Below are 72089 nucleotides of genomic sequence, written 5' to 3'. Positions count from 1 at the left end.
TCTCTGGATTGTCCTAATGGGAGAGGATCCACTGTGGCTGGGAGCATGGCTTCACTCCATTGCTCCAGGGCTATGGAGCTCATTAGCAGCAACAGTTTTCACAATTTTCCTTTCCACCACAGCATCCTCTTGTATTTCCTCATTAATGTCCGTAAAAGAAAATCTTTAAGATTGCAGGACACCTAGCATGACAACCCTTAGCTTACATTCGTACAGCAAGTTGAAAACACCAAACCCTACACACATTACCTTAGATATGCATATTAACAAAGAAAACACATTCTTTTCACAGCATATTCAAGGGTTGAACATTTTCCATTAAATCATGTTGGTAATTATCTTCTCTGCCACAGAACACCTCTCCTTTGGAAAGTATTGTTAGGCCTGACTGAGATAGGGCCAATTTCCAAGGGACAAGAGGGGCCTTGCTGGGGAGGTCTCTTAGAGGAAACGTTTTTGGGGTTAGGCCAAGGGCTTCTATATGGGTCACGGAAAACTAAATTAGCTTGATTCTTACATTCCTTACACATGCACATGAGATTGCAAAAGCCAAGAAGCAACATCTAGATGTAGATAACAGCAGAATTTGGCCAAAGGAATTTAACCATTTGTGCTTGTAATCATTTTACAGCCTGTAAGAAACATGAATTTGGGAAAAAATGCAGTGCTATGTAAACACACAGACTGCCTATTTTTCTTACTGGCTCAGTCAGGCAGAGTAAATATGTACACCCCTCCATTTCAGCTACTTCAATTTCACGCTATTCAGGAATACTGTAAGAAGTTGTTCTCTCTCTGAAGATTTGTCTTATTTCCTGCACCATCATTATTTGCTATTTAATGTTTGCAACTGTTTTATGCAGGACAGATGCTGTATGTATTAAATATTAGATGTGAGTTGACATGGGCTTGCAGGATTTAGCCTTAGAGACTCAGAGTATACAGGAACTTATGAAGTGCAAAGAAAGAGCCCCAGTGAGTTAGCCACACAGTTCTGGAGTCACTTAGCTCCTCTAAGTATTTTGCTCTCTTCTTCCATGGTTATTTCCATCACTACTTATAGAAACTGCATAATTATATGATCTCACTGCTTTCACATACGTTTTATATATTTATACATGTTACAATCATGAACCATTCTTCCTTTCATTAAAAACAATTATTATGTAGTATATTTATAGCTTTTGCCTCATCAATTTGTAAATGTATAGTCATAAGAACTTCAAATGCTATCTACTACCTTAGTATTTTTATATGGTAAATGACCATATCTAAGAAATATCATTCCTGACCTTCTTAACAATTGATGTCAATCTTCAGATCTCCAGCTGGTTGTTTTCACTGCTGCCCCAGTGACCTGAACATCTGGTTGAAGTTTTTATACATCCACAAAATCATTCTGAGGGACTATTTCCATAAGAAGGCGTTCACCTACTAACGTGTCTCATCTGTCTCAAGCCCATGTGATAGAAATTCAGAAAATCACTGCTGTCCTCAGGTGTCATACATTCCTTAACGTCTTTAGCCAAAGACTAAAAGCAAGTCTCCCTAATGGTGCAGTGTGGAAACTCCACCAGAGAGTCAAAGGGAATGTTCACAATTATAGAATAATAGAATCATATCATAGAATCATAGAATGGATTAGTTTTGATGGGACTTTTTAATATCATCTAGTTCCAACCCCCCACTGTTTTGATTGTTTAAACAGATAAAAGCAGTGGTAAGATAATCATTTTCCATGAGATGCTCCAAATGGATCACAACTTTGAAGGGATGATCTGAAGCAGATTTATATCAAGTGCAAGATTTTCTGCATCAGCTCCTGTTTTTGAAGAGGAGCCCTTCCTAGCATGTGCTCACAGGTGCATCTCAAAAGCAAAACACTGAGAAAACACTCCTTGCGCAAGTTGGTAATCTGACTCAGAAACACAGCTATGGGCTGAGTAGAAAGCCAGCATCATCTTCCAGCTCAAGCACTATTGTCCCCAGCCCCAGCACTTGCTTAACTTCAAAAAGACCTAGCCTGTGCAGATGCGGTGACTAATGAAGGTACTGACAGACCTCCCCTCTTCCTCTCATCTGAGAATGACTAAACTGGGCTACCAGGCTCTGCAGGAAGAAAAAGGAGGAAGGGGACTTCCCGGTGAGAGCACCTCTCACCCCTCTGGTGATGATCCTCAGTCTGCATGAACAAAAGCTGCAGAGGTAACTTCTCCTTCAGCACCAGGATCCCCAAGCAGAATGGCCCAGCATAGCTGAGCCAGTTTTGTCAGAGTCAACTTTCTTAAAATGGTAGCCTCTACTTAACAGGTCAGGTACAACTGAATGATCACCTGGAGTGGTGTCCTATAGGAGTCGCTGCTGGGACTAATACTTACTAACACCTTCATCAATGATACTGACAGTGGAGTCAAGTGCACCCTTAGCGAGTTTGCTAATGACACCAAGCTCTGGGCTGCGGTCAACACACCAGAGGGATGGGATGCCATCCAGAGGGACCTAGATAGATTTGAGCAGTGGACCAAGAGTACATAATGAGGTTCAATAAATTCAAGTGCAAGGTCTTGTGCTTGGGTCAAGGCAATCCTCACTGCCAATACAAGCTGGGGGATGAAAGGACTGAGCGCAGCCCTGCCAGAAAGACCTGGGGGTACTGGTGAATGGGAAGCTGGACATGAGCTAGCAACATGCTCTTGGAGCCCAGAAAGCCAACTATGCCCTGGGCAGCATCCAAAGAAGCATGGCCAACAAGGCAAGGAAGTGATCCTGCCCCTCTACTCAGCACTGATGAGACATCACCTGGAGTACTTTTATAGTGAGGGTGGTGAGGTACTGCAACAGGTTGTCCAGAGATGTGGTGGATGCTCCATCCCTTGACACTTTCAAGGTGAGGTTGGATCAGGCCCTGGGCAACCTGATCAAGCTGTGCATGTCTGTGTTCATTGCGGGGGAGTTGGACTAGATGACATTCAAAGGTCCCTTTAATCGCTAAGGATTCGACGATACTATGATTCTAACTCAAGCTTCATGATCTCCATGAGATCCTACCCAAAGAGGTAAGGAGCATATCTGCCGATACACTGGAGGTCACCACAGAAATCCCATGGAATGTCTTTCATCTCCTATTGCATGTAGGTTTAGGAGATAGGGTGCTGCAATCAGCCAGTGACTGTTAGCATCATTCTGGCTGTTCTGTTGGGATTGTTATAATATTATCTGGGAGTTTTCATACAACCAACACAATTGATTATCGGTGGCTGGTGAATGCCTCTCATCTAATGCCTGCTCAGTGCTTGGCAATAGCCCACCCCACCAAAGCCATGCTGGGCCACAGCTGCTCCTGCTGAACCTTGGCTAACATACAGAATGCTTCCTTACCCCAGTGCCTTCTTGTCACGTCTTCTCTCCAGCACCACCAGCTGAGTGGGCAGATGTTGGGCAACACAGGAGTCACTTAGGACCGTCACACCCTCTGCTTTACCCGGTTTGGTGTGGTGATGTCATTTTCTATAGCAGCAGCAGGAAGGCCTGTGGAACACCCATGGATCCTGAAGGGTGCAATCTCCAATCTTTTCTGCTGCTCTGGCTGCATGTCTGTGTGGTAATCTGTGTGGTAATCTGCAGCAAGGGGATTACAGAGCTGACTCAGGCTGTGGGAAGACTTGTTATCTCCTGGCACTTACAGGTCTGTATGGTGGACACATTCAGGTTACAGGAGAACCTCTCTCCTTGTCATCCAGCAATCTGGTTTGCCCCCAAGGGAGGACGCCCCCCACTGATCCCAGCCAGCTCAGTGATGGGTGGGCTCCTGCACTCTTTGTCCTGCCAGTAATGCCCACAGGACCGCATCCCCTTTGCAGTACGCACTGACTTATCACCTCTGGACTGTCGTGCAGCAGTTGTATGGCAGGCTGGGGTCTTTCTGCCTCACTGCATAGACCAAAGAAGTGAGGGGACCCTTCGCAAACTACTTTCTGCTCTGCTTTTCTCCGTCCCATGCAACAAAATATTTTCTCCCGCCATGTTCAGGATTTCTCATGTATGAGGATGAGGAAAGATTTGTTTCTTATCCATGCTACCAGATTTTCTTCGGTTGTAGATTTTTCTCCACCTAATAAGAACAGAGCCAGTAGCTGACATTTGTTTGGAACTATTGAGTTCAGCTCCACCATGCAAGATTTTCAGTTGCTCATCTCAGCTGGAGCTGGTGAGTTGGGCAAGAGGGAGGACAACTGACTGAATGTGTGTCCCTGACATAAGATATTAAGTGAAATCCATATGAAAGCCAAAGGAAAGGCAGACCCAAAGACATGTTAGGTTATGATCTGGTATGCAGGAGCACAGATTAGAAAAAGGGGAAGGGTGGAATATGAAATGGGATAGGCAACCACCACCAGCTGAACTAAAATGGGCACTTAATAATGTGTGGAAGAGGTGACTCAGATTTTGATGCTGTCTTTTAATTTGGGATCGATGCCTAGTAGATTGCACGGCAGTGGGTAGGAGGAGTGGTGGGAGGACATAGGTGACATTAGAGCAGGATAATTATTTATGTTTGGTGCCAAGCCAAAAGTCACATCGCAGAAAGGTCTTAAATGCAAGTTTAACAGAACAACCCAGATACAGAAAAGAGAATGGAAAGTTGGATCAATGTGCAAAGGGTGACTCACACCTTGCTCGAACTTCTCCATTTTTATGTGTGTTACCTTGAAATTAAGCAAGCAAATCTTGTAGCAGCAGTTGTTTTAACTGGGGCAGGTGGATTCAGCTGTTGAGAAAACAGAGGTCTCCTGCACAGAAGGAAAATGTAAATAATCCCCACAGGGAGTTTCTGCGGGCAGCATCTGGCCACACTCACCCACCTCTGTTCTCATGTTTCCTTGCTCTCCCAGTAAAAGATGGAGCCACAAAAGCAAACCTTTGATGGGTTATTTCCTCTGTGCCACAGGGCTAATGCGTTACCCCAGTGTGCTCAGGATATGAAAGGGAAGCCACAGTGCCCAGGAAGCCTTTTAACTCCTTGCAATTATAAATGTTTCTGTTCAACTTCTAGAATCCCAGTTCCCTCAGGGGAAACTGCTGCTTCTTCTACCACCCAATGTGAGTGCAGACCTGTTATTACTGGCACTCCCTTCCCAAGGATTTTTCTTGGTTCAAGAAACTCTAGTAAGCTCTGAAATTTAAAGGGGAAATCTCAGTCCTGTATTGTATGAGAGCGGATGAATTCTCTATTCTGGTACCTTTTCCATCACCAGAACCCTGAGCATCAGGGATTCCTTCTTTATCTGTTACTTCGTACAGATCTCAGCTTACCATAAAGTAATTGCACCAATGGGAAAATAAAAGTCACTGCCTACCTGTAAAATAAAATTATACAGTAAATCAGTGACAGCAGAGAAAAAGCTAGAGGTAAGTGATCAATCTTCCCCTGCCTTCACAAGCCATAAGTCCCACACATTAAATCCCCTTTTCAAATGCAAGAAGGAAGGAGAGCTGTGAGAATGTCATGGGGTTTCAGTCTGACCAGGTTCTGCTGTGATGCTTCGTGGCATGGCCTACCTCCTAGGACCAGCAAGACCTGGGCTGCTGCACCAGTCAAGATCTCACCCCAGGAGGGACACAGCTTTCTCCTCTTCAGAGGGAAGCAGGGCCATGACTTTCATGGGCGCTTGCTGGATCAGCAGGCGCCTGTGTGCTGTACAGACCATGCCACCAGCTGATCAGGGGTAGATGTTTCCTCATCTTGCGTATTTGCTACCAGGAATCCAGGTACCAAGCAGTGCCCAAGATCTCCCATCTGCTGTATCCAGAGGAACTTACTCTATTTCTCTTCTAATTTTTGTAAATGTTAGCCCTGAAAACTGCCTTTCTGAAGTGGATAAAATTCAGATACAGCCCAAACTCCAAATTACCCTAATTTCCCCATCACTGAAGGCTCTCAGGCCCTTTGTGTCTCCAAGTCAATCTCATCTGCATGGAGTAATGCCTGTGGAAGAGACAGATTTGGACCTTTGCATTTTTCATGCCTCCATAGCTTTGTCATTACACTTATCTTCTCCTCCTCATTGACCCTGTCATGAACATGTGCCAGGTCTTCCAAACCCTCTTGGGAAATCAGACATCCACTTGTCTTCCCCACTCAATTTCCTCACCCAACCCCAGAGAACAAGGCTTTCCCAAGGCTTCTCATCTGAGATCCCCCTGGCATAAGGCTGGTATCTCAAGAAGGAAAACTTGAGCTACTCAAGTCTCACCTTGATTTGACCTCATCCCTCTCTGCAATGCTAGGGAAATTCTTCCAGCTTGGCCTTAGCTAGCTAGGGGCTGCTGGCATAGAGCAACATGTATTTACGTACTTGCAAGCTCCTCCAGAACACTGGCAGTGCTCAGCCACAGCTTGGGTCCTGCAGACTGTGATGTTCCTGGGTAAAAGCTTGTGCAGAGGACCCAGTTCCCTGTGGGCCCAGTAGAAATTGTGCAGGAGTTGAAAGGGTAATAATACACAGCAGAAGTGCACAGGCTGGTTTGAGGAGGTAGTGAAGGGACTTAATGGAAAAAAAACAAATCCTAACAAGCATGGGATACTAATTTTAAGAAGTAATTCACATATTACATATTGCTTAAGGGCAAAATTCATGCTGCCTAACATACTTTCCCAAGTTTGCAATGCGTGCCCTTTGCAATACAATAAATCGGTATGCTTTAACACTTTCTGTGTCTAAGAAACTGTGTAACACATGCCACATCAGACGTTTGCAAGGGAATGACATGTTTTCGGAATGACATTTTAGTATGGTAAAAAAGACCCCTGATGAGACCTCTTTTCGATCTCCCTCCCTGAAGAGTCTGGGCTGCTGTACAACCACCCTGAGCAGAAAGGTGGAGAAGGTGCTCATTAACCCCTTCATTAAGTGCTGAGGTGGCAGTCACAAGGCAGGGTGTGTCCAGAAGTGACAAACAAGAAACTTTTGGAAGAAAAAAAAACACACACAAAAAACCAGACCCTAAATCCCACTTGAATTCCACAGGGCTATGTTCAGTACCAACAGCAGCAACACTGCGCTTTGGTGCAGCTTTCCATTTCTGGAGTTCAGAGAAGCCCATAGTGATTAACCATCCAAATTTATCCTAGGGGAAGTAGAATTTTATGTTTCAGAGCTGAGGAACACTGGAGCAAGGAGAATGTAACCAGAGAATCCTAAGCTCACACAACTGTCAGCACAGGACCAGGTAACACACATGTTCACCAACAGGGATGGCAATGGACAGTGATCTTCTAGGCCATTCTACATATCCTCCTCAAGCTCCCACCAAGACATGGGAGGGCAGTTGATATCAGCTGTCCCCAAAGAGTTTGGTAGAAGGATATCAGCCGCTGAGATGCTCTGTCCAAAATCCTGGCCACAAGAGTAGCATATATCTTGTTTTCTTGTAAAGAGACTAACAGGCCCTGAAGAGGGGTTCTTCAACCTGATGGGTGATGTTTGGGGTTGGGCACCTGCACACAGAGCACCTCAAGTGTGTGGTAACACCTCCTTGCAGTGACCTGTCCCCAGATCTCAGCCATCTGCTGTCGTTCATAGCTGAAGCAAAATTCCGTAAGAGGAAACTCTGAGAAAGAATTAGTGGATGGTTACTGAAAAACAATAAAAACACAGAAACACTGTCCAGACCTGGATTGGCTCTTTGACAGTTTAATTCTCTCGGATTCCACACCAGCAACTTCCTTCAACATAAACAAGAGCTGAATGTTTGGCAGAAGAAAGAAACGAAAACCTTATTGGTCAAATGACCATACAGACAAGAAGGCAAAGAGTACATTGCATGAGATGTCTTCATGTATAGAACTGTCAGTATACAAGAGCAAAACATAGTCATTTTATAACAAACAGTGGTACATACTTCAAAAAGCATTGAGTTTCCACTTTCAGTTCTCTTATCCTTCCTCATTTTTTCCCCCCTAAGTGGCATGTTGGTAAATATTCTCCCTGTTGCTCTGATAACCATATCTGATTACAGAGATTTGTAGCGTAACCGATGATGAAAGATGACCTGAGGGACACTGGAGTGCGTATGCCACAGGGGTGTGGACATAAACCCCTGAACTATGCTGGCTGTGCGACCGGAGCCGTCCTACCTGTAGGTTAGGTAAAGCCAGGAATATGCTCGCTGCTTGCACAGACCAAACTGAAATCTCTTGTAGTGGTTAGAAACCACGAGGACAGATAGCAAGAGATGGGGTTGAACCTGCAGGTGGGGAATGCAGCAAGATGCTGAGCCCACCAGCACCTTCCCCAGCACAAAAGCTGCCGGTCACACTCTATCATGATGGCACGGCCCCAGCTGCAGTAGCACCAGGGTAGCATTGTCACCTGCCGGTGTGCAGTGAGGGGACATCTTGGTGGGGATAAGGAAAGGCAAGAAAAGTATCTGGGAGCCTGTGAATGGAAGTCTTTCCTTCTATTTCACATAATGAGAGGGAAGTTTGCAGAATATTTACAAATTTTGGTGGGTGATGGATTTCCTTTGTGAAAATTCAGAGCTGCTGGTTAGCTGGAGTGAGTGAAGATCTTTGTGAAGAACACAGCCAATGGATGTCAAATCTAAACCAGCTTCCCACAGTCCTGACTTGGCTCTCCACCAGACATAACAATGTCATAAAACTATTGCTGTTCTTCCCCAGATTTCTGGGCCCATTCTTAGGGCCACGACAAATTACTTGAAGTCTCACAGCAGGGCCTTTGCTTAGTGTTTGTGCAATGGTGGATGTGAGCAGGGAAGGAAATGCAAAATGTGTGGCCAAGGAAGACTGGGGAGTGAGGGCGACCAAGAGCCCAGGCCTAGCTTCACTCCATGCTGGCTGCAAGAGCTGGGCACCAGATTTCAGAGAGGAGAAGGAGGCTGGAACCACTCATCATCTACTCCCTGCCCTCCACCCACTCTGCTCATTGGGACAAGGCTGGAAATGGCAGTGTGCAAGAGTGAGGGCAGTAGGTGCAGGCAGCATGCAAGGGTTCTGTTTGGGGACACCCCCATGCCCAGCTTGCATCACTGTGATCACCAAGGATGCCCAGCTGGGAGGGGAGAGGTGTTGTCACAGTTCCTTTAACACAGAAACTGATGTGCTTTAATGGATGCTGAAATCTCTGGATGAGTTAATAGGAGTGTGGGTCCCAGTCTGGATATGGCACTTTGCAGACCTTGAGGAAGTGAGGAGGAGAGCACAGGGGTCATGAGTAATGCAGCCCAAGGGGTGCAAAAGGGAAAACTGGGGAAAGGTAGCTCTTTTAGAAAAGAATGCTGGAAGCAAAGATGGAAACAACCCTCTAAGCATAAAGCCTTCTTAGGGAGGTGATCATTTGATATTAACTGCTGAGACAAAGACATGAAGAAATCAGTTTTCCTTCTGCAACAAAGCGTGTTTTGTCTGGCTGCTGGGGAACATCTCCAAAATTCACAAGGCGTGGAGCGTGGGGAGAGGCTGGAGGCTGCTTTTCCACAGGGTCCCTCCTGAGCACTCACACAACCCTGCTACAATGCCTCCCTCTGGCCACAGGCCACAGCCCTGTGCTGCCCATGGCTGACTGCAGTGGGACATTGTGGCACGAGGCCTGAGGTCAGCAGTGCTCAGGCCCCTGCCTGCTTTGTGTGGCATCACCTATCCACTGCACTAACAGTTGTTGGCAGAAGCTGTGACTTGGCTTGAACAAGTGCTTGATAAGATCCATGAAGCTAAGCGAGGATTACTGCTCTATAAGAAAGTGTTGAGAACTAAGTATGCCTCGCTTTCTGTCATCTAAATCATATCAATTCTCTAAGCATCACTCATAACACATCTGGCGCCAACCATTTCCATCTACTTATAGGCGATGCTAAATGAGACGCTGCTGTAATTTTGCTGAGCCAGACAGAGATAATACCCAAGGAAACAGCTCAGGTTTGTAAAAAAAAAAATCATGGTGCAGGTTGCTAAGTGATAAACATTCACTAAGTCCAACCACTTACAAAAAAGGAAGTGATTAATTCAGGACATTCTTTATATATCACCTCTATAATTTCCACCTGTAGCCCATTATGTACCCTTATCTCACAGCCTGCTCTCTTTATTTGTTTTACCACGAATTTTAATCTGTGGGGTTTTTTCAAGTTCATCCATCCAACACACCCAGCCCTCTGCTTGCTGCAGTTGCCCTCAGTCCAAGGAGGGATGCCCACGGGCCCATTGTGCTTGGTTTGGGGCACGTAGGCACTTTGACAACGTTCTGAGGAACAGTTTCAGCACCAGGTCAATACAGCACCCACAGCTGAGCCATGTCTCTGTTTGCCACCACCCATGCAGGAACTGCTGGTGCCATTTCTAGCTCCTGCTCACAGGGTATTTGCGTGTTTTTTGCAAGCTCCTGCTGCTGCATGACAATAGTTTAGATGAAGTACTTGTGGTACTCTTAGATGAAGTACTTGTGGATGAGACAGCTGTAAATCCCTGACGTTTTCAGGGTAACAGAGTGTTGTCACTAATTCAAATGTGAGTACTATTCATGCAATGCATCTGTCAAGGAATCTTCAGTGGGAATACCTCTCCTAGTCCCCAAATGCTAAATCTTTGCTCAAGAAAATCATGAAAGTGAAGGAGCTCCACATCTCCTTGACTGCCATTAGCACTTGACCTCAATCAGTGGCTCAAGTGGAATTTCCCAATTCCTAGAGAACTGCAGTCATCTCTGTGAATTTTTTTACGACAAGGTTGCCATTGGAGTGTCTGTATGATTTATTGCCTGTCCTGCAAGTGCTTTGTCCTGAAGCAAATGCCTCCAGCAAGGAATGAGCGTGGCCATGGTGTCCTCCAGCTCCCATCTGTTGGCAGTGACAACCTGTCCAAACTCACTGCTGCCTTTGAGCTGATGTAAATCCAGTGACAGCTGCTCTCACCAAAGCATACAATACTGACTCCTGTTTTATCTCTAAAGAAGTCTTGAGATCACCCTCTACAAAGTCAGGAAAAGGCAGTGAAACCTGCTGGTCTATTTCTCTTTGTGCTGTCTGCTTTTGGAGATAATTTCTGATGTTTCAGTAGCCTTCTCCTGCTATTTGTACAGCTGTGGCCTGCTCTATTTTATTCTCCTGTCAATTATGACACTAGAAGTAGCAAACCCCTCAACTTTTCTATTTGTTTCATATATCTTAGAGTTACTGTGCATGTGCTACAGAGCACTAAGAGTCAAGAGTAGGTGGATGCTTATGCCTACTGTTACTGTCCTACATTCTCGTATCTTGACCTATTTCCCATTTCCTTTGTGCCTTCTCCTTTCTAAAAGGTATGAGTATCCACTCTTGGTGATTTCTTTATTACTTTGTGCAATGGCCATGTCTCAGCTTTGGCTTATTCATACTTTTCCTGTAACAATTTTGTTTTACTGCTGTGTAGCTTTACCATATTTGCTTACAGCTTTCTGTGATGTCCGCTCTATCTTGGATCACTTCCTTGAGTACTTGCCCTCTGGTTTACCATGAGCCTTTCTTCTTATAGACACCTGAAATGCTCTCAAATACCTCTTTTGAAACCACCTTCTACAAGCTGATCCCTACTTACTGTGATCAACTGTCACCTCATCTTTTTCTTGGTCTTCCTCTTGGTCTCTTTGTTAGATAAACTAATTGTTAGCTGCATGAACACTGGGTGTATGCTTACATTAAGCATTAGGCAATGCTTTAATTGTTTTTAATTTGCATGTTTATGGTGATGAAGTGTTTCTGATTTGTGCTAACTATGTCTGCATCATCTCTAAGATGCGTATCTAAACCTTCCCTAAAAGACCTCAAAAACTTTTGCAACTGCTCTAAATGGTTTGTTTCGTTGCTTATTTTTCTTCTTCCTAAGCTGTGAATCAAACTCTCTTAATGCTTTTATTTTCACCTAAGATCAACTTTGTACAATCTTGTAAAAGCTTAAAAAACATCTAAATTATTTTATAAGCAGTGAGTCCAAGAGTGTACAAAGAACACTGATGGCCAGTTATAAATTAGAAGGAAATAGATGATCAGTCAAAATGATAGACAGCAGAAGGAGATGTGGAGGCATGAGTAGCAGGTGACAGACCTGTTTGGTTTTTTGCTCAACCAGTCAGGCTTTACCAGCTTCCCATGCTCTGGGTGAGTCTGTGAAACTGTTTCCACAGACAGAGACACCAAACGGGGAGAAATGCAAAGATGCAGCTGAGCAGTGGGTGGGCAGTTGAAAGGAAGGGGAAACTGTAAGGGACTCACATACATGCATGGATCTGGGAGGGAAAAGTGTGAGGATGGTGTGGAAGGGCAGGAACTGTACAAGGCTGCAGATGGAAATGACAAAAACCACCCAAACCAACAAGAGTGGCCCAGGACTGTTGCCCATTCCCGGTCAGAGGGGAAGATGATCTGAGGATCTGAGACCTGAGGATGACTACACGTCATGACATGCCTTCCTCTATCCTGACCATGCTCCAGGCTGTTGTGTTGCATCTTAGCTTATTGCCAAAGGTGAAAACACACTGTCATAAAATTTGCTCTAATATATCTGCCTTAATTAGATCGTCTTGCAGTTTAGTTGTGGAGACGATACTTTCTCCACCCAGCTTCTGTGGTTTTCCCTGGCACGCAAACAGGGGATTTTGACCAGGATTGGAGGACACTGCTATGTTTTGCAGCTGTAACTGGTCCCATGCCCAGACTGGAAATAAAACTCTTTAAAAGGAGAAGTATATATTAGGAGCTACATAATTCTAAACAAAAGTGGAAAAGAAAGGAAAAGAGGAATAGGTGGTGTGGATTTGATAAAAACAGTTTTCTCAGGGGTTGGGGGGATATCACAGAACATACCATAAAAACCATGAGGAAATAATAGATGAAGTAACAAAAGAGGTTAAGATTCCCTAAGGAAGGGTTGTGTTTGGAAGGACTGTGCTGGCTGAATAGGAAATCACAGAATCATTAATGTTGGAAAAGACCTCTCAGATCATCCAGTCCAACCACCAGCATATCCCCATGATGCCCACTAACCATGTTCATCAATACCACATTTCCATGTTCCTTGAACACCTCCAGGGATGTTCTTGGCCCAAATGGGCCAAGACTTCAGCTGGAAGAGGAATAGGCTGGAGAGGGACACCAGCAAGTTCAAAGAAAAAAAGTAAATGCAGAATTGTTCTTTAAATTCTACACTATAAGAACGAAGGAACACTGAGCTCTGTGGCAGAGGGACAGTTCAAAATATCTCACAGAACTCAGTGAAATTCCAGTAGTTCAAAGCCGTGGGAAGCTGATAAGGTGGAGCACTGGTGGATTCAAACAGGGATGAGCAAAACTCTGGGACAAGAGGCACCAGTGCTCTCAGCAGCCACCAAGTCAACAGGTAAGTACTGAGTCAGCCATAAAAAAGGGAGCAGCTTAATCTCAGAACGTATCAGAAGATAAAATCGGAGCAGCCAAACATTACTGTCAACAGAGAGGATTAGGAGAAGACTCTGACTGCTCACCTCCTGTAGTACACTGAGCTCCTGCAGGAGGAACCTGAGTCAGAGAATTGCTACCAATGGGCACCTGAGCTGCTCCTGGGAACTGTAGTGTGCTGCCAGGAAAGATCAAAAAGTTGCCCTGAAGACGTCAGCTGAGATTATGCAGGGCCCATACGGCCAGAGGTCTGCGTTTGGATCCCATGTACTGAGTGAAAAAAAAGAATCAGTAATGACCGCAAACTTGGTTTCCTGCAGAGACACTGGAGTAGGAGACTGGCACAACATCTGGGCACCAGTTAGTTCCTGTGTGTAGTTTTGGAACTAAAGATGATGCTCTAAGAAGCTGAGAAATATAAATAATAAAGAAAAGGGTCATCAGAAGAGAGCGGTGCGAAAACAGGGCTGTATGATAGAGGATGACTGGACAATTGAAGGGAAGGTTTGAAAAAAAAGGAAGAAGATATAAAAAGAAGTGCACTATATAAGTTGTATATACGTGCACTATGTAGGTTCTTTACAGAGAGAGTGGTGAGGTGCTGGAACAGGCTGCCCAAAGAGGTTGTGGATGCCCCGTCCCTGGAGGTGTTCAAGGCCAGATTGGATGGGGCCCTGGGCAGCCTGGTCTAGTATTAAATGGGGAGGTTGGTGGCCCTGCGTGTGGCAGGGGGGTTGGAGCTTCATGATTCTTGAGGTCCTTTCCAGCCCTGGCCATTCTGTGATTGTGTGTGATTCTGTGTTATAAGGGTGAGGGTACATTAACTCAAATATCATGGAAAGGACCGTATATTAAAAAAGGTTTGGAAAACACAAAGTCTTCTTTTGCCCAAATAAACTTTGTGAGAAAATGTACCCAAGAAGGAGGATTCATGAGATGCAACCAGAATAATGCGGATCAAGATCCTACAATTGTGAATGAACTTACTGTGTGTTCCCAAAAGTGAGACAGCAATGGTCTTAATGATAAGCTATCCACGGTACCAATGGCAACTGAGCTTTACACAGTTCTGGTCTTTCTGCTTTCATATTATACTATTAAACCTATTAAACTTGTAAACAAGATGATCATATATTGTACTGGAAATCTCTCAACACTGCCTTAATTAGGCACCTTCCAAATTATCACTGTCTTTTATGCCACATTACCCACAAACCATGATTATGGTTGTATCTGGTCTTTCTTGTAGGCTTTAATTAACAGTGGTGATTGCTTGTGCCTTTTAATTATGACAGCGCAAGTTCTGAGCTTTTGATATGACCACCTGAAGAAGGTCCTACAACTACATGTTTTGCATGTTTTGGCAAACTAGCCAAATGCTCCAGATAAGATGAATATTCATTCTACAGCAAGTTCTTAAACTTTCCTAACAAGGAAATAGTGCCATCATACGGGTGGCAGCTGGGGTAACCTGCGTCAGGGAAAATCAGAAATGCTGCAGCAGGGATCACAGAAGAGAGAACTGGGAAGAGAGCAGTACTAGGACAGATTGACATCACTTGGTTTTGTAGGTAAACTATCTTGGTAGGAAAAAAAGTTAGTCTGGAAGATAGGATGACGTAGACAAACTATTAACATTCATTCTGTGCTATGCAAAAGGCTTCCCAAGAGCTGGTTTGGACAGATTGGGCTGCTTAAACATTGTCAAGCAAAACTGTTACTATAAGAACAGGACAGAAAGTCCAGCAGGACCCATCAGACCTAAGAAACGCAACAAAAATCAAGGACTGTGGACAAGGCCACTCATACTGGCTATCTACTGAACTGCCCTGCACCAGTCCAGCCAGGCACCGGGGGCAAAAGGAAGGTCCTTTTGCTGACTTTCTACAAGCATATCATGGAATCGTAGTATATCCCAAGTTGGAAGGGACCCACGAGGATCATTGAGTCCAACCCCTGGCTCCACACAGGACCACCCAACATTCAAACCCAATGTATGAGAGCACTGTCCAAACTCTCCCTGAGCTCCAGCACTGGGGCCGTGCCCACTGCAGGCTGTTCCATGCCCACCGCCCTCTGGTGCAGACCCTTTCCCTCACCCCCAGCTGCCCTCCCCTGACGCAGCTCCATGCCGTTCCCTCGGGCCCTGTCGCTGTCACACAGAGCAGAGCTCAGCGTTCCCTGTGAAGAGATGTTGGCCACCATTCTTTGTAAAACAGAAAACCAAAAGGCGACGCAGGATGTGCCTCTGGTCTGTAGAAGTGCACAGAGGTACTTCATGCTGCTCCATGAACTCCTGTACAATACAGCTCACACACGGGCACTGCCCTTTCAGTTGCAGTTCTCTATCTCCACTACCCTGTACATTTGAAATGGCACAATTAAATGTTTCCATTTCTCTATGGGTTTGAAATGACACTGCTGAGTGGTATCGGAAAATCTCTCCATGGTCTCCGGGTGCTCTGGGATGCACAAAGCTTGGTGCTTCTTTGTCTGCCTTCTTTGTATGATATCAGGAATTCCAGCAACTTGTCACTGCACATTAACAAACATTTTCTCTATTATTACTAAGAACTCAGCAAGCATATTGCACCACATAAAGTTTTTAGGAGAGCTTTGTAAGAAAATAAAATATTTGCAGTGGCACGGCGGGGAGAGAAACAGCACGGGAACTTTGCTATACCTGAAAATCACCAAGGTTTTTATTGAGGTAACTGCAGCAATGAAGCACAAAGGTAGATCATTCTCACTGCTAGTGCCAGCTTTAATTAATGGATAAACCGTTATTAGGCAAGAAAAAAAAAAAAAAAAAAAAAAAAAACGAACCAGTTTCAACAGAGCTGTTCCCAGCATCTCCTAGCTGAATGACAACGGCGTTTCTTCAGTCATGTCAGATCGCCAGCAAGGATTTTGCAGCCTCCTCACTGTCTTCTTGGACTGCACAAAATGCTCCCATTGTATTACTGAGGTGCATTATCTGTGTAAAGCAGTCTAAAAACAGGCAACTGTGGCTTCATCTGGAAAGTATGTACTGCTGTGCTATTGGAAAAATAAGTGCAAGACCTGATGTTAAAACACCTCAGAAATGCAAAGGAAGGTTTTCACAATGGTTTAAATTACAGAGGTTTCTTAATGTCTTCTTTTGGAAAACATATCCTGTCCTTGTGCCAGCATGGAGTTGCTGGACTCCTATGGAGACTTTGGCCAGTGCACAGTACCCATCACCTAGGTGTAAGCTAAACACAATTGAACGTCCCATCTGGGGCAGATTTATATGTTTATATAGATACATATGTTTATAAAACCTTCAGAAAAAAAACAAAAACAAACAAACAAAAAAAAACGCTGCATGAAGATCTTCTATATCCACATCCAAGTATGGATTCTGGATCTTTCTGTGTTAGACAGCACTTTACTCACAGATAATACTTCAAATGCTGAGGAATGTGCAAACCTGTGGATAATTTCTCTGAATATAATGTAAGGAATAAAGTAATGTGGTTTTCCTGCAAATGGTAAAACCCTAAGTGTTCTGATGTATGGCTAAACAGTCCTCTGAATTTTGTGGAAAAAATGCCCTCATCAAAGCTCTCCTTTAGATTCACCCTGTTCCCATAAGAATGGCAGATGCTGTTCCTCACAGCCCCAGGACATCAAACCAGAGTTTGATGAGCAAAACCTGCTGGTCCCTTACTGGAAGCTCCTCAGAATGACAGAATATCCTAAGCCTTTCTGTTCACTTTGATTTGTAGTAGCCCACACCCATGTGCACATACAAAGCAGAGGACCCTGCTGGCAGCACAACCACATGCAGGATTTATGGAAGGGCAGCAGGTGAGCCCATTACATGAGCAGGCACAGCTACTTACCTTTGGTTAACAAGGACAAATTAACTTGTGAAACTTCTCCTCGGGACTGGTAGGCTATTGAAAACGAAAGACCACTTCATTTTCCCATTTCATTTTTCTACTGTCACTCTACTTTTTGTGTTGAAACCTTCCAGACTCCTGTCCTGTGTGCCTCTGCTCCTGCTAGCTTACCACAGCTGCACATCTCCAAAGACCTTTTTGTAACTTTTTTGACAGTATCGATGGACAAAGGAAGAGCAACCAATGACGTCTTCCTGGACTTGTGCAAGGCTCTGATATGGTCCTGCAGTGTAGCTCTAAATTGGATAGATACAGGTTTGAAGGGTGGACTATTCAGTGGATAAGGAATTGGTTGGGTGGTCACAGACAGAGGGTTGTGGTCTATGTCCAGGTAGAGGCCGGACACAAGTGGTGTCCCCCAGGGATCTGTCTTGGAACCAGCACTCTAACATCTTTACCAATGACATGGATGATGGGATCAAGTGCAAGTTTGCTGATGACACCAAGCTGAGCAGCGTGGTTAACACAATAAAAGGAAGGGATTCCATTCCGTGCAGAGGGATCTGCACGGGCCTGAAAAGTGTGCCCAAGTGAACTAATGAGGTTTAACGGGACCAAGTGCAAAGGGTTGCACTGGAGTGAGGGCAATCTGATATATGTACAGGTTGGGAGAATTCTTCCAACCCAAGCCATTCTACAAGCCTATAGACTCCATGTTGTGGCAATATTACCCTGAGCTGTAACTGTAGAGGCACTTGATGCATATCACGCCTGCCTTTTGAAAACTTACAATCGCATCATTATCTCGCATCATTATCTCAAACCAATTTTTTTGCCTAGTTTTATCCTGCTTTTAGTTCAGCACTATCCTCCTTCCCAATTGAAACATGATTGAATTTTGTCCCAAAGATGTACATTGTGTTATCCTATCTCTTAATACCATCCCAATTTGATAATACAACAGGCACAAAATAGTCTCATGCTAACTTTCAAACTATCATCAGTACTCAAGAGAAGACCAACTACAGTCAGTGCTAGAAATAACTTCATGCTCCCACTTCGCCACATGCAAACCACTTCCACAACATTCAGAAGAGTGGGAGGAGTAGGAAGTGCTGGTTTCCTTCAGTGAACAGGTACAGGTTATCTCCCTGTATTTGCCTTTTCTTCCTCATCTTACACAAAAGCTGCTTTGATTTCCTAACAGTGTTAAATCAAATGCTTTGATATGAGCACATTGTACTGTACTTCCAGAAAGAAGCAGCGAGGTTGTAAAACAACTGAACAAGAAAATGAATAAATAATAAACAAAGAAGAACACAGAGCAACAAAGACACGGTTTAAAAAAAGGACATTATAGGTATAATGATTAAACATAACACAGGGTTTAAAAATAGGTGGTCATGTAAAAAACAAGCCACGTGATGAATTCTTCCAAAATATCCCATGGTTTATCATAGAAGAATTGCTTGAACCTTGCTTCTTCAGCTGATAATCAAACAGAATAAATATATGACAATAGCTGGAGCAGTTCTGCAACTTTCTGGGACTACTGGTGTTAAAAGTTCTCTTAACACACCAGGTGCAATCTATCACAGCAAGTCTATTGCATTTGAGGAAAAAATAATAATGGGATAAAAGGAGTAACATGAATTCGAAAGCAATTAAACCAATTAATTTAACAGAATCAGGATTCATATCTAACAAGCAATTTGCTGACAAGTTGCTCCCCAGAAGGGATTCTTCCGCATCCAATTAGTAGACCAATTGCACAGACCTATTAGCAGTTCCTTGCAAATTATCAGCTAAATACTCTGGGAGTAGTCAGTGATTGTAAGAAACCAAGAGTGAACAGGGAAAAGAGGAGAGAGGATAGAGAGGAGGGAGAAGACAAGAATGAAGAGCTAAAATCAAGGGAGAAGAAAAAGGCTTTTAGCAGGACTAAAAACTGGTGTTCTGCATCCCAAAAAGCCAGTTCAGACCTTGAGAGCAAACCTTGTGAAGAACTCCCACGACATCCTTCTGCCTCTGGAAAGAGATGGAATCTACCCTGGGCAGCCCCAGGGAGGGGGGGTGCTGCCAAACATGAACCCTGCATTTATCCCTCACTGGGAAGGTGACCCTGAGACTGCTGGTGGGTCCAAATATTCTACAAGAAGTTCCTATGAAAAGTTGCACCAATTTAATGACCTCTTGTTTAGCTTGCAAGGAAAATGCATGAAAAAAAAATCCATTCAAATTGTTCTGTCATTTAGAATTTAATTTAAGTTATAAAATCCTCAATATGTGATAATTTGAACTAATCTATATGCACTCTGGAATTCATCTGATTTAAGCCATAGCAACATTTCTGATACAACATAGGCCAAAATCAAAGGAAAGTTGGAATGCGGGATAGCTGAGGCTGGAAGGGAGCTCAGTCTGTCCTCCTACTGACTGCGAGGGATTAATTGTGCATAGGGTACAAACTCTTGGAAGAGGAAAGCTGACTCAACTTCAACTCAAATCAACTCTTCCTTACGTTTTCCAGTTGTTGTTGCATTTATCAACTAATAATTTTGTGTTTCAAATCCCAAGCAAATGTCAGCTAAAACACATTTTTCTCCAAGCCTCTCCCTTGACCTGTAGCTGTGACCCCCCGTGGGAAGCGGTGCTCCAAGGCGAGCTCTGCGTGCACCTGACCCAGCGAGGGGCTGGGACACCACACACCATTGGTCTGGCACATTCCTGTGCCTTTCCAAAGCTTTGTCTCAGACAGAAAACCACTCCCTTGCAACAAGGGAGTCTGCAGCCAGTGGCCATTCACACAAGAACCATAGGAGGGTGCACATTGGTTCTCACCCATTTACTCCCACAACTTATTCTCCCAGGGCACTCACTGGTTTCAGAACATGCAGATTCATTCCACCACTAGAGTATCAGAAAGGATCACAGAATTTAGTACTTTTCTCATTAAAATCTTTTATTCATAAGCAATAATAAAAATGGAAGCAAATCTTTCAATACACAATCGGGTTTAAAATATCTCAGGATCAACACAAGTAATGTGAGCTAATTAATTATGACAATGCCATATGCTCTTAACGAAACAGGTTTGATCTTGAAAGTAATTGGAACCTTCTATAGCCCAAAATACAAAAACACACATAACACGAGGAAATCATTCCCATAATTAATTCACTATTGCTTAATAGGGCACCAAGTGTGGGTGCTGACCTCTCCAACTTCAGATGGTTAATGAGGGTTGTGCCAGTCACTGTGGCAATGAAAAGCAATAGAAGAAACCTGACAATTTTAATTCTATTTTGGGATAAAATTGAGTTCCCAAGTCCTCCTTTCTCTCCACAAATCATGAATTAATGTAGGACAATCTCGACGTCACACCCCCCATCCCATGCTTAACAGACAGATGTGCTCTCAGCCTACCACATGCATCAGGGAACACAACTTATCTCAGGTCTTGTTCGTTGTGATTTACACAGAAGTGGTATTGGTGTGTTCCTGCAGACATTCTTGCTGTTCAGCACCGTAACTAATTGAGTTGCAGTAACATGTTTCTGTGTCTGCACCTTCTGTAAAGAACAAGCCTTGAAATGCCCCTGAGCATTTCACTGAAATGAGTGCTTAACGTTTCAGGATCTGTGCTGCATCAGAAGTTACATGACCTGCTGGCACAAATTCAGAAATGCTAAACTCAAGCAGCGCGGGTGCAATTGTTACAGGATATTCTTATTATCTGCATAACAATAATGCCCCAACGTGGCAACTAAGTTCAAAATCCAGCTATATTACATGGTACGTACATTTGTAAGACAACTTTGTTGTGGACTGAAGCATACCGCTGCAGCTGCTGGAGATACTGCTGCCTTCAGGTATACACTCCATCCTTACACAGCCACTGTGCCTCCTCCTGGAGGGAGGGACAGCAATAAGGCTAAAGTGCTACATCTAAGCCACTGCATCTTTCTCTCTCTGCAGCAGAGAAAAGTATCAGATACCTGGGGTCTACAGAGGAGTCCTAAGTAAACAATCATTGCTTCTGATAATGTACAAGGAACAGAGAGGTGATTTATCTTCCCAAGACAATAAAGAAGGTTGTAGAGTTGCTTGGAAAAGCCTAGACAAATCCTTTATACTCTATAAACTCCCAAAATTTTAATCAAATTACTTTATTTCTCACAGGCAAACCTTAGAATAGAGCACGTCTATGCAGCAATGCCTATGACAGCACCAACCACCTGACTCGAGTAAGGGCAAAGACTCAAAGGGGTATCAAAGTGCGTTGTCTGAAGAACCAAGTAGGTGTCTGGTCAGTCTTACTGAACCAGGGGGAGGGATGAGGACGGATCTATTTACTCACATTCAGGTCATCACACTTGTATAGAAGTGCCAAAGGGGGGAAGAAGGAGTAATCACAGAATCACTGACTTAAGTTGGAAGGGACCTTAAAGATCATCGAGCTCCAATCCCCTGCAATGGGCAGGGCTGCCACCCACCAGATCAGGCTGCCCAGGGCCCCATCCAACCTGGCCTTGAACGCTGCCAGGGATGATAATTCTTTCCCCTGCATTGTGGAATGGTTACAGAGCTAATCTCAAGTGACCCTTAGTGCTGCTGAGGTCTCAGCTCACTGGCCAAAAAAACTGCTCTCTGCTTAGCACAACCTCCTATCTGCAGTCAGTGCTTTACAAATTAACCTCACTGACACTCCGATTGGTAGTGAGGGCTCATTTTCTCCAGTGACAAACAGCTGATGTTTGCCAATTCCAGATCCCTGCATAAGCAAATATTGTTCAAGTGCTGAATTTCAAAGCAAGCTGAAAAATGCGTTATTTAAAATATGATTGTGTTCCAGCATTGCACAGTATTAATATTGCTAAAGCTACCTAATGCTTACACACCCGATGCACATATATATAGTGATCTGATACAGTTTTAACTGAACTTCTAACAACTGTTTCCAGTTATTTGTTAATTATGTCACGACAAATTTGGACCAAATATGTCATTTATCTCTACGTTTCTTTAAGTCATCACTGCTTGCACATTCGGTCTCTTCTGCATGACCAAAAATCTCCACATTTTATGAAGAACCACTCTTTGTTTGGTCTATCGTGTTAGACAAGGTGTCCCTCAGTTAGATTTCATTTGTTTCTTCAGTTTGGCAAGACCAATGAGACAGTCATCTCTCCATTCTCTTCTGGCTCCGAGGTGTTTTGGAACAGCTGGAATTTTTTCAGACATCGCCTGAAATAGAAAATTTAAGAGATAATCAGAACTTACTTTGTGAGTAGTAAGCAGGATTGTTTTCCTGCTCTCGGGAATCATCAGATCCAGTAATCTTCAACCAAGTGCAATTTAATCTACCACAAGCAACTGGCCGCTAATTCTTCATGTCTGACTGGAGATTAGTCAACAGACATGAGAAAAGTGCTCCCGTTGGAGAAGGTTGATCTGAAGGTTGCAGTGAAGGGGCCTACAGAAACACTGGTGCATCAGCTTCTGTTCTCCATTTAGCCCACACAGCCACTCTCTCATCTTTTTGACAATAACCCTTTATTAAGTAGGAAGAAAGCCACCTGGCCTTTTATGTGGCCAAATGCATGTTCTAAGCCAAATTCATGTATGTGTGTTTAAGGCTGTGGCTTCTCTTCTGGCTCCTAATAGATGTAATGAGGAATACCATGTCTGTTGCAAACATTTATTTTAGGAGTGCCTGTTGCAATTTAAATGGCAGGGGAAGAGTTGTAGCAAACCCAGAATTATGATTTTAGTTTTTAATTGGAAAACAAGGGAGAGAAATTAGAGCACTATTTCAGGATCCAAAGATAAAAGCCTGAACAAACCAGTGGGTAACAACATTTGTAACTAAATGGGTAAATAAACAACTCTGTTTCTGAGTGCATAAACAAAGCTGCCCAGATGTACCTGCGATCATTGAAATAAGAACAAAAGGCATTAAATGGAGGCCAGCTACAACATTGGTAACAGATTTTCTTCCCAAGAAAAAAAGCTGTTTCTGAGAACGGAGGTAGAGATCATAAGGTCATCTTGGCCAAAACAGCAATCAAGGTCTCAGGTTTAAAAGGTAAGTGCTGAGAAGCTGAAGAAAATCTGGTGCTGCTCCCAATGCCTGGCAAGCTGCAGTCACTCCAGGAAAAATCAGTGGAAGGGATAAAAGAATAAGGTAAGAGATGCTTTACTCTTACGAGAAGATTCTTGCAAACCCATCTTTGGTGCTGACGACTTTAGATAATAGACGCAGAAACAAGTGCTGATAGACAAAAAGACAGATGCTGAAGTGGAATCTTGTATTCCATAAAGAAACCCAAACTGTTTCATTCTAATCAAAAGATCCTACTCGTGACAACTCTCAGTTGTCTTTGATTGTTGTTATAAGCAGACTATGTTGTTTGAGCACAAAAAACACTCTTCCCCTTTTAACATAACAGATGTTGAAAGTGCATTAACATAAAAAGGCAGAAAAATGCTGAGATCCAGAGTGACTGCATATAGGGAATAATTCTGTGACAGTTAATCAAGATCAATTCATTACATATCCATGTTCTTTAGCAAAGTATTAAAAAAGGCAACTATGAAAACGTAGAATAAGGAAATGGCAATACTTTAGCTACTTTCTATGAATGCACAGAATATTTTACATGGTGAGTATAAACAAATCGTTGGGTTTGAAACTTGAAAGACAAACTGGGTCCCAATACAGCATAGCACTTAAAACACATCTTATCTTTGTGCATATAAGCAATCTTACAGGACTGCTCACCTGCTTAAGGTAAAAATGCCTTTGTATGCTTTACAGACCAGAGATCTAGTTTTTAACTGTACAAAGAGCAACAGAACAGCTGGAGGAAGAAAACTACAGTGTTTATGCAGCAAGATGAGTAGGAGGAAGACAAAGGGAGAAAGGCTATTGTATAAGACGAGAAACTTGGAGTTTTGCACCTAAATGACAAAGGACGTAGCACAGACATGATAAGAAATAGTGTGAGAGATTCAATGTCTGTAACCCACAGTTGTTTAAGCTGACTCCTCTGGCTAGTAATAACGTTACTCACCTGATCGTATTCCTTTGATGTATTTCAAAGTGCTCTGAAAAGGGACTCAGATACATTTTGTACTGATCTTTTCTCTCAAGGTGCGCATTCAAACAAGAAACAGGGTACAGATACCTCTAACAGTAAATTGAAATTATACATATGTATAAGCTAACATTCTTTGCTGTGAATGTCATTGCATTTACTGGCTCTATATTTACCTGACTGATCTTCTGCTCAATTTCACCTGAAAATTCTGGAACTGGTCCAAAGGTGTTTAGAACAAGTTTCATACCTTCACGGTATCTTTCACAATAATTTGAAATACCTAAAATAAGAATGAAATGATTAGAAATTCCTACTTTAAATACAGTAACTCTACTTGTGCTTAAGCTTTGTCTTAACTTAGAATCCAGAAAAGGTGTGCTCTTATGTCTAAGACAGCTCATTACCACTAGGGAAAAATGGGTTCTATCTGCTGCGTTTTCATTAAGGTTCATGGAATAATCACTTAGGACACATCTTCACTACAAAACCAATAAATGTTACATACCAGCAGGCAATGCTGGTGAGGGGTGCAGTACCCAACAGTGGTTATACTTGTGCTTTGTTACCTTAGACCAGAAAGCCTCCCCAACTAGTGCACGCAAGGAGTGCTCTCATCTCTCCTCTTCTCCTGCTTGGTATGCATTGTATCATTTGAAGCATCCCTCTTATGGGTTTTATTTAGTGACCTTGCAGCAAAGCTCGAGGGAAAAGAGTCAAAGGCAAGGAAATCACCATACGGTGGTCTCTAGTGAAGAAACAAAGTTTGAGGAAGAATAGACAGATTTTTGCAGATCAGTACTTTGTTGTGCAACTGCGGATGACCACAGGGATTTGGCTTTTATGATAACAGGACTATCTCTGAAGGTTAGTGAAGGCAGTGCTAGGGGAAATTGTGATCCACCTGACAAAGTGGAGCAAATGCATTTTGCCATAAAGCTGGGTAATTTGACAAGGAAAGCCTTATATCAGAACACCTAACCTACCCACCCTCTCTTTTAGTTTAAATCCATTCCCCCTTGTCCTACCACTACCAGACTGTGTAAAAAGCTGGTCCCCTCGCTGTTCATAAGCTCTCTTCAAGTACTGAAAAGATTCAATGAAGTCTGCCCAGAGCCTTCTCTTCTCCAGGCTGAACAAGCCCTGCTCCCTCAATCTGTTTTCACAGGAAAGGTGCTCCAGCTCTTTGAGCATCTTCAACGCTCTCCTCCGGACCCAATCCAGCTCTGCATTTTTCTCGTATAGGGAACCCCAAGCCTGGATGTGGTACACTTGATGGGGCCTCACAAGGGCAGGGCAAAGGGGGATAATCCCTTCCCTCTCCCTGCTGCCCCCTCTCTTCTCATGTAGCCCAGGATACAGTTGGCCTTCTGGGCTGCAAGCACACTGCTGGCTCATGCCCAGCTTTTCATCCACCAGGACCCCCAAGTCCTTCTCCACAGGGCTGCTTTCAAGGAGTTGTTCCTCCAGCCTGTACACACATCTGGGATTGTCCTGACCAAAGTGCAACACTTTGCACTTGGCCTTGTTGAATTTCATTAGGTTCATGAGAACCAAATTTTCACGCTTTTCCAGGTCCCTCTGGATGGCATCCCTTCTTCTTGCATCCACTGCACCACCCAGCTTAGTGTAGTTAGCAAATCTATTCAGAGGTAAGGATGTGGTGTGGAATCATTATCCCAGTGAATACACTAAACTTGAGAAGGGAAGCTCTGAATATCCTTTAGAACCTTGTGATTATCCCCCTTTTCTGAGAACCTCAGAGACAGAAGAATTTTTACCCTTCTTTCTCATTGTTATCTAATTATCAAAGCAAAGAGAAAGCTATTGAAGACAAAGTAGTGATGGTCACCAACTCTTATACGAGGGCTCAGGAGATTGTATAAGCTGAGAAGCAGAAGCTTGAACTCATCATGGTCTTATCCAACCACAAAACAAAAGAAAGGCTAATAGAGTACCACATGACAGAACGTACCCTAGGCCAAGTCATTAAGTAGTCTCTTTCCCAAACAGCTTGCAGACATTTCCCTGGAATGCAATCATGTGTGATATGAATACCATAAAAGTCACACCTGCCTAACCCTAAATGATTGAGCTTGAAGGTGGATGAAGGAACAGAAACCTCCAACTACTGGTAACCATGAATCATAAAGTATTTAACACTTCTAATGCTCAGCATACCTCATAGCCTGAAAGTGCTGAAGTACACACATTCCAAATGGCTTCTGAGGTCAGTAAGATTATGGAGAACACAGTTGTTTCTGGACCAGTTGGTGGAAGAACTTTCAAAAGATAGACAATTTCATTAGGAAATGGGCACTGACATAATGATGGTCATCATATGCACAGCTGAAAGGACAGGCTGGGAGAACACATCCATTGCCTGAGAGTAACCTGGAAAGATTTGAGAGTACTGAGCCCTCTTAAAAAAAAGGATTAGAAACATTCTCCAGTGTCAGAAGGAAGGAAACTTTGAGAAAAAGAGCAGCCTTCTTAAGTAGCTTGAACTCATGTCTTGTGCCAAGAGCATTCCTGTCAGCATTTTGTCAATCTATTTCCTTGTGTTATCCACCCATGGTGCGCATCTGTTCCTACAACACGCTCTGGCATGTTTTGGCTTTCTCTAGCAGAGAAAAAAAAGGAGGATATCTAGTCATATAGGTGTATCAGTGCACTAGTTACCTGGAAACTTTGTATTTTGTTCAATTATCTTGATTGATACCCAGCCAGAAACATTCAAGTTGTCTAGTGGGCTCCAAAATACCACTGATGGAAGGGTCAGAAGTATTTGGGAAGAGAAGCATTAATTGCAGAACTGCTGTGATCCAATTCTATCTCTTCCATTAAGAGAATAAGCAGAGATCATCCTCCTTCCTAAAAACTCTGCAAAGGACCACTACTTCTTAGAATACTGCCATGTCCTGCCACTAGTGTAAAGGGCTGGTCTGTTACCTCCTAACAGCTGGGTTCACCGACTGGCACCTGCAGCCAATCTGGAGCAACCTACAGGGATATTCTAGATGATACTCATGCACCATCCACAGGATGGTAATATAGATGGTAATATCTACATTCTATCTTGTTCATGTAAGCTTTTTCTTCTAATTTTGAAGAGTTTGAGCAAAACATTTGCCCCATCATGCAACACCATAGAAAGTTCCCAGATAAAGAAGTAGAAATTACTGAGGCTGGAGCACAGAACTATGTGGGCACTTTGCAAACTCATTTGCTAATTACCAGAAAAGCAGAAATGGATTCAGTCAAATACAGCAATTCAAGCAAATCCACACAAGCAATTAGTAATTGAAGGAATGGTAAATTAAGCAGTATCAATTATCAGTTATTCTGGTGCTTAAACAGCTGACACAGGTACATGACCCCTAGACCAGTGCTGAAAAGTTTAGGATCAGTAACTTTTCTCAAGCCAATAGAAACAAACCTCACAATCACTTGGTAAGCCTGGCAATAACACTATAGATCTGAGAAGTTCTGATTCTAGTGTAGTCAGGAGAAGGTAGGTGAGAAGTCTCTGTGCTATGAATGTATTTCAGGAGCCTCAGTTTAAAGAGATAACCTCAGTAGCTTGGGTAGAGGAATCTTTGGACTTGTCTGATTCGTTTACCTGGTGGATGTGAACTCCTGAGCTAGAGATGGCATTCAAAAGTTCACTCAGCCAGCTAGTCTTACAAATCGAGTTCCTGGCAACTCATCTACAGCTTGAATGAATCGCAACAGCTTCTGGGTGGGTGCAGCTCACCAAGGCAACACAGACAAGCCAAATGCAGGTTGGTTAATACAATTCACTCATTGCATGCAATGCATGAATGAAAAGAAGCCTTATGCAAAGCTGTCAAAATAAGAAAAGCTATAAAACCAAAATGTTATGGATGTAGAGAAGAGCAGCAACACTACAGTTCATCTCAACACTGTTGCTACAAGTAAGGCATGTACACTGCATGCCAAGCAGGGGTGAATGCTCTGTGCAAGCACCTTTCAGTCCTAGGTGAAGGAAACATTGAAAGTTAGAATACATTCATGATTTTACTCAGAGGCAAAAACAAACAAATAAATACTTTTGGAAGTAGCTACCTTGCACTCCCAGTGTAAAATCTCAGTGGAGAAATGCAATGTTTGACCTGATGCAAGTAAAGATCAACCCTATGCTACTAGCTTTAAGAAGGCACTTGAACAATGGAAAATACTGCTGGAAAAGTCACTTTGCTTTGCAACTGCAAACTCAAAAAGACAAATATTTGACTCCAGGCCTTCAGACTTAAGAGTTTCTTCATTCAAGGCTATAAACAAAGGTGGATGAGAAAAGCACTTGACTGGAGCATAGGGACAAGAAGACGGAGAACAAGTACTACAGAATCCCTTTAACTTTAATCCTTGTTGATACTCCCCAGGTAGCACCTTAGGCTTGATTAATTAGACTCAATAAACAGTATGAGACAAAAACAGGTGTAACTGGGAGCTGGAAAAACGGGAAGAAGATGGCACATGAGGCCACCTTTCCATGCACCTAGTGCTGTGCCCCACTATCTTCAGCCACGAAAAAAATATCATTTCCAACAAAAAAGGGTAAGCAACTTACAGCACAGGGATAGCAATACTTTCCACTTGCCTACATGGTTTGCCATTCCTCTGTCTAACCCTCTCTCTTTCTTTTACATTCACTTCATCATGTTGGAGAAAAGGGGCTGGGGGAGAAGGCAGATATTTTGCAGTAGACACCTGAGAACCATAAACACAGAACAGAAATACCCCCAGGGAGGACAGGAGTTCCTTGAATATTCATTCCATCACATGTGGGAACTATGTTGAAGAGAGGAAGAAGAGGAATGAATAATAAAGTGTCCTAAAGGAGCAGTAGGTATGGATTACAGAGATGAAAAGGGGTACATCCCTATTCCACTCAACATTTTTTGACTGGTACAGTGTATTTACAAGAACAGGTTATCACAAGCTAGAGGAGGACATTCATTCTCAGTTGCCCATATTTATCTTGCCCAAGAGGAAATGCAAGCCTCTTTTATACCAACTACATAGGAAGAATAAGATACACAGCTGGTTTTCACCTGAAGGACTTCCACTGGCATGGTACAAACGTGGGTATTAGTGAAATGCCTCTAGTTGCATCATCAAGATGAACAGGACACTGCGAAAGGAAAAGGAACTCTTGATAGGCATTTAGTTTAGAAGCGTGCATAAAAATACTTTGCTGCCCTTAGAAGTCCTCTCCAGAGGTGGGGTCCTAAACACCAAGGCAATGGTATTAATAGGAAAAAAGAAGAGTATACCTGACAATATAAAAGGTAGGTTTGTTCAGGCATTGTATGTAAGTATCTTCGAGTAACAGCTTATTGTATGCTAAGTCTTCTTCGTAAGAAAGGCAAAGGGAATGAAGGCTGAAGGATGCGAGCAAATTAACTTGGTAAACCAGTCTGGCAGGGACATTACACATGGGGCAAAATGAGGAAGGCATGAAATATTTGCGAGAGAAAAAAGACAGAAGCATGAACTTGCTACTCTGAACCTGAACAACATACTCAGAAGATACATAGTGACTCAAAAAGAGAAGGAAAGATAGTCAAGCCGCTGACACAACAGCATCAACAACTTGAAAAGACTGGGGTGGGGTGATTTTAGCAGGTAAAATTTCAGAAGTGGTTGCACTTGTTAAGGCTGAAGATGATTATAGATAAGAACAGAAGAGGTGTACTTCAGGAATATCATAGAGGAATTTGTCATGGTTAGGGCATGTCCAAGTAAAGAAGTTCCAAACTCTCTGTTTTGCTGAAAGAGGTATTATGTTTCTAGGCGTTGTAGGTTTGAAGAAAACCATCTGCATGTAATTCCACATAAATCAAGAATGTGTCTGAATGAAGAAACAAAGACAGTCCTCCTTTTCTTTGATTTGACTACCTTAACTTGCAGAATTTTGCACCTTCTCCTCACTGTTTATAGCACAACAGTTTCTAAAATGGATTAAAGCTTGGTTTGTTCCAAAGGATGTGGCAATGAAGGTAATCTATATTTTAGAACTAGCCAGCACATACGTCTACAGTAATTAAGATAAACGCTTGGCTATGTTTTGTCAAGTTGGAAGAAAAAAAATCTCCCTGCTTTGAATTATGGCTTATGATTCTCCCTCTTTTGTTTTGACGCTTTGTGCTTTTTGCACAAAAGACTTGCACTTTTAAGGAGCGTGTATCCATGCCCATTTCCATTCTGTTCATTCTGTAGACAACTACACAAATTTCACAATGAAGGCTAGGCAGAATATGAACCTAGAATGGTGTTTTGATAAATGCAAGATAGCAAAAAGCAACACAGATCTTTCAACTTCCCTCTCTTCAGCTCTCGTATTAGCAGGTTTAGACCAAGATTAAATTACAATTATAGCTCACTAAATAACACGCTAATAAATTAACTGATCTAAGTCAGCCAATCACGAAGTATACATGAAGAACTTTTGTTGCAGATATATGAAACACCATAGATTATGGCCTAGCTTCTGCTTTTACAGATCATTTTTTCCAGTGGCTTAAAATAAAGTGACAGTTCAAGAAACAGGAGATAAAATCTCATTGAGGCCAGACCCTCTTCAGTATATTTACAGGTAGGCAGTGGGAAACAGTTTCTGTCTATATTTACAGTTTGGCATGGGGAAACAGTTTCTGTCAATGACAGTGAAGTTTGCGAAGATTGTGTGACAAACGTGGATGAAAGCATATTTCAATTATATCGGCACATATGCAGAAGGACCTTGTGTCTGCTGACATAATCCCATAATAAGTAAACAGGTCAAGTGACACTACTCAATTCTATGGCTGCTGCTTGTAAAGGAAGTTAACAGCTTTTGTTGTGATACTGCCATAAAAACCGTAAGATGACAAAGTCAAAAGACAGCTGTGTTCTGGGCTGCATTAAAAAAGGGGTGGCCAGCAGGAGAGGGAGGTGATTGTCCCCTTCTACTCGGCTCTTGTGTGGCCCCATCTGCAGTACTGCATCCAGGCCTGGGGCCCACAGTATAGGAAGGACGTGGAGCTCTTGGAGTGGGTCCAGAGGAGGGCACTAAGATGATCAGAGGGCTGGAGCTCCTCTCCTGTGAGGAAAGGTTGAGGGAACTGGGCTTGTTTAGCTTGGACAAGAGAAGGCTCCGGGGAGACCTCATTGTGGCTTTCCAGTACTTGAAGGGAGCACATAAACAGGTGGGAGAATGGCTGTTTACAAGGGTGGATAGTGATAGGACAAGGAGGAATGGTCTTAAACTGAGACAGGGGAGGTTTAGGTTAGCTATTAGGAGGAAGTTTTTCACACAGAGGGTGGTGACACACTGGAACAGGTACTCATTTAATTTATAGAAATGAACAATAAATATTAGAATGTTAAGTAATTTGAATGTGTTGTTTTTTTTTTTTTAATCTCATTTCATATCTGTTGCCATTCAGTTCTCCAGTTGCTGCTTCTACGCCTTTTAATGACTTGATATTGTCACTTTATTCCATGTTGAAGACTGCTGGCTCACATCTATGTATTCAAAACTTCTATTATTACTCATGCAGGGACTAATTGGTAATCTAAGGTGGCCTAAATGACAGCTTTTGATAAGACTACTTATGAATATGCAGGAAAGAACACAAGAACTATCATGGAGGAAGCCCAGCATTAGCACAAAAGAAGATCATGGGAAGATCCTGATGTATGGCATCTCACATAAACATGACTTCAAAAATCAATGAATCAATCCTTGGGATATTATTTTTTATCCAAAACCAAACAAAAATATCACACAATACTTAAGGAAATCTTCCTGGCCTTCCAGGATCTCACAAATTTTCCTCTCATGCTTCTTGAATCCCTACTACCTTTCCCAGAATGATTAGCAGTGAGGTTTAAGACGTGGGAAGGCTAGAAAGGTAAAGATGTTGGAGAGGCTAAGAACAGCAGAGAAGGTGTACCTACCTCCATTTCTTTCTACTGCTCAAAAATAGACACTAATTTCCACAATGAATCAGAAAGAGTTCTCCTGGGCACAACTATTCCGTACTATGGGAAGTAATATTGGGCAAAGAAGTTGGCAGTGGTACAGAAGTATGACCGTAAGCCATTGTGTGTCCTGACATCAGCAACGCTGACAATTTTTAATGTCTCTGATGAGAGCAACAGCTTGAGTCAGACTGCCAGCACATAAACAGGAGCAGCTCTAGACTCAGAGACTATTCGGCTGCCAGATTGGGAGTGAAGCAATACTTTTCAGGATCAAAGTTACTGAGTATACACAAAAAACACCTTGTTAGTAACTGTACTAGTTATTTGAGAGTCATTTTTAATTGAAAGAATCATGGAATGGCTTGAGTTGGAAGATACCTAGTCTAAGATCATCAAGTTCCAATCCTCTGCTGTGGGCAAAGCTGAGCTGAGGCTGCCCAGAGTCTCATACAACCTGGCTTTGATAATCTCCAGGGATGGGGTATCCACAGCTCCTCTGGGCAGCCTGCATCAGTGCCTCACCAACGTCACAGTAAAAGATTTCCCCTACATCTAATCCAAATCTCCTCTCTTTTAGTTTACAGCCACTGCCCCTTGTCCTATCACTATCAGACTGTGTAAAATGTCTGCCTCCCTCCTGATTAAAATCTACTTTTAAGTACTGGAAAGCTGCAAAGAGCTCTCCCCGAAGCCTTTTCTTCTCCAGGCTGAACAAGCCCAGCTCCCTCACCCCCATCTTCATAGGACAGGTACTTCAGCCCTCTGAGCATCTTCATGGTCCTCCTCCAGACTCAATCCAACAGCTCCATATTTTTCTATGCTTGGGGTCCCCAACCTGGTCACAGTGCTCCAGCTGGGGCTCACAAGGGCAGTGCAGAGGGGGCTCTCTTCCTGCTGTCACCCCTCTTTTCATGAAGCCCAGGATGCTGTTGGCCTTTCAGGCTGCAAGAGCTTTCTGCTGGTTCATGTCCAGCCTTTGGTCCATCAGGACCCCCAAGCCCTCCTCCTGCTCTGAAGGAAATATTCTCCCAGCCTGTACACATATCTGGGATCACCAGGACTCAAGAGCAACTCCTTGCACTTGACTTGGTTGAATTTCATTAGATTCATGAGGATCCATTCCTCAAGCTTTTCCAGGGCCATATCACCTGCCCCACTCAGCTTGGTGTCACTAGCAAACTTGCTAGGGAGTACTCTCAATCCCACTGCCTATGTCATTGATAAAGAAATGGAAGAACACTACTCTCAAGATGGACACCCTGGGGGACACCACTCACCACCAGCCTCTACTTGGACATAAAGCCATTGACCACAATTCCCAGGTTGCAACCATGCAACCAATTATTTTATCCATCAAATAAAATATAAAATATGGTAGATAAAGGATTCCCAAGAATGATTCAATATCTAAAATTGATTTAATTTTTTCTGTTTTTTTTTTTGTTTGTTTGTTTGTTTTTATATATATTTTTATGTTTTAGTTGAGGCAGTTTAACAAGTTACTCTTTCAGAACCACCTGCACATGGATGATTCCTCCAGAGGATACTATGGCAGGTTAGTAGAGCTGGGTGCAAGGACTGGACAACTTTGGACTGCAAGACTCCAGGTATACTGCTGTGATTAGGCTCATGCAATGAGCATATGTTCTGTTCAGTATGCTTTACTGAGAGTAAGTCTGAAATCACTACAGAGAGGATTGAGAAGCTTCCCTCCTCAGACACATTTAGGAAAATATCTCTACTTGGAAAGGAACATTTCCCTAGCAATGCACCAAACACAACTGAAAGCCTCTGCTGGAGAGCCCATAATATCACATTAATCTCACAATTGGCAAGTTAGCCTTAAGAGACATAAATTTGTGTCAAGCAATCAATCAGCAAGGGGACATAAAATAACACTTCTAATTGCACACTAGTATTTTATGATTCTGCTTTCTTATCTTTATTATTGTATTATTATATGTTGCAGCAGTGCCTAAAAGATCCAGCAATGGGACAGGGTCCTACCATGTCAGGGATCACAGAGAAACAGGAAAAAGACACAGCACAAGTAAAAAACAAAAAATGTATTTAGTTAGGAAGTAAAGATCATTCATGCTTTATCAATTTGTTTAAACGCTTGTATTGCAAACCTGTGATTTTTATTTCATTTTATGCAGTTCACTTTTTACTTTGTTCAATTTCCAGAAACATACAAAACCCATTTTTATTATGCAAGATAGATGTTGGACTACCACCTGATTGCTTTAACTAAATCAACTTTGTATACACAGTATTCTGTGGACAGAACTTGTTTCACTTCATACTAGCCAACTTAAAGCAAGCCAGGTCCAGATGTATTCACGCTGGATCTTAGCCTAAAAATTCTGCAAAAAAAAGGAAGCCATCTACAGAAAGCAAGTTTCACTCACACTGTCTTCCTAACCCACCTGGAGGTGCTCCCCCTACTCAGAGTCTCTTGTTCCACAAGCCTTTTGGAGAATACAAGCACATACATTCATCCACATGGCCAAGAAAGTAAGTTTTCTGTCAGCCTTCTCTCCTGCAGGACCACCTGTGATGTGCTCCTTTCTATCACACAGTAGTCAGAAAGTTGCTGTTTACACTGGACTATCAGATGAACTTTTAAAATACTTTCTTTTCCTGACACTCAGACAGTTCTGAACTATGCGTATAGCAACGTTGGCAAAGCACTGGGAGAAATCTTAGAAAAATAAAGAACATAGGTGGTGTTTCAATTAGATGTCAGTTTTCATCCATTTGCTTACAACAGAATAGTCAGTACTCATTCCCTTCCATCTGATCTTAAATTTTATACGTGTTCCTTTTTTCATCATTAGAGTCTAAAGAGACAAGTCATAGTTGCAGCAGACCTAACCCAGTTTGTTGTATAACATTTCCAGGGTCTTACACAATATAAGCCTTTCCCCCTGTTCATCTCATTTTAAACTACCTACCTTCTGCATTAAGATGCATGGTTTCCAGAGGTCCAATAAACGCATATCGCATTCCCAGTCCATCAGACATCACAACGTCTAGATCAGTAGGAGATATTACTCCTTCCTAAGTAGCAGGAGTAGAACAGGAAAATTTGTGAATGCTGAGTCTTAATGCAAAACTGGCTGCTTCTTGTATATAATCTAAAGCTAATTTTTAAAGAAGTATTAAAAACTGAGGCTAGAAGTGTTTGCCAGAGAAGTGCAACTGTTATACAAGTTGTCTCATAGCTCACGATAAACATTAGTTCACTTTTTAAAACACATTATTAAGATCACTGCACTTCATAACCCAAATTCACTTTAAAAAAATGTATTGTGTATACACTGCTTTTCTTATTTATAATATCAACTGTCTGTACACACCAGTTTGTCTGATACTACTTACAAAAACTCATGTATTAAAATTAAATTGATCTTTTTATGTCAGCCAATACACCTTTTGCTTAGAGAACCAGAGAGCAACATAGCATATGACCATGAAGAGTCACGTATACCAGAATCCAAGTTTTCTATCTGCACTTTCAAGTACATAAGTTCTGGCTAAATCTTGCAGTTCTATTCCTGTTTTCCTGGTTCAGGACTTATATACAGACCCAAAATTAGCAGAATGGGGGTGCAGCATCAGTACTACCCTGAGGCCTCCTGAAAAAAAGGCTGGGACCAAATACACAAGTAAAGCAGCTGCCACTCCTTCCCAAAAAACTCACTGAACATTCAGCCTGCCCACTCTCAGCCTGCCCAGGTTCTTGGGTTCATTGCCAGACTCAATTCTCAGAGTTGGCAGGACAGAGATATATAGAATTTCTCCAGTTGAAAATTGAATGCTGCTGTTCCACCCACACTGTGTCATGTACAGGAAAGCCAACGCCACCATCAGGTTAGGGCAAACAGCATGAGGACTTATAAAAAACATGCCACTGTTTCACTACTTTGCAGCTTTACTTAAGAATATTTATTATATGAAGTTGATTTTCCACTTACTGGAAAGGGCTGAACAAATTACAACTTCTTGAAACTAAGCTTTATCTGATGTAAGAACTCACCCTCTATTCCCAAGGACACAAAAGCATTTCCTTCTGATTGTTAAGGTGAGACAGATGTTGAACTGTTTCTGCTTTGCCTTTCTAACTTTTCTAGAGGTGTTCTCCCTACTCAGGATCTCTTGGTCCTTCTGGAGCTGCACAATACAAGTACATTAATCTGCTTGGCCAAGATACAACATTCTCTGTTATCTTTCCCACACGCAGGACCACATCTGACACTCTCCTTTGCATCAGACAGTGATCAGCTAAAGTCCTGACCTGCTGCAGACTTTGACATCTGAGATAGACATCTAGGCTCTTTGTGATCACTAGGGAGAGAAATGAAATCATCATCCTAAAGCACATATCTAGAATAGGTCAGATGAGTTGTGTTCCAGAAGTGTCTAATTGTTCTCCCCCACTGAAAAATGAGTAAGGAGCTTGGAACTCATCAACATCTACATTGTAGAAATCTCATCTTAAATGAATTGAATCCCATCCACAGCGTCTTCCTTTGCTTGCCAGCCACATCATTTATTGTTACTTTAAAAGAAAATGATAAGCCAAGATCCAACTTAACTTTTGCAGCTGGCCAAAGAAATCAAGTTTTACCATCCCAAGTTGAAATAGAGCCTTTTATAAAATTCAGTCCCAAGTCTCAATCTGTTAGTAGGCATTGCTCCCAACAAAACTAACCCTGGTTGAATCACTGTCACAGGTGACTTTTGAAATCTATCTTGAAAACAAAAAGATAACATAATTACTACAATCAACCCACTATATTTGCAACATACGGCTCTGGCAACAATTTAATTAGGCACACAATGGCAGGGATAAGGAAGCATTATTTTCTTCAACTCAAAAGTAAGGCACAGACATAGTAATGTAACCTACTTAGAGGAAAATAAGGTCTGTGCAAAGACATGACTATGTGCAAGCCTCAGCATTCAAGTTACAGAACTAGTGTTCATTTCACAAACAAAACTTTCAGAAAATGCACAGTGCCTTTCTCCTGAAATGGCAACACAACTTCTCTTAACAAGAACAGCAAAGTCAACAAAAGCAGTCTTCTGCCTAGAGTGCTTCATCCAGACAATAAGTTATGCTGGTAAAGTTCTGATTTTTTTCTTTGTTTGACATGGATTCGTGGACAAAAGATTAACCACAAGTTCTATACAAGCAGTGAACCACAGCTGCAGTTAGTATTATGTTTATAATTTTTTTTTTTTTTTGAAGAGGCTCAAAATGAAACTCTTGAAATATTTTAGAATCAATGTAAATTATTTTTCAAATGAAAAAAAATTCTTCCCTTCTTCTGATAATAATCTCCTATTATTCTTACAAGTGAGCTCACCTTTTCTTTGCCATATAGCCTCTCTTAAAAAAAGTCTTTTGTTTTTTTCGGTTCAGAAATGAAAAACACATAAATGAGAAACAAGTTTGACTGTCTTCCCCTAGGGGATAACTACTCCCACTTATGTTCAGGAGATCGTAAGTTGGTGGAATGAATCAGCAGGGTGGGTGCAAGGCCAGCAAGGTGTCTTCCACAAAGACTGGTGTTTATGCTAAGAAGTAAGCAAGAAAGTCTTCCAACCCTGTTTCAGTAAATCTAGGTGTGAAACAATTCTCCTAAGGGGATTTTTCATCCTCTGCATAACCATTCATGTAAGCCTTTTCCTTAAGCACTGCTCAAAGGGAAGAGGATGTATGTTAAAACTAAAACCTTGTTCACCAGAAGACAACTTTCACAGCTACAGAATTAAAGAACTTAATTTAAAACAAAATCTAACAAAATCCTCAGCAAGTCCAGTCAAACATCAGGATCCAGACTATATCAGGATACTTCAGGCTGCTTATGACTTTACTTATATTCCACAATCCTACATCTCCGGAAATTTTAGCCAGCTGTGATGCTACGGTATTATCCTGCAGTGTTTTGCTGGTGCTCCTCATGAGGCAGGGGCCCAGTTCTCCTTTCCAGAACGTGTGGTGGTTCTGTGGTCTCCACCTCACTTTTAGGCCCTGACCAACCTGCTTGGTTTTAATCAACAGCCTTTAACATCTGTGAGTCACACCTGCACCTCAATTTCTGTCACTGACTTGGCGTGTAATAACATAAAACATGACACGGACAGAAAAAATATTTTTTCTACTGCTACCAATTCACTACGTTCTCCAAGTAACTGCAACATGCCTGTTGAGTTATCCTGGACTCTGCTGACCACAAATTCCATCTCCAGATTTGCCATTTTATCTTCTGAATTTCCCAAGATCCTGTCCTTTTTCTCTGCTTGCTACTAATATATACGTTCTCTCTCAGAAGCATTTGTTACACCCTTTTCTTCCTTATCACTTCAATCAAGTAAGTCCCTTCGATCCACACCCTGATCAGATCTTCGTCCAGTCCTGTCATTTAAAGCATATGACTTTTCTCCTAGATCTCTCTACCAGGTCTCTCCTTCTATTTCATCACGTCTGAGGAACCTGTCGTTCTGCACCATTCACATCTCCTCACTTTGTTGGCCCTATATTCTTCCACGACACTCTCACACACTTCATCTGTATGAACCTCTTTAGGATCAACACTGTTTTTCTCCCTAGGCCTTGGAACTGCCTTTTATGATATCTCCTTTTTATGGAACACCACAACTATGTCTTTAAACCCCCACCTTATATATGATTTTTTTGTAAAGGTATTCTGAACAATTAATGCAATTAATAGCAACTAATTTGGAACTGTGAAATTTAGAAAATTAAATTCTTGCCAGTATTTAAGGACTTCCAAGCTAGTCACCTGAGAAGGAAGAGGTACTTAAATAAGGCACTAAAGCCAATGCACATTCTTGCTGTGAAAACGGATTTGGATGCTCTGTCCCTGGAGGTGTTCAAGGCCAGGTTGGATGGGGCTGTGGGCATCCTGGCTTAGTATTAAACGCAGAGGTTGGTGGCCCTGCCTGTGGCCGGAAGGGGAAGGGAGAGGGGGGGGGGGATTGGTGATTCATGATCCTTGAGGTCCCTTCCAACCCAGGCCATTCTGTGATTCTGTGTGTGATTCTGTGAAAATGAACAGAATAGACACACCGCCAAGCTATGACTGCCTACTTCCCAATAGATTAACAAGAAAAATCTTAAATAGCAGTGCTGCCAGTTCTCACGGTCTATAGTCTCCACTATTATCACTGAAAAAAAAGAAAAAAACAACAAAAACCAACACCATTTTTGTAGAAAGGTGTATTAAAGCAGAACCAAAAGCTTATATAGAGAAAAACAAATAATCCTAAGACATGCATTACATGATTCATCTTGCAAACTGATTTTAGCAGGTTCCTAAAAGCAGCTGGAACTCCTAAATGAGATCAGGGATGAAGAATTGCCATGTTCTCCTCACTGTTTTTCCTGCTGTATTTCTTCATCCCCTTAAAAATTTCATCTGATGCTCAGAAAAATATTTTACCAAGCAAAGCTTCCACTCAGCAATTCACAGTAAAAAGGCATTCCCAGATACTTATATTCAGGTTTGTGACTTCCAGTCTAACGTGTTGCTGAAAGTGCGTAGTTGTTACTTTCTGAAGCAAGTCAACCAAAGCTATCTTCAGAACAAAGAAAAGTCCAACTATTTAACTAAAACTTCTGAAACATAATCCCAAGCTACTCTTAAAGGTACAAAAATAATAGCATCAGTAGTGCACCAGATGCTTTCCAAGCAAATTGAAATTTGCTCTCACAAATTACAAACATGATCGGATATACCAGTGGTCACTGCCAAAAGAAGTGTGAGAAAGTAAATAAATGATAACAGAGAATAAAAAAGAGGAAGCGATCTGAGACACTCTTCCCTGATACTGGTTACAGGCTATTTTCCTAGCTCCAACCTTGTCATATCAAAATTTAGAATTGAGAAAACTAGGAAGATTAGAGCAATAAGGTTCTCCATAGCCATCATACAATGTCTCTTAGTCTCATCAAAACAAGCTGCGCAACAAAAGAATTAAAAATACAAGTTAATAACCTTCAAGAACTTCAGTTTCATACATACTAGATAGTCCTGTGTCCTCCAGAAAGTTCTCAGACACAAGACCTTGAATAGACAGACATGGAAACAGACAACTGGAATCTTCCCTGTATCTGCACTTTCAGGGAATAAATGTGGAGCATAAGACAAACAATCAACGCCAAAAGTTTCTGCCACATACACTGGCACTGTTCAAGTGTTTCTAACTAGGGAGTCAAAACAGTGTTCAGTAAGACATCTTTTCATACAGAAGACCAACTGAGATCCAGAATGAAACATCTCATTGCAGCACTCTTGCTTCAAAGGAGAGCATTTGCTTGAATTCCTACTTTTAGGCCTACAAATGAATCTATGGCCTTTGTTACCAAGTTCTTAGAAAGTTAAACTTCTGTATGCTTAAAACCACTTCTCAAACCACCTAGTTGGACACAGTTCTCAGCATTCAACTGTACTCTTTTTATGCTTCCAAATCTATCTTCATTCTTTTACTTTCCTACAATTGGCATCCAGATTTCCAGGCCTTCTAATTTTTCACCATTTAAACTCAGTACTTCCCATTCCCACCTTTGGCCAAGTCTCCTGCATTCACAGCACTTGATTTGGGCCCAGGTTCAAAATCCCAGCCCATGCATGCTCTTGGGGATCTCAACACTTTCAGCAAAGACAAACTGCATTGTAATATCCAAGTTTCTCACTGCTAATTTCACAGGATCACTAAGGTTGGAAAAGATCTCTAAGATCATCCAAGTCCAACTTTCCACCTATCACCAGTATTTCCCACTAAACCCCATCCCTCAGTACAACATCTAAATGCTTCCTGAACACTTCCAAGAATGGCAACTCTACCACCTCTCTGGGCAGCCCATCCCAGTGCCTGACCACTCTCTCTGAGAAGTATTTCCTAACATCCCGGTGCAAATTGATGCCACCCCTTCTAGTCCCATCGCTAATTACATGAGAAAAGAGGCCAACTCCCACCTCACCACACTCTCCCTTCAGGCAGTTGTAGGGAGCGATAAGGTCTCCCCTGAGCCTCCTCTTCTCCAGATTGAACAACCCCAGTTCCCACAGCCACTCCCCATAAGCCTTGTCCTGGAGGACAATACAGACCCTTCACTGCCCTTCTCTGAACACACTCCAGAGCCTCAATATCTTTCTCGTAGTGAGAAACCTTGCCCTAAATTATTCTGTGCTCTCTGCTCCAGCATCCACGCCCTTGCACAGTTTGATCACCGTGCAGAGATTGAGCCCAATTCCAACCTGCTGATAGGGCTCCCTCAGATTTCCGGTTGTGCTAACAGCCTTTTCTATTCTTAGGTCTACATGGCAGAATTTGATGAATCCAATGCACAATCCAGCAAGCAGTTACACTTAATGCATGAATTCAGAGTAAGCAGTAAAGGCTTTGGGGTTGCAGTGCTTGGTTTCTGTACAGCTCTGTGTTCAAATATGCCTCACTAGGCAACACAATTGTAGCTTTGTATCAGAGTCTTTCTCCTGTCGTGTGACTCCTGCCCCATGCCTCCCTCACACATCTCATCACAACACTGCTGAAGGAAAGAGACTAGCTGTCAGTACCAAGCTACAGTTAGGAACAAAAACATACCCTGCAAGCTGTTTAGTACATTCTTGATAAAGATTTCCAGATAAATGTTATTAGCACAGCTGTACCTGCATGTCTATCACCAATACCCTTTTAATAGCATATAAATACTCCACCAGAAGTTTCAACTAGTTCCTGGGATAAGCAGGATCAGCTGACTAAGAAACAAAAAGGAAAGAAGTGGACTGTCATGAAAGTATATCTGTGCAAGCACGTGTGTGTAAGACTGCTCTTCCTGCTATGGCTATAAATATTTGAGTGAGGACCCAGATGAGAACTTGCAAGTTCATACCTCCAAGTGCTCACAGACAGACATTTATTGACATAAATGAGCTGATTTAAGATCACTTCAAGTGGCTTCAAAACACTTAAAACCACTGCTGTGTTTCTCTCCTGGTTCATACACGGCACTTATATCCAGACTATATGTGTCCTTGTTATATATCAGTGAATTTATACAGAACAGTCCAAATACAGCAGTTCTCCATCAACAATGTGTATTTTTCCCCAATTACTCACCATATTAAAATTCTAAGAAAAATTCAAACAGAAATATGAACACCGATCAGTTTATGAAAAGTAACTGTAGGCACACAAATACTCTTTCAATTTACAACTAGTAACAGAACAAGTACGCTTGAAGTTACATTTTATGGTTTTGATTCATTGTTCTTTTACAACAGTCAAAAGCAGCATACAACTGTTAGCATTAAAATCTCAATGGTTTCATAAGCAATCTCATAAGAATGACTTTGTTCTGCATTCAAAATATCTTAGATTGCCAAATCTAATACACAAGATTTACCTATCTAACCACAAAAGGGTTAATAATAGGACAAGCAGAGTTTGTTACCATTACTATCAATAAAATTTGAAAATTAACTTCCACCCACGGTTCAAGTAGTAAAAACTTCTGCTGTTAGAGAGAATCAGTGCGGACTTACACAGCAACAAAATAAAAACACTGAGTAAAATTTTAATTTTAGGAGCCTCCCAAAGGTTGCAGAAGGCTGATGTTTTTCACAACATTTTAACCTCCAATGATAAGGACTAAAAAGTGACAGACGTCCCAACCCAGAAATACATTTTTCCTCACTTTGAAAGCAGAAAGCACCAAAAGTACATGACTTAAAATGAAAATGACTATGTTGGCAGTGGAACAGTAGGAAGATCACATAGGGTGATTTCCCTCCACAAAAGGGGCTGTTTAGCCTAAAGTCACACAGCTGAAACTACACACCTTTGATATCTGTTTTCTGTCTAGACTTTTATCATGAAAATGAAACTAAACTTGTTACAGTTGAAATGTGTTATTTGCTTCAAACACAATAAAATTAAACAAAAACAGAACAACTTAGAAACTTAGATAACTATCATTACCTGTTAGTGCTTGAAGTACTATTCTGTTACTATTAACATAATACCACCCACACAAAATCATCCATAAAGGTTTATACTGAAGGCACAGGTTCATACTAAATGTTCACCTCAAGCCAGTACACCCTTTTTTCCGGATAACAGCCCATAAAGCATGCTTATCTTTCCATAACTAAAGAGCAAATACAGTCACACTTTCAACCATAAACACTGTATGTTAATATTACCTCAGTTTTAAGATCTTTATCTACATCTGTGAGTACAGTTCTTTTGAACAGCTTGAAAATAAATAAACAGAAACAATTCAACAGAAAAGCCAGCCATACTCAGGCCAGTTCAACCTCTTCCCAACAGAATACCAGCAGTATCATAATTCAGCTACTTCTGATGAAAGATCAGACTTTGTAGCACAGAACATGCAACGTGGGAAAAGATGAAGTGACACAAATAGATGATACTCAGGTAGAAGTCAGAATGGAAGGAGGAGAAATCTGTCTTTACCTACAAGTATCGAATAACCGTAGAACCTGAGTGCAATTCTTTAAAGGCCAAAGAGAAGACCATTTAAAATAATTTTAAAATAATCACTGTAAAATAAGCCAGCAACATTCAGAAAATAACAGGAAGTAATGAGACAACCTAGAAAAAATGAAATTCAGCATTTTGACTTCAGAGCTTTTAACATTGTTCTTTTGATTGTCTTGAAAATAGTATTCTAGAAAGAAAGTAGAATAAAGGATAATTGTTAAGATCATATCACTTTGTTTTTCACAAGCTTTGTTATTTATTACCAACATCACTTCTTACTGTTCTTAATTTTATGTGCTAATTTTAATTTTTGTGTACATAAGGTACAGGTTAAAAAAAGACAAACTGATAGCAAATTTAAATACACAACCCACCTGCCTCGACAAAAGTGTGTGTAGAAATTGGAAAAAATATATACGTACACCCACAAGTCTCCAGGCTTCACTTATCACTGCATACTGGAGTCGGTTCAGAACAAACCCCTCAATTTCCCTGTTTAATTTGACAGGCGATTGTCCAATCTTCTTCATCAGAGCATACGTTCTCTCTGTAACAGAAGGATCCGTTTCTGGATGTGGAACAATTTCAACCAGTGGCACAAAGTAAGGTGGATTTACCTAAAGAAGAAACACAAAAGAAGAATGTCAACAATCAATGGACTAAGAAAACGAGTTAATATAAAGCATTTTTATAGCTATCTAATAATATGGATATTTTCCAGTAAACAAGGTAAGTTTGATCTTTAGAGCCTGAGCAAATTCACCAATTCAGTTAAAAAAATAATAAAATTAAATTGATCTTCTATCATTAAATCTAGCAAAGTTTATGGAGCTACAGTAAGAACAAGAGTACCCAAACAGCACTAGAAGACTTCATGCTGACTCGAATTAATGGATCTTTTTCCAATATTCAGACTGTTTTTTGTTGTAAAACAACCACCACAACCACCACTTGTCTTCCCTAAACAAACAAGACATTTCCTTTTAGATATTCAGGAAATTTATAACAAAACTATTCCTATAAACCATCTGTGCAATTTAACAGTTAAGGTGTTGCCAGCCCAGCCCCATAAATATATGCTAACCACACTAGTAGATATCACATAAAATATACTTTCCAAAAAGCCATAGAACAGGTTACCTTCAAACACTGTACCTGCTATAAAAAAAAGCAAAAAGAGAAATACTATCCCTCCCTGACTCTTCCTAAATTCTATTTCTCATCAAGTGAAGACCTACATGTAATATAGTACTGAAGCTATAAACAAAAAATTCTAAATAAAATCCTAGGAATGCCTCTAAGTTCTTCAGGTCAGTATTGCTGCAGTAGACAATGTTTCCTCCTCTGAGAAGGAGCAGTCCTTACACAACCATCTTAAAGCCTTAAATACAGCTCTTGTACTCATTTCCAAGTAACAGACAGATGTAACTAAGGATTAAGAGACTACCAGAAGTAACATTCACATTTAAAGGATAGCACTTAAGCACTGATGATTTCACCATGGTCCTTTAAGGACAACTGCTCTCAACTCTGCTTATGCAACTGTAAATACAAGACTTAATCACAGCAACACATAAGCAACCCTTCCTCTGGGTTGTTGGTTTTCTCCCCTCTTTGCAGTATTTACAAGTTTCTTTTAGAGTCTGACCAATGCATGACCTGCTGCACAGTCATGTCTGCCCTAACCAATGTAACATACTTCATTCTCTTTGGCAGTGCCACCACAAATCTCTGTGGTGTGACAGATGCCATTACAGACATAGAGATGCCAGGCAATTCAGCAAGGCCTGAAGCACTACAAGCACCAAGAAGCTCTCTGAAGGCTTTTCTACCTCTTAGGTACGTGGCAGTGTCTCTTCAGAAGGAAGACAAGTTAATTCTTAAGCCAGACTGAGGCTAATACAAATCTCTTCCAAGATTACTTTTGACAGAGATCTTATTGAAATATTCTATTTCATGGACTTGGCAAGAGTGCATAGGTGTGTTAACAAACATGCTGAGGAAACTGAGAAGGACAGTTTTTCTAAGAGTAGATAGTAGATGCTGGTAAAATCCAGAAGTGGTAAGACAGATGAAATTTATGGGGGACAGAGGAAAAAAATTCTAAAAATTAGAAGGGGAAATATGGAATGGAAAGCCATCCTTAAGGGAGCAGAAGAGTTTACCTTACACAGCCTAACAAAATGAAAGCAAAGAAGGGATATAGTAAAGTAAACACACAGACAAGAGAAGTGACATAACTACACAGTCTAAACAAACAACAAATGAATTTTAATGACTGTTAATAAGACCAAAATAGAACAGAAAAACAACTTCAGATAGAAGCAGTCACGTAAAATAATCATAATAAAGAATGTAATAAAGAGAGCTTGATATCTTTCAAGGCCAACTGATGATATGGTTTCCTTTATAGCAAGGAACTTCACCCAGAGGCTCAGTCTCCTCTATTCCATGTTTCTAGCTGTGTGACCTAGCAGGTTGACACAGCACTCAAGAAATTAATCCTGTGAAAGAAGGCCCAAGAATGACTGCAGAGCACAGCTGTGTCTGTAAGGATTGGGTGCATTTCTATTATACAGCTGTGGTATGTTATTTATTTTTTTTCTAGTTCTTAAGCCTATTATGTTAAGCAGACTGATTAGCTCCTCCTGCCCTTACAGCCTTTCATTTCTCCTAAGCAAGCTCACCTGCACCAGAGCCTTTACAATTTAAGGTTTTGTCTTTCTAGAGCATCAGATTCCACACTACTTTCACAGCATCTTTCTGAACTGCCAACTTCCTTCAGTCATCATTCCCCATGATGTCAGCAAGGCCACAATTAAAACCACCTAAATCCAACTGCAAAGTAAGTATTTGTCCTGATGTAACAAATAGAGAAATGCTCCTGGAATTATGTACAAGATCCCAGCTTCCACAGTATAATCCCCTTGAAGTGAAGGTGAGACCACCAAGAAATTGGTCTCAGTCAGACTTCAAGGCCATTTCAGAACAATTAAAAATTAAGGCACTCCAAACTATTTGCTTTGGAAAACACATACAGACATTGCTTTTGTAAGTATCCTTACAACAGCAATCTAGGAAAATGTTCATGCAGAGACTAACTGCTTTGCCAGATCTTATCAAAGATTGTTTCAGAAAAATGCAGCTCCAACTAAACAGACCAAGCAACAGAAACCAACCTGGGATGATAATAAAAAAGAATAATTAAATATGAAAGGCTGTCAGACAGGAGGAGCAGAAGCCTAGGAAATGGTAATAAATAAAGTCATAATTATCAATAAAATTATTTAATACAGTAGTTTAAAAGAATAGACGTTTTGTTTTCTCTTACACTAGAGTTACAATCTGGAAATATGAAGTAAGCACCTCCTGAATTTTAGACATAGGCACACATACAAACTTTGACACTTGATCTTCAAAGGGAAACATCACCCCCATTTACAAGAATGGGAGGAAGGAGGACCCAGGGAACTACAGGCTGGTGAGCTTCACCTCTGTGCCTGGAAAGATCATGGAACAGATCCTTCTGGAAGACATTCTAAGGCACATGAGCATCATCTGAGACAGCCAGCATGGCTTTACGAGGGGAAAGTCATGCCTGACAAATCTGGTGGCCTTCTATGATGGAGTGATGGCACTGGCAGACATCTTGAAATTGGAGAGATACAGGTTTGAAGGGTGGGCTATTTAGTGGATAAAGAATTGGTTGGATGGTTGCAGCCAGAGGGTTGTTGTCAACAGTTCCATGTCCAGGCGGAGGCCAGTCACAAGAGGTGTCCCCCAGAGATCTATCTTGGAACCAGTACTCTCTAACATCTTTATCAGCGACATAGATGATGGAATCAAGCACAACCCCAGCAAGTTTGCCAATGACACCAAGCTAAGTGGTGCAGTTGACAGAATAGAAGGAAAAGATGCCGTCCAGAGGGACCTCTAAAAGTAGGCCCCTGTGAACCTGATGAGGTTCAACAAATCAAAGTGCAAGGTTTTGCATTTGGGTGTAAGTAATTCCATACATGTATACAGACTTTGAGAGCAGCTCTGCTGAGAAGGACTTAGAGGTTCTAGTTGATGAAAAACTTAACATGAGCCAGAGCATGTGCTTGCAGCGTGGAAGGCCAATGGTATCCTGGGTGACCAGTAGGGCAAGGGAGGCAATTGTCCCCCTCTGCTTTAATGAGGTCCCAGCTGGAGTACTGCATCCAAATCTGGGGCCCCCAACACAGGAAGGATGTGGAGCTTTTGGAGAGGGTGCAAAGGAGGGCCATGAGGATAATGCAAGGACTAAAGCACCTGTCCTATGATGATAGGCTGAAGGAACTGGCCTTGTTCAACCTGGAAAAGAGAAGGCTGCAGGGACATATCATTGCAGTCTTCCAATATTTAAAGGAAGTTTATAAACTTGAGGGAAATAAACTTTTTACATGGGTAGATAGTGATAGAACAAGGAGGAATGGTTTTAAACTAAAGGAAAGGTGATTTAGATTAGGTTTCAGAGGGAAGCTCTTTACTGAGAGAATGGCAAGGTGCTGGAACTGGTTGCCCAGAAAGGTTGTGGATGCCCTGCCCCTGGAAGTGGTTGGATGGGGCCAGATTGAGTGGGGCTCTGAGCAATCTGATCTAGTACTTGATCTAGCAGCTGGCAGCCCTGCCTGTGGCAGGAGGGTTGGAACTTGATGACCCTTGAGGTCCCTTCCAACCAAAGCCATTCTATGATCTTTGTCTTTTTTTTTTTTCCTTCTTTTAATTAAAAGAGGATTTAAAAAAAAAAAAAAATCAGTAAATTATTTGGAAAGAATCCTTCTGATCAGTCACCCCAAGGCACAAAGGCAGTGCTAGAAGGGTGTCAGAAAGGAACAGCTCAAGCGTTTTGACTCTGCAGCATTAGGCTATTGTAGAGATCTCACAGTAAAGCAGCACTGTGAAAAGAGCACAGAGAATTTTATGGGTTGGTCAACAAAACACACTTCCTGTATTCTGAGACCCAGTAGCTGGAATAACACAACAATATCAGTGCAAGAATGGAAATGGTAGGTATCTTGAGCTAGTGGTATAAAACATACATGCATATTGTCAATTTAGTTTATGCTGTTGCTCACAGAATGATGAAACTAAAGCATTACTGAAAATTCAGGCTCTGTACACTAACAATGGTGCAAAAGCACTCAAATATCCTCTGGTCTCTCAGTCTGCAAGAAATAACTCAGGATGCCATTAAATTAAATACTTCTAATACCATTATAAGAACAGTACACTCCATCATACTTACAGGATGTGACACAATACACTGCTTAACATGCTTAAGGCCAGTGAACAATTTGCTGGGTAAGAGACAAGAGGTTGAGCTGCTCAAGATAACACTGTCATCAACAATGAGATCCAACTGACTGAAAATTTTCTTTTTCAGTTCCAGGTTCTCGGGAGTACATTCCTGAAATAAGAACATAAAAACAGTATTAGTAGACTTCTATTAATAGCACTTATCCATGCATTTCAGGCTTCAGTGATCCAATCAAAAATATAAGAACTCCATACAAACCACCAGTTTTAATTCAGCATGGATACACCAGTAAGCCACAAAACAAAAATATCTTCCTATATACAAAGAAAGTGAAAGTCCAGGAGGTTCTCTACAGCAGAAGGGAGATGACCACACACCAGTGCAGATTGAACATAAAACAGATTGTTCTGGTTTGCATATCGTATAGACTTCTACTGATGCACAGATGTAACACAGTAGGGAGGAATAAGACCTGTTTTTCATCACTGTTTTTGATTGTTTTTAAGAGAACATCAAATGAGGTAAGTCAGTATTCTTTTTCAGACAAGATGAAAATGAACATACGTAGCTCAAAAGAAGACAAACCTGCAGTTCCCGCAACTACGGCAGAGAATACCATCTTTAAGAGTCTGCACTAAAATACCTGCCATACTCAAAAAGTTATTCAACCTATTTCAGCCCAGAGAAAGATTTCTGAAAAAGAATGCATACTATCAAAACTTCTCACAAAGCTAATGAACATGCCTAGCTCTGCAGAACGGCAGTGTGAAATTTCACAGGTATGAGCCAACAGCCAGATTCAATCTCTAGAATGTTAAAAGTTATCCCCAGGAGCTGCCTGAAGGAGAGCATGCAGAAATCTGGGACCAATGAGGATGCGGGAAAACAGAGAATCCTGGAATTAACAGGAAATACTTCCAACTGACCAGGACGAGGACAGCCTGCTTGGATTCTTTGTTTGTTTGTTTTTTTACCCCCTAAAAGTGTTTCAAAAAAATCCAAACAGTATTCCAAACTTCCAAGACTTCAGCTTTCCCCTTAAAACATAAAGACAATACCTACTTTTTTTCCCCATGTATCAGCCTTTCATCCCATCCTTCCTGTTATACTGAACCAGACAGGAATGCCCAGAGCCAGAGTTTCCATCAGGCCAGATATAAAAGGGTTAAAACTAATTTTAAGCTTTATTAGGATATAAGCAAGTTGTAAGGGACAGTACTAAAAGTTCCATGATGTAGAAAAGATAAACAGGGTCATTTAAGAACTCCAGATAGAGCCCAAAGCAATAGATGGCGTTATCAAAACAAAGTGATACTTTGCTCCTAATTCCAGGATCCCTGCTTGTTAGTTAAGTTTAAATAGTTTCTTTTAGTAAAGCCAAAGATGAAGAGAATTCTGCAGATACTGTTCAGGCTAATAAAAGGGTCACACTGAATAGGCTTATTGAGAACTTGAAACTCTAAGCCTCCTCTCACATCAGATGATAATCAAAAAGGTAAACTCAAATCTGCTGGAAACTCAAACCTGCCACGATTACGCAAGGTTTCTGAATGGGCCATTTGCTTGTAGTTTCTCATATAGCATCACAATTGTATTCATGTTGTTGGACCACTGCAAAGAGGTTTCTATCCTCATCAAGCATGCAATTATTTTCTCAGAGAAACCAATTCCCTTAAGAACAGAGGGAAAATAAAGCTCTAAACAACCTTTTAAACAGGAACCTCACTCACTGTCAATTTTGGAGCCCAGAGAGGTCTGAAGCTATCCTGCTTACCCTGAGAAAAAGAAGATCAAACAAAGATAAGATACGGTTTTAAAGCCACCTCAGTCTCCCTCAAAGAATCAGTGCTAAGAAGGTTAGCACACACCTCAATGCATTTTAAGTGACACTGAATATTTCTGTGCCCTTTTTGTAGGCAGGATGGCACTTCTCATGTGCAGCAAACAGTACACCTTTATTCTGAGGTTTGAGCACCCGAACAAGGCTGCTACTAACTTGACTTTGACTTTATCAGACACCGTTAACAGCCTGATCAGAACATGACAGCTGTTAATTTTTAAAACCCACCTCTTGGAATAATTATGTTGTATTAACGACTTAAAGACAACAATTATTAACTATTTGTTCAGCAAACACTCAGCAGCTGCATGACCACGCTATGAACTCTGAAGGCACTGCACAAAGATAAGCATGTACCAGACCACATCCACCCATATCCAGACAGAGCCTAGCCACCCCTAAAGAGAATCTGCCCTCATATGACTCAATCCCTTAAATGAATGCCAATGCACATAAAGAAGTTTTATCTGTTTAAGTCAAGTGGTTTTGTACAGGCTCTTTTCACCATGCCACCTGCACTCCCACACACACCCATGCTCATCTGAGCACAGTAACTTCATTTACTTCCACTAGATGCTGGCATCTATCCAGGTTCTTCCCATCCACTCTTGGATATGCCAAGGAAGCAATCCACCTCCCTCTAGGAAACACTCCCCAAAATACTTTCCTTGCAGATCTCCTTCCTTCTCCTTGCACTGGCAATTAGACTTGCTGCCAAGACTCCGTGTTTACCAGCCCTGTGCAGTTAAGAAGCAAAGCGTTGCCTGAAGCAAAGCACTGCAACACAATGGTACATAAATGCATCAAATGCAACACAATAGTACTAAAATAGCAGCACATATAAGAACATGAGCTGAAATCCCAAGATTTAAGCTGACACAAAAAAGGTCAAATATTATCAACCATTCAGCAACACCCTTTTACAACATCTCACAACACTTTCATTGGGAGCAACACAGCCACATGACAATAGTAAAGTCCAATAGCCCAAGCCATGACTAAAGTAGAAAATCACTCTCTGGATTTCTGTCTTCTCAGTCTCCACTGAACTCAACAGGGCTTCATCAGCAAGTGAGCTGCTTAGAGGCCATACCCACTTTGACTGCTACAAGCATGCTCTTCACCTTGAGCACTTAAATGAGGATTTCCAAATTCACCACAAACTCTGGCTCCACTCCTGTATTTATACACACCACTTACAGCATTTTAAGTGCTCTCAGAGCTGTGATGTAGCTGTCAGCTTTGAGGCCCTTCACAGAACCACTCTCCAGGGCCAGGTGACAGCAATCCTTGTATGCAGACATCACAAGAAGCCTTCAGGGCACTGAGCTCCCCCACAGGCGAGAACCAACCAGCGCTCCTGGGACACAAAGAATACCCACTGGGACAGACTGTCAGCTTTTGGGAATATGAACATCTTCTCAGGATTAAGAAACAAAGAGCAGAGAGACATCTATGTCTCAGAAAGCTGTTTTTCAGCACCTAATCCCTTTATACAAATAACTTATCTTCTACAGCTATAATCCACTAAAAAGAAGACAGAAAAGACTTCAGGGATAGTTCTTTTATTTCCAACTTATCAAATCACTATAGAGGATGTATTTTTAAAACAAAGACTGATTTGCATACATCTACATAAATAAAGGATTAAGTTATTTAGTATTTAGTTTTATCCATATAAGGACAGAAGATGAAAGAGATCTGAACAGGAAATTTGGAAATTTAGTTAAATGAAACAGATCTTAGAGTTCTTTTAACTATAGCAAGTGCCTGTCCAGTCAAATGCCATTATTCCATACTATTTAATGAATCTACATAATAACAATGAAAATAATGTAAATAATAAAAAGCAACTGCTGACTCCAAGAAAGAAGCTTAAAAGATGAATGGTTTAAAATTTTGCAGGGTGATATCCTCCCTACACCAAATAATATGAATACAGCTCAGAGAGATGAATTCTGCCTAATTCCTATAGGAATTTTGAGTAACATACTCTAACGAAACTGCTGCAAGGAGGGGCTTGGACTAGATGATCTCCAGAGGTCCCTTCCAGGCCCTATGTGAATCTGTTTATATGAACATTTAGAGTGTGTGGAAGATAGTTTCCTTATGCAGCTGGTAGGAGAGCCTACCAGGGGGGGTGTCCTGCTAGACCAGCTCTTCACTAACAGAGTGGGAGATGTGAAGGCTGGGGACTGTCTTGGGCAGAGTGACCATGAAACTGTAGAATTCTCTATTGGAGATGTCAGAGCTGCTATCTTGAACTTCAATAGGGCAGACTTTGACCTGTCCAGGATACTCGTAGCACAGTCCCTTGAGAGTTGCTCCTTTAGGGTAAAGGGGTTCAGGAAGCGTGGACGCTCCTCAAGATGGAAATCTTAAAGGCACAAGAATAGGCTGTCCCTGAATGCCGTAAGGCAAGCCGTGGGGGAAGAAGACTGGTGTGGATGAACTGGGAACTATTGTTGAGACTCTGGAAGAAAAAGAATCTATGTCCTCTGGAAAAAGGGACAGGCTACTTGGGGACATTACAAGGAAGTTGCTAAGGTATGCAGGGAGGAGGGCAAAAGCCCAACTTGAACTCAGATTGGCCACTGAAATAAAAGAGAATAAGAAATCCTTTTATAACTATATCAGTGGTAAGAGAAGAACCAGGGAGAATTTCCATCCTTTACTTGATGCAGTAGGGAATATGACCACTGAGGATAAGGAGAAGGCTGAGGTTTTCAATGCCTTCTTTACATCTGCCCTTAGAGGCAGATCAGTTATGCTCAGGGCACTTTATGCCCTGACCTGGAAGTCTGGGGTGCTACACAGAATACACCTCTGGTAATTCAGGTGGAGACAGTTAGAGAGCTCCTTCTCCATCTGGACTGTCACACGTCCATGGGATGGTCTTTATCCTAAGGTGCTGAGGGGGCTGACAGGGTGATTGCTGAGCCGCTCTCAGCTATCTACCAGTGCTTCTGGTTATCTGGAGAAGTCCCAGAGGATTGGAGGCATGCCAATGTGACTCCCATCTACAAAAAGGGCCGTAAGGATGATCTGGGGAACTACAGGCCTGTCAGCATGACCAGGGAAAGTTATGGAGCAAATCATCTTGGGTGAGATCACACAGCATGTGCATGGCATCCAGGGGATCAGGCCCAGCCAGCACAGGTTCATGAAAGGCAGGTCATGCTCGACCAGCCTCATCTCCTTCTACAACTGGGTGACCAAAGTGGTAGACAAGGGGAAGGCTGTTGATGTAGTCTACCTAGACTTCAGCAAAGCCTTTGACATGGTCTCTCACAGCACTCTTCTGGAGAAACTGGCTGTCCGTGGCCTGGACAGGTATTCACTCCTTTGGGTAAGGAACTGGCTAGAGGGCCGTGCCCAGTTGTTAGTGGAGTTAAGTCAAGCTGGCAAGCCGTTACAAGTGGTGTCCCCCAGGGGTAGGTACTGAGGCCCATCTTGTTTAATATCTTTATTGATGACCTAGATGAGGGGATTGAGTGTACCCTCAGTAAGTTTGCAGATGACACCAAGTTGCGAGGTAGTGTTCATCTGCCTGAGGGTAGGGAGGCCCTTCAGAGGGATCTAGATAAGCTGGATCGCTGGGTTGAGGTGAATGAGATGAGGTTCAACAAGGCCAAGTGTCGGGTCCTGCACTTTGGCCACAATAACCCCATGCAGCGCTACAGGCTTGGGGATGAGTGGCTAGATGACTGTGAAGAAGAAAGGGTGCTGGGGGTGCTGGTTGATGCTCGGCTGAACATGAGCCGACAGTGTGCCCAGGTAGCCAAGAGGGCCAACTGCATCCTGGCCTGCTTTAGAAATAGTGCAGCCAGCAGGAGCAGGGAGGTGATCATTCCCATGTACTCAGCACTGGTGAGGCCGCACATCAAGTACTGTGTTCAGTTTTGGGCCCCTCACTACAAGAAAAACACTGGGGCCCTGGAGCATGCCCAGAGAAAAGGAAAAAAAAAAAAACAACTGGTGAGGGGTCTGGAGCACAACTCCTATGAGGAACGGCTGAGGAAGCTGGGATTATTTAGTCTGGAGAAGAGGAGGTTCAGGAGAGACCTCATTGCACTCTACAACTTCCCAAAGGGAGGTTGTGGTGAGGAGGAGTTTAGCCTCTTCTCCCAGGCAACAAACAGGACCCGAGGAGATGGCCACAAGTTGTACCAGAGGAGGTTTAGGTTAGACATGAGGAAAAACTTTTTCTCTCAGAGACTGGTCAGGCACTGGAATGGCCTGGGAGGTGGTGGAGTTGCCGTCCCTGGCAGTGTTCAAGAGGTGTCTGGATGAGGAGCTGCGAGATATGGTTTAGTAGCTTGTAGTAGCAATGGAGGATGGTTGGACTAGATGATCTTGTAGGTCTTGTGATTCTATAACCACAACGCCCTGTGGCAGGAAACTTCAGCAATTCACTACCCACAATGCTAAGTGGTGCTTTGTTTGAAGGGATTCCAGGTCCTCAATCATTTCAGCTGCTCTCCTCTGTGCCTTCTCCAGTTCCCACCCATCCAGGTTGATATGAGTGCACTCTGCAGGTTTAGCCTCTACAAGATGTAGGTACATCAACATTTTTATGCAGAAGTAAAATAGTAACCTCCCACTCACTGTTCATCCCTTCCGAAGTGACACTCAATATTCTGCAGGTGGTTTTTTTTTTTTTTTTTTTCTTTCCCCCCCCTTTGCAAATGCATATTGCATTGATTATTTGGGAGAACTGTTGGACAACTCCAAATTTTTTCCAACTTGGAACTGCTGCTTGTAACTTCTGAATCACTCAGGCACGTTTTAAATTGCTTTTCCTCAGCTCTGTTATTTCATACCTATGTGAATTACCTACTACTTTATCTCTGGTCAGGTAATGGTAATGAGAGGACAGTTGGACTTAGATGACCTTGTAGGTCCTTTCCAACCTTGTCATTTTATGATTCTATGGACAACCTTTGAGCTTTTTCGAAGTTTCTTTCCCTAAGAAAGCATAACAGGGTTAAAAAAAGAAAGACAAAACAGCCTCCCTCCACACCACAGTTCAGGACATACTCTTTTTACACTTTGAGGTGAATCAATGTTAATTCCCCAAGCATGGAGCAGATGGGGAAAAAAAAAAAAGTGAAGATCACACAGTTGAAAGCAACTTTTGTCTCCTGCCCTAGCACTCCCAAAATTAAACTACCATCAGGTCTTTCCAGCTTTATTGAAATTCTTACACCGACTTTCCAAAGCATTTGGCCTTACAACTGTGGTTAAACGTAAGTACTGTTTGCTTTTTGACTTCAGAAATCAGTAAAAAGCATAAGTGGCCACAGTGACAGGCCATTAACACTGCTCAGAGAACAAGTAGAAGGGAAGAGACAGGACTGCACATGCAGGTCTTGGAAAGCTGCGAGAATGGCTTGTTTTGAACCAATCATAGGAAAACCTAGGCAAATAACATGCAGTGCAAGAACTGTTACAAAAGTGAAAAGAACTGAACCATTAGCTTTGTTTTAATCTCTCTACTTTGAGGATGACAAAAGCCAGGAGGGTTCAAATGCTTCACAGCTTTAGATTTCAAGGTTAGGCCATACTTTGTTCTGCTCTCCTCAAATAGAGGAGCAACCATTTGATTATGTATATTAAACTACAACAAGGTGTCAAATAAGAAAGTACCATTTCAGATTGCCAAGATGGCATAATGGGAAAAACATATTTATTTCAGCCTCCTTTTAGGAAGTGCTTTTAACCTCACCTAAAAGTAAAAGTAAGGACTACCACTTGTCAGAAGATTCATGCACACCATCAGTTGGGTTTGGGACACAATAAAACAGACGCACACAGCTGTCACTGAGCAAGACCCCAGGCTATTGGCCATCTTTCAGAGTGGTGTCAGTATTCTGATCAGTTAGAATAAAGAAGATTAAAAACAGCCAAAAGACTCTTACAACATTGTTATGTCAAGGTATAACTACAACCTGAACCTACAGCTGCTAAGACCACTGGGGAGTACCTGGCTCTGCACAACTGCAAGGGGCAGGATCAAGGAAGATGACCCTGAAATGTGCAGGGAAGGAGCAGGAACCTAGACAAAAGGGATATAAGCCAGGGAACAAAAGCACAGCTGGCTGTCAGCCCCCATTTCCCCTGCAGATATGCATTCTAAACATCTGGTACACAGCTTCCTCCAAAATAGGTTTTAAGCACATGTTCAAATACCCGAGCTAACAAAATGTGTCTGGAGACAAAAGACTCCTTAGATATGAAACAATTCCAGTTACCTTCAAACAAACCACACAACCTGGGCAATCAAGTCTTTTTTTTTTTCCCCCCCCCCCTTTTCTTTTTATCCCCTCAAGCTGAACCCAAACTGGTATCCTGTAAGCCCAGGGTAAGAGAAGGCTGAGAACATCAGGGCTGTAACTGAAGGGCCAACAGGTGAGTCACTTCTGAGGGGCACACTGCCATAAGTTGAGATACCTATAAAAACAGTAACTTTAAAAGTGAATTTGTGGCTATTACTGACCTCAAATCTAGTAAAATGATAACTTAAGTGTCTTGACTGTATGAATTCATACTAGGAGGAAATTTGATGCTTCTCAAGTCACTAGCTCTTGACAGACACAAAAGACTGTGTACCACATGATACCGTACAAATAAATAACACTACAGTGAGGTGAAATCTAGCATTTCGATGGAAACATTTTGTACTTTCCTACAGTTCAGGAACATGCCCTGTTAAGGAACTAGAGCAGTATACTATCAAGTTACTGCCATCGTACACTTTTCCGGACAACTGACTGAATTACAAGTGTCTGTTCAACTTTTAGTTAGCACAAAATAGAGAGCAGAAGTTGGGAAAGCAGAATTACATTACCTAAATCAGAGTCAAAACTTGAAGATTTTGGAGTTTTTGGGAGGGTGTTGTTTTTGGCTTTTTTGTTTTACTTTTTAAAACGCAATTTCTGGCGCCTCAAGATCAGTGTTTAAGCTAGATAAGGTAAAACCAGGCCTAAGGTTACATTTACCTAACTAGGAGCAAACAGACCCATGTCTGTTTGTCCAGAGCTCCAAGCTGACCAGATAGCAGACTCAATTTCTTTAATTGTGTTACTGAAATGCTTGAACACTCTGCCTTGCAGCAGCTTTTCATGTATGTAGGTATTAACACAGCTTCCAAATCAAGATCGTCTTCTACCCTATGGGTTCCAGGCAACAGTAGGCATCTCTGCACATCTGTGAACAGCTATATTTACCCATCACCAGAAAGTCCTTGAAAGCCATCAGAAAAGTAGAACAAACAATAATGGTAGAAACTGGTATCAAAGATAAACTTGACAGAACACAAGAGACCTACTGTCAAGACTCCCAGGTCAACACTGATAGCCCATTGTGAGGCACTTCCAATCTTTTTGAAAGTTTTCTTTTTGTTTTGTTTATAAGGTGGTAACTCTGTTCTTCTGGCTGGGAGGATAAAATAGCCAGGAAGATCTAAAGGAAACAAGGCTAAAAGATCTATTAGTGTTACTGACACCAGTTCAAAATAATTTGCAGGTGTAAAGGGGAACAAGAAGAGACCCTCCCTTCTTAAAGAAAACAATCCACATTAAAAAACAAAAAACAAAAAAACCAACACCTGCTTTAGGGCATTTTATACAGAGCTATGTTAAAACAGAAGGATAAACATCTCATATTGTGAGGATTATGAATCCTTCCCACTGGAGTAGACTAAGGTTAACTTCATCCCTTGCAGTCTGCTTTGTCCCATGGCTCAGCAAGCAACCCTCTGCAACCCTCCAGTCCCATCAATGATCCTGCCAAGCCCTGCAGCTCATTGCAAGCACAGCCCTTAGAGCCAAGTCATTCTTCTGCTTGATGCCAGAGACAAACTAATATACAAATCATACCTTCTTTCCAGATGGTCATCATGCTAGTGCTCTGAATTTTCTTTTCAGTCCTTCTGTCTTTGCATCTTTTTCACTTTCATATCTTCATTAATGCTACTCAAGAAGTTCCCTTTTTTTTTTTAATTTATTTTTATAAGGTACCCCATTTATTTTAAGTTATGTCCCACAAAACAAACAAACAAACAACAACAACAACAACAACAACAACAACAAAGCACCACAGAAGGCTCAGTTCAAGAATTCATTCAAGGAGCACAAAGATCAAGGATTTTTTTTTTTTAATTGAGGATGGACTTACACTATTAAGGCCAAATTTGAAAAGAAATTAAGTTTTAACTAATTGAGATCTAGTGTAAAGAAATGCAGATCTCATGAAAGTCTTCTGACAAGTTAATCAGTAGGATTTTATCATCAGACCAGAAAATTAAGCCCTCTATATTCAACCAAGATTAACACAAACGATGTTTTTAAGTAACCAATGAAAAGGTCAATACACTTGCCCCATAAGTTACAATTGTTCCATTTTGTTCTCCTAGGTTCAAAGCTTTACTTGGTCAAGTTTCAGAAGTTCAGTAAGGGTCAGCCAGAAGGTAGTCAGTTCATTGCTGAAATAAAGCTATGAGCCTAGAACGAGAATTCTTTTATATCCATTTCCCCTTCCCCCCCCCCCATTTTAAAAGAACAAACTAAAACCTAGTTCAAATAATTTGCCTGCTCACATTACCTATTTGATAACTCTTCGTTTCAAGCCAAAAATCAATGCTATAGTTTGAAACTGATAAGCTGATACAAACACCACCAACAGCATCTCACACTTAAGACTTGTTATGCATTGGCACACTGCAGCTACTTTATTTATGTATATGCTTAACAACAACATATTGAGTAGCATTGGAAAGAGTAAAGGAATATAAAGATAGCCCCCTAGGTAGACTGATTCTATTCAGACACTATCAATACAACACTGCTGTCTTCAGCTACCTGAAGAGAGCACCCAGAAGCCAGATCTTCACAAAGGTCTATAGAGTTTGGATGAGAGGCAAGAGACAAAAGTTGCAAGAATAGAAGTTCCAATTTGATATTAGGAAGGAAGCATCATGAGGTTAATGAAATACTGCAGCAAGTTACCTGGAGAGGAAGTCTTAGTCCTCAAGAGATATTCAAAACTCAGTTGGAAAAATCCTAAGCAAGATGATGCAAGTTTGTCCTGCTTTGAGTAACAGGTTGACTTCCACAGGTTTGTTTTAATGAAAAATTCTGATTCTGCAACATTTGTCCAAGACTTTTCACAGAACAGCAGATCAAGGAGAACATGAATGGGGGGCGGGGAAGAATGCAGCCCCAACTTAACCTAAAGCAAGATGCAGGCCCTTGTTAAAAAAAAAAATAAAATCTTACAGTGACTCCATTACAGCTGCACAGAGCTTCAGAAGACAGTCAAGGACAATTGAGAATACTTGTACATAGATGCTCACTTGGCAGCAAAGAAGATCAGACACTAACAGACAACATAGAGGGAATACAGATTTATATTCTAGGTTGTAAGAAATGTTTGAAAGAATTAAAAAACAGGCATAAAGAAGAGTCTACTAGAACCAAGAAAACAGACTTGACAAAGCTGAAATGGCACCCGACAATCATGGCTGTGAAGGATAAGTTTGCCAAAGAAAGATGAGAAAAAGGCACAAAAAAGTGTCAATTTATAGAAGGAGCAGTTAAAAAATATATATATTTTTTCCTTCTTCAAGATGCACAGAGAAAAGGAATGCATAGGGCTAGAAGAGGATGCAAGTACAGAGGGACCATCTAGAAAATACACACAGAACAGGAGTTTCTTTGCTACTTCTGTTTTTCCTTTCTAACCCTTGCAGACACTGAAGCCCTGCTTTTGGGAACTCCCAGCATCTGTCTCAAATGCAAAGAAGCAGAATAAATCACAAAGGGAGGGATAATCAAGAAATAAGATACTGGAACATGCTACCCAGTTTTGGTATAGCTACAATACCCAACCCAGTAACAGGAATATACAACTGATTTGAAATAACTGAGGATGTACCGTTTGGTACCAAAGAGGAGAAAAGTGGCAAGCATGATGCTACTTCTAAGGAGACTCAGGGAAGATCTATACACTGAGCCTGTAAGCCTTATGTCACTATTAAGCAGTTTTAAAAAAAAAAAAAAGGGTAGCACTGAATGTGCTTTAAATAAACATGGAAGAGTCAAAGCAACTTTTTCAAAGGGAAATCTCTAAAGGAGGGAATGCAGCAATCAAACATGCAGCTGGTGCAGTCAGCACACATGTCCAGAAATCTTGTAATAAAATAAAGGCTTCAAGGAAGTTAGCTAGTTACGTGAGAGATTCAGTAACGGACAGCAACTGGCAGACAGCTCTTAATGTAACATGCTGACCAGTGCTGCTTCACAGAGGTGAAAAGGCCTGCTAGTTAGTTCACAGAATTAAGCTGATCCTTGTCATTACTACTGCAAACATTCACATAAGGATTCTATAAGACTGAGTGAATAGACAATACATTTGCAGATTAAACTCAGCAGAGGTAAGCAATACATACATGGGAACTATGAACTGACAAACTCTAAGCTTAATACAAATGAGAAAGTAAGCTATTGGGCTAACACTAAGCAGTTTCATGACCTTCTGAAAGGGAAGTGAGCACAAAGTAGTGTACTATAGTAATAAATTGTAGTGCATTCACATCCTGACTGCTTTGTGAGGCATTGCTTTACCTCCCATTCTTTCCCCATCAACTAGTCAGCTTTGCAAAAGGAAAAAGGACTGGAAGCCTTGATTAAAATTATGATTAAGGATGTGCTGAAGCTGATCAAACTGTGATTTTTACAGCCTGATACAGTATGAACTGTTAACTCCTGGGTGCAGCACATGAGTGTGTGGGGACAATTAATGAACACTGGAATAGTAATGGGCAACCCTGTAAGGTAGAAGATGTCAAGTCCAAGCAGACTTTATTTATGCTTTACTCCAGAAACAATCTCTAGTGCATCCACTCATTTAACTATGCCCACATCAGTGAGCATACTAACAGATAAGCAGCATGAACTATCAAGTCCAGTAATTCAGCTTGTTCCTCAAACAAACGTTACTTAGCAGCATGAATTTGGTGCTGTCTGCAAACCTTGTTTTTAATACTCTAATACTGTGGATAGCTGCTTTCAGCTACAATTTCAGCTCTTTGTGCAGGACTCTTTACAGCACCCATGACAAACTGTTGTGCTTGAGAGAGTTTTTGCATGAGGACACAAGCAGGAAGAGACCTGCATTCCAGGACAGTAGAACAGAAGTTACCTTTGGCATAGCTATATTTCCTGCCTCTAGATACCTAGAGAAGAAATACTTTTTAGTCCTAGCTCTAGAATGTGTAATGTTGTCCAATAGATAAGCCCTCCCCTGAGAATCTCCTGCCCCATATTCTTCCTTCTAACAGGTACAGTCTTTGTTACACACACAGGTAAACAATTCTCTCACAGCTGAGTTTTTTCCAACATAACCCAGAATAAACTTGCAAAGATTCTCAAGTAGGAAAACTACAAAGAATTCTTTCCTGGCTGGAAAGAATTTTAATCATAACAAACACAAACCCCCTTACAGGGATGGTATGTTGAACTCTTCACTGTCCACCTACAGCAAGCAGTTTTTCATCTTTCGTTGTTTGCTAGGAGTTGTCAAACATTTGCTTACCTGAATGAAAGTAGCACCCTCTACTGCAGCCTTCAGGTCCGTGCAGATGCTGATGAGAGCCAACTGCTTCTCTGCACTCAAAGTTCCTTTCAGGAATCCTGACTCCTCCAGCTCTTTCATTTGTTTGCTAACAGAAATAAAGCACATTTAGCTACATTATCATTTTTAAGCCACTACTATTACTATTTTTCAATAAAAGCTTCTTAATAACGCAGTAATGACACACTATTTGTCATGCCACTGTATATATAGTCAGAAATACAAAGGTTAATTTCAGTCCTTTATGTCTGCTTCTCTCTCTCTCTCTTCCCCTCCTTCCTGCAACAGGATTTTTCTTTTCTTTATACTTGGGCAGCTCAAAGATCTATTCCTAGTCCCAAATTAGTCACCATATCAGATTTCTTTTTACTAGTGCAGGATCAGCAAGAACTTCTCCTTAAGTTTAGTGTACCTTTTATTTTGTTCCTCTAGTATTACAAACAACAGCCCTTTTGTTATGACATTTCACTATAGGATCATTTAACCATATTAAAAAAAAAAATGCATTCCATGTTCCTAAAAAAAGAAAAAAATCCCCCAACATAGTATTGTAATGACTACATCATTGTAATGACTACAAAGTACCTGAAAATTCCTGTAATTAATAAATGGAGTGGCCAGAGCTTTAACTGAACATTCAGATACACATAACTACTGCATTTGGACAAGCCACCTGAAAAAGTCTCTACAGCTTGAAACCCCTTAAAAGCTGAAAGCATTTGCAAAACTGTTCAAGTAACTGAGAAGTGCAGTTTTCACAGAAGTTATGTGGGATTAAACCATCTGATCACTATGAACCTGAAGCTCTCTGATACACCATTCATACATTTAAGCTTATCAGTTGCCTCAGTTCAGAACTTCTCTATAGCTTTGTTATTATTCAGCAAAAATTGTTCATTCTGAAGAGAGAAAGAAATTCAGCTGATTGTTATTGGAAGGGGGGGGGGGATAAAAATAAATCCTCTCTTCTCCCTACCAAGTTACTTCAAAGCTTTGGCTTCTCTTTGGTGCTTGCTTACACAATAAGTAAACTGCACTTGGCACCCAGCTGGAGGGTAGAAAAGCCACAGCAAATAGAAGCTGTACAGCCTGGGGAAAAAAAAAAGAAAGTATTCCTGTATTACAAATACCACACAGCTGAGTATAGAAACAACTGGTGATCCATCACATGTTCCCTAAGTGACTGGGACACAAGGGCACACATGACAGTCTGCATGAAGGGATTTCTGGGACAGTACCACTGGCCTTAGTTTTGCACCCAGAGACCTCGGAAGAGACAGGGACCCCAAACGTTTCCTATATAAACTACAGCAGCCAGAGACAAACACTGCCCTTAATCCTTCCAAAGCCAGGCAGGCAGTTAGCCTTGGAACAAGGGTAGCATCAGCTCCAGACTTCCTCTCCAGTCCAACCCCAGCACTTACACTGAAGCAACACTTCTGCATTACAGCAGCAACCCTAAGCAGAGGTACTGCAGACAGGGATTGACTGCACCTCAACTTTCAGCCGTTGTATGAAGATTCCCTAGATTCCCTAAATAAAATGAAGAAGATTAATCTCACCTACCCTGTCAGCACATTCTGAGATAACCTTCAGATCTCTTTCAGAGAGGAAAACATAGTGTCTTTGTCTGAATTTCTTGGCATTCAAATATGCAATGTCTCATCTTTATGATAAAAGTACCTATTTCTCCCTGACAGAAAATAGCAAAAAAAAAAAAACAAACGAGCCATTCCAATCACAGTATTCTTAAGTTAGCAAAGATAAAAGTTACGTATATAAAGACAATCCAGTTCCTATGGAACTACACAGAAGTAAGTCCAACCTCAGAGATTCAGTGGGTCCTTAAATATTCAGCTTGAGCTGAAATCAACTATCAAATTGCAGAGGCACAGGTGCTGAAATACAATTCTGATTTTTTATATTTTCTTGGACACAACATAACTGAACTCTACTAGTTCCAACATGGTTTTATTAAAAGGTCATAACTACCAGAATCATAGAATCCTTAGAGTTGGAAGGGACCTCTGAAGGCCATCTAGGCCAACTCCCCTGCAATGAACAGGGACACCACAGTTAGACCATGCTGCTCAGAGTCTGATCCAGCCTCACCTTCAAAGTCTCCAGGGACAAGGCATCAACCATATCACTATATAACCTGTTCCAATGCCTCACCACCCTCACTGTAAAAGATTTTTTTTTCCTTCCATCTAACCTAAATCTACCCTCCCTGAGCATGAATACATTTCTCCTTGTTCTACTGCCTTTTTTTTTTTTTATTTTTGTTTTTTGCCACCTTCACTAATACATTTATTGACAATATGATCGTCTCATTCCATAGACGAACTCTAAGTTTTCCAAATGCTAAACTCTATTTAAAATACTCTTGGGTCCTACATTGCCACAGAAGCGTAAGCAACGTCAGGGAGCCTCCCCAATACTTAACATGCATTAAACAGTAACAGAGTGGTTAACGTACACAGCAGTGCACCACTGACCTCTACTGGATGACTTTTTATTCAGAGCAGCTTCAACTTCAGGGCCATCGTCCCCAAGAACGAACATAGACTCTAAGGACAGAGCAGTCATTGCTGTAGGACACACCACACGACTTCACACTGCAGCTGTACCACATGCAAAGCTTGAAAAGTTTGACTCCATAAGGTCTTCAGAAAATGATAAATTCACACCCAGAAGAAAATATTAATTCTTTTGAGAGCCCACACTTCGACACTGCCTATCTCCAGCGCTTCACTGTTGTACTGGACTGTATATGTCAACACTATTCTGGGAACTGAACCAGTATTTATTTCAAAATAGGGCACCCAATCTATAGCAACACTCTGGATCCAAACTGCCTGCGATGTTCTTGGTGACAACACCTACTGCAGAAGGTTTTAAAGAAGGGCCTTGGAAGTGATGCCAATAATTAAACAGTCTTTTTCTTAATATTACTACAGCAGGCGAAAGGACTGGAGAGAATGGAAGTAGGCACCATGCCTAACGGAATTTGGCCCTACAGTTTCCAAACCTAAACAGTTCAGCACATGCTCACAGCATGTGTATGAGTATGTAACCACCCAGACAAGACTGAGCAGACAAGCACCAGAGCACTACTTGCACAACCTCCCCAGCCTTCACACCTCAGGAAACCAACACATTTCTGAATGCAAAACTTCTGAAAAGCAGAGTTATCAACTCTAACACAGCAGCGACCCAGCTCCAGGCCTCACAGCTCCTTAAAAGAGCCTGGAAACTTTTCTTCCTCAGTGATTTGAGGAAACTGCTGTTCTAAGACTGTCATGGGGGAACAATTAGATCAGTCTCAAACTTCCCATCCACTTTTTCCATACAGTTTTCCTTCTACAGCCTCACTACCTTATTATTAGTGCAACATTTCCACTGAGTTTTATCTTTATCAGCAACGTAATTCTTTCTAGAATAGTAGCACAGTACCTATTTGAAAGAAATCTACACCACAATCAATGGGCAAGGGGGTAGCACGCACTACATGGTATGTTTTAGGTTTAATTTCAGGAATACCGCACTATTTGTTTTTCTTTTTTTCATTATTTTAAAGTTCAGCAATCTTGCGATCAAACCAGAATCACAAGGACTCAGAAGAAAAAGTATCAGATAGGAGAAGTTACACTTTCTAAGGCAGGTTACTACAGGTTTTTTTCAGTAGGTCAAGCGGCATGAAGCTCTTCAATTGATTATTTTTTTTTTCTCTTCCCCCGGAAAAAAGGTTGTTCCATTAGAGCAGACACTGGTTAATGATGCTACTGGTACACCCAGATCAATCCAGCATGAAGTCACTTTTTGTGTCAGGGCACCACGTGCATGTCAGCAGGTAGGTAGGCCGTGAATCCACCACACCAAGCTAGGCCCTAGTAAATGCTCTTTCCTTTCCATATCTGGTCTACTGCTATTGTGGTAACCCGTTACAAGTTTCCACTTGCATCAGTAGATGCAAATTCCAGTTTGGTCTCATTTTTGGGCACACATTCTGGAAATAGTGCAGAACATTTCAGGGTTTCCACACAGATAAAAGCAGGCCCTCATCAACAAATGCAGGGCCATCCTACTCTCCTGCCGTCTTCTTGCAGATCTGTGCACCTGCTGTTTTGTGAGACCCAAATTCACTGGGTTAAGGAATCCTGAAGTGCACTTCTTACACAGCTTGTATAGATTCAAACCAATGTTCCAGAAGTAATCACATAATAGCTTATTTCTACTCATTATAAAAGTGCTTTGTACTACTCCTTCTTAGTTTAGAAGAGAAAAACTAAAAACATTCCTTTGTACCGTTTAGTTTAATATTTTAAAGTAGCTCCATACTCTAGGTCACAGACTAAAGACTTCTAGTCTTTTCAACACTGAATTAAAAACAAACAAACAACAAAACAACCACACACCCAGAAACAACACACCCACAACTACATTTTAAAAATTTCCCAGAAAGCAAATCCCAACAAGGTCAGAAAAGTAACTACCAACTGCTTTGTCACTCAACTTCACCAGGTAGACCCTGCTGCTCTTCTCTAGGAGTATTCATGATGTGCTGAAGTTCCAGCTCTTATAAAAATATCACCTCAGTAATGCAAACAGTTTTACTGCAGGTTGCGTGCTATGAAATCAGTGCCAAAAGAATGTTCCAGTTTAACTGTATTTTCACAGATTCAATCATTAAGATATTGGTTGGGAAAAAAAAACAACTACTGCATAGCTTGTGTTCTTGTCACAAATGCTATGTTTTTCTGGAACTAAACTTTTTAACTAAGATGTTAGAACAGCCAAGATACATAAGTTAATTATAAGTTGAGTTAAGAACACCTTATGTAAAGGGCAAAACCTGCCTCGAACTCCTATGGAACAGCACATACAGGCACAGGATAGTACACTGACACACCTCAAATAGCTCTCCACCCAGCTATACACAGTAATTTGTTTTTCTTTTCCAAGCTGAAAACCTCAGAAGACTGAAGTCCTCATTCTGCTATTAGACAAAGAATAAATAGGGATGAGTGCCAGCTTTACTAATGTAGCACGCAGAACTCCTTCCATTCTCAATAATCTACAATCTTACTGTGGATACTGCTACAACAGCAATTCTGCAAAAAATGCAAGTGTAATAAATGTTAGGTTTGACTAATATCTACCTGCAGAGTTTTGAAGAAAGAAAAACAACACAAAGACAAACCACCAAGATAGATTTTCCCCTCTTTCACTATCAAATCTTTTTTCTTTCTTTTTAATAAGAAGCAAATCTCACTAAAAATTGCATACTGCTTAACCTTCAAACTCCAAGAACTGAACTAATTCAATAAGGGGCTTCTGAAGTCCCTCCCCCTTGATATGAGCCTTGCTACTCAAAATAATCAGAATGCAACACGCCATAACCCTTTTTCAGGTGAAACTTCATGTCTGTACAAGCTGCCACATAGCAGTTACCATTTCATTGTAAGATAGCAGGAAGGGAACACTGAAACATTTTGTTTTATACTTATCAAACAATCTGAACTTTAGAATTAAATGCTGGTAAAGCAATATAAGGCTGTGTGCAGAATCACTCTATCAATGCATGCCCCCTCTCACACAGACTAGATTCCAGGACTGGCAAGAAGAGGGTGAACAGGACCAATCAGTCACTGTTCCTTCTAACTTATGAACCAGTGGCCAAGTAAAGCAGCTGAGGAACCAGGTTCAAAGCAAACAAAAGGGAATAGGTCTTCATGCAGAGAGCAGTAAACCTGCACATCACAAAGTCCTTTGGCAAGGAGTTCACAGAAAGATTTACACAGGTTCAAGGGAAGGTTAAGAGAAATACTTGGAAGCAATATGGGTAAGAGTCACTCAGTACATATGCAGCTTCAAGACACTGTAGGCTCAGGGAGGGGAAACAGACTGGCAAGACTTGAACTTATAGCTTTCAGACATTCCCAAAGAATGGCACTTTCCCCACAGTGCACAGGGTTATCAGAGAAAAGGGTTGGGGTGTACTGCTCTGAAGCACTAACTGTTCTCATGCTCAAGCCCTCAAATCTGCACTTTTTAAAGTGCTTCCAAGCCTCTGCTGTAACTGGTCAGTAGTTGTGCCTTCAGTAAAACTAGCTACCTCTTCTTTTAGGACTCCAAAAAAGTTGCTTCAAATTTTTAAAATATTTCTAATTAAAGAAAACTAGTAATTATGGTACAGCTCCTTAGCAATCAATATTAGCCTCTTTGCATCTTGAAACACCCTTTGTTGTATTTCTACACAAAAAACCTTACACTCCTGTATTTCATCATAGTCTATAGATAACCTAATCACAGAAAACATGGTTTCAAGAACTTGGATCTAAACTTAAGCTCCTAAGAGATTTGGGAACATGGTTCTTCTGATAGTAACAGTAGTCGTAGTTTTATGCTAATGTTTTCTTTAATGCTCAAAATCTGTGCTCCCTCGAATAACAAGACTGTTCACTCCTAGTTACAGAAATCCCACAGATTCATTACAACGTCAGTTATTTGCACAGTCTAGCAGTGATAGGACAAGGGAAAATGGTTTTAAACCAAAAGAGATGAGGTTTAGGTTAAATGTTAGGAGCAAATTCTTTATTCAGAGGGTGGTGAAGCACTGGCACAGACTGCCCAGAGAGCTGTGGGTGCCCCACCCCTAGAGGGGCTCAAGGCCAGGCTGGATGGAGCCCTGGACAGCCTGGGCTGCCGGGTGGCAGCACTGTTGATGGCAAGGGGTTGGATCTGGATGGGCTTTAGGGGCCTTCCAATCTAAGTGATTCTATGATAGCAACTCAGGAGACGTACCGAATGTTTTCCAGTGCAGTTGTTAGTTGTTGTTGTGCAATATCATAAAGTCTCACTTTGAAGCCTCCAGCAGCAAATACCATGGCCCAGCTGCGACCAATGAGTCCACTGAAAAGGAAATAAATATTAACCAATTAATAAAAAAGTATTTTCTTCTGGGGTCCAACGAGCACTTCAAGAACTAAACCAGAGTTTGAATTCTCCAGCATTTAATCTAAAGATCAGTTACATATTAATAAGAATCTAATCTCTCTCTTGAGCAAAGAAATATCCTTCACTAGTTGTACAGCAGCTTCTGAGAGCAGGGAGAAAGATAACAAGGAATTAAAAATAGAAGAAGGAGGGCAGAATTCTAAGGAGTAGAAACCACTACTTTGGGACACTGGATTCAAGCGTCAAAAGTTTTGTCAGCTGTAATCCTAACCTAGGAGCTGGTGCAAAGAACCACATTACTTGTGGTCCATTACAGAGAAATCTGTAGTAACCAATAATTGTATTACATCAAAGCGATGCTGGTTTTAACTTAAGTAGTCCTATTACTTGGCATTAGCTTCTTCAGAAAGAAGCACTGAGACACAGTGCAGTAAGTTTAAGTAACTTCAGATCACATAAAAAAATAACAGCCCCAGCAAGAACTCCACAGCTACAACTGCCACAGTGACAGCATTGATCATTACATGCATTTTCTGCCACTTCCCACATTGCTGTCCCTGTAACACTAAACTTAAGCAACCTCTGGCATTTGGGAAAAGGAAAGGCCAGGAAGGTAACAGTAAAGGACGTGGGGGAGTGTAATAAACAGAGAGAAGTCAGCAGACCAGATGCAAAAAGAAGGAAGAGAAAAATAGGAACACGTCCAGGCTTTAGATAAAGTAGAACAAAAAGAGAACAAAATAGGAAGCTTCGGGGAAAAAAAAAAGTAGGAGTCAGAGGAAATAACTGAGGCAAAAATAAAGTGAAACCTTACATTTAGTATTGTTGAGTGAGCACTGCCCACTTAAAGAATACAATTTAAACTATAAATCAAACACACGTCATAGAAACCCAGAGGCCTGCATCTCTCAAGCAAACTACAGAGTAAGCGAACTTACAACAAAGGTACAGGCCACGGTAGCTACAGCAGCCCCCCAGCCAGCGAGCACTTGACAACTAAAAGCACTGGAGTACCTGAACTCTAAACAAGCATACTGGGCTACCAATACCTTTATAAACTAGTAACACCTCTTTAAACTGCACTCTGAATAAGAGTTATTTAAATCAACATTTAACGACAAAGTAAGTTTTATTTTTATTCACATACAGATTTTTAGAACTGTGACATTTGCTTTCTTTAGAACTCCACGGCACACAAAGCTGCTCGGCGGCAGGCAGCAGCCCTGCACTACTCCTGCTGTACGCGACAGCGCCAGCACGACGCGCGGCTGAAGCGTTGACCCCCGGGCCGTCCTCCCGGACACGAAGCGCCGTCACCCGGGGCCCAGAAGGAAGCGCGGCACCTCGGGGTCCCACCTGCTCGCCCTCGAGGAGGGCGGCGCGCAGCGGTGCCGGCGGGCCGTGCTGTCACATGGCCGTGCCGCACACGTGCCGCTCAGCTCCGGCGGCCGCGGACACGGCGCGACTGAACGCCGCGCTGCTGTTATCGAGTGAGGGACGTCGGCTTGAGCTTACGAATGGGTGAAGCAATGCACTCGGGAGTCGGAGACACCGCCGTGTGTGTTGTGAGAACGCTGCAGGAGCCTACCAGAGAACACTACCAGGTCAATGACGCTCCTGGCTCTTACGAGCTCTCAGCCTCCTTTACCGGCGCTCCAGAAACGGGACGGTGCGCAGAGGGCAGCACTGCTGCAGACCCGCAGGAGGTCGTTCGTTACGGAAGCGCCGCCGGCTGCCCCGGGGCGCACAGAGGCCTCCCGGCCGCCGGCAGTGCCCGCCCGCAGCTTGGGGGCCCCAGCCGACAGCCGCTCTCCCGGGCGCCGCTCGCAACCGCTACCCCCCACCGCTGCGGACTGCGGCGCGGCGGCCGCCCCTCATCCCGAGGCCCGGCGCCCCCGGGCCGCGCCGCCCCGCCCCGCGCGCAGCGCCCCCCCGCGGACGGGCGGGCGGCCCTCACCTGCCGATGATCGCCACCCGCGCGGATTCCATGCTCGAGGGACACGCAACCACCGCCGCCACACAGCCAGGGGCGCCGCCAGCGCCTTAAAAAACGCCCGCTCCCCACCCACGGCTCCCGCCATGTCACGGCCGCCCCCATTGGCTCCTGCTACGAGCGCTGCCATTGGCCGCGCGCCGCGCCCCTCAGCGGCCACTCCTCGAGCCCAGCCGGCCGCCCTCGCTCCCCCGACGGGAGGGACTCCGCTTCGTTCGGCCGCCTCGGCAGCCGACGGGGGCTCTCGCGCGGCCCGAGGGAGGATGGCCGCGACGTCTTCCCTCGCGTCGAGAGGCTGGTTCTGTCCGGACGTTTATGTGCGGTAGCCCACGGGCAGCGCCGTGAGGCAGAAGGCAGGGTCTCACCTCCAGGACAAGAGCAGCCTTTACCGGGGCACCGTCTGCCCGGCCTTCCTCCTTGCAGGCGTGCTGAGCCACGGCCAGCATCTTGC

At 42.0% G+C, this 72089-nt stretch overlaps 1 protein-coding gene across 3 annotated transcripts; it reads right to left on the bottom strand.

Annotated features, from left to right (window-relative positions):
• Positions 1-20238: 20238 nt before the first annotated feature.
• Positions 20239-71760, bottom strand: CRYL1 (crystallin lambda 1). 3 transcript variants are annotated; one of them, XM_085216201.1, is made up of 8 exons: positions 71603-71760; positions 69493-69600; positions 62647-62773; positions 49200-49361; positions 44353-44547; positions 35347-35452; positions 24571-24677; positions 20239-22541 (listed from the first exon to the last, which is right to left on the bottom strand). In XM_085216201.1, exons 1-8 carry the CDS (start codon positions 71632-71634, stop codon positions 22428-22430), a joined length of 951 nt encoding a protein of 316 aa, XP_085072327.1. In that variant the 5' UTR covers positions 71635-71760; the 3' UTR covers positions 20239-22427. The 3 variants fall into 3 exon arrangements, with proteins under 3 accessions (XP_085072327.1, XP_085072328.1, XP_085072329.1); XM_085216202.1 differs by lacking the exon at positions 71603-71760 and adding an exon at positions 71234-71554; XM_085216203.1 differs by lacking the exon at positions 71603-71760 and adding an exon at positions 70793-71123.
• Between the last annotated feature and the right edge of the window lie 329 nt (positions 71761-72089).

This window comes from Meleagris gallopavo, chromosome 1 (genome assembly GCF_905368555.1).
Source record: "Meleagris gallopavo chromosome 1, MGAL_WU_HG_1.1, whole genome shotgun sequence".
Taxonomy (NCBI): Eukaryota; Metazoa; Chordata; class Aves; order Galliformes; family Phasianidae; genus Meleagris; species Meleagris gallopavo.
Note: the sequence above shows the minus strand (reverse complement) of the source record. Positions and strands in the feature narration are given on the sequence as shown.

Bases quoted from the DNA above. Each gene is read 5' to 3' on its own strand.
- CRYL1 (XM_085216201.1), bottom strand. From the start codon at position 71,634: ATGGAATCCGCGCGGGTGGCGATCATCGGCAG. The intron at 62,774-69,492 runs GTACGTCTCCTG...TATTTCTGTTAG, and splicing joins ACTGCACTGGAAAACATTCG to CAAACAAATGAAAGAGCTGG. The intron at 44,548-49,199 runs GTAAGTATGATG...TTTCTTCTTTAG, and splicing joins AGTGTATTGTGTCACATCCT to GTAAATCCACCTTACTTTGT.